This window comes from Patagioenas fasciata, chromosome 1 (genome assembly GCF_037038585.1).
Source record: "Patagioenas fasciata isolate bPatFas1 chromosome 1, bPatFas1.hap1, whole genome shotgun sequence".
Lineage (NCBI taxonomy): Eukaryota > Metazoa > Chordata > Aves > Columbiformes > Columbidae > Patagioenas > Patagioenas fasciata.
Window position 1 is genome coordinate 147033442 of NC_092520.1, and position 72089 is coordinate 147105530.

Genomic DNA, 72089 nt, shown 5'->3' on the forward strand with positions numbered 1-72089 from the left:
CCTGCCTCTGTCAGCTCAGGCTCTACCAGTGGGCCAGACGGGTGAGGTACAGTCAAGACTACCCAACTCCCAGCAGCAGGGTAGAAATCAGGGAACAATGCCAGAGGCAGAGGTTCAGTGAGGGACTGAGGAGGTCAAAACAATAAAATTGTATCCAAGATGAACGTTACTCAGATTTCCACCCCAGCTCCTAGTTAGACTTAGAACCAGTTGTAAAAGACTTTATCTCTTGCCTTTCACCTAGTGAGTTCACGTGCTGCCTGTGGAATGTTTAGTTGCAGCTGAAGAAGGTGACTTATCCCCCTAAAACACATACACACTCTTGGTGCACTCCCAAAGGTTTTTCAGTCTGCCAGATCGTAAACAGGAAGCAAAAAACACATGCAGGCTGGCTTCCCATTGCAAGCACCTGCTGTAAAAAGTATCAGACCCTCAGACCACAATAGCAGAGTGTTATTAGTCCCTGGTAGACAAACATGACTCCCTCAGCCAAGCTTGGTCCATTGCTTGCTGCTCCTCTGGATGTAGCTCCAGCATTATCAACCACTTACATCAACACCCAAATCTAATCCTTCAAATTCCATTGCAAGATTTGACAGACAGTATGATGGGGAGTTGCCAGCCTCCCAAAGTAAAATGAACCCTACATCTCTGCCTCCAGGGGCTGTGACAAGAGTAGGAACATGGCGACTGCCAGCAGAGCTGCCCTCACCGCTTTTTCTCAGGCTGAAAGGAGGGATCTGGCTTGTGATGAGCACAGCAGAGTGGCTGCCAGAATGTCAGGCTGCACTTCCCATTTCTTGTTCAGCCCATGGAGCTGGGAGATGGGCAAGAGTGAGTCCCAGGAGTGGGGGAGCAGAAGGATGAGGGACAGGAGGCCTTCAGCGTAGGTGTAGGAAGCACAAGTTCTGTACAACCGTGAATCCAGTGCTGACAGCTAGCACAGCAGGCCTGTCACGTTCATCACCCTGCCTTTAATTACCTCACTACCAGCATCTTTTCTACAAAAGCTCTTTCACACCTTCTACAAATGTGTAACGGTAAACAAACTCCCACTATGGGTGAGAAGACTCCACCAGTGTAAGAAACCTCAAGCATTTTTTTTAAGCTATGGAAAATTGAAAAAAAAATTCTGCTCACTTGTTAAACTGCATGTGCATAAGGACTTGGTGACCTGCTCCCACCTTTCCCTAGACTTACCCTATCTTCCGCTAGGTTTTTCACAAGTATCTTGCTAAGTATCAGTTTTACTTCCTTCAAAGTGAAACATTATATCTTCACCAGGATTTGCTCTACAATGGGCCAAAGTCATCCTGCATGTTCTACTTATGTTCTCTGCAAAACTGAATTGAGAAGGTCGTGTTTGAGTGGATGCTGAGATTTGGTGGGTACAATGGCATATCCATAGGGTGACCCAAATTCTACTGCTCTTTTAATTCATTTCCAGGCACCTTGAGTGAAGCAGTTAAACATGAAAACATTTAGGCTTTTAATTCAAGTTTTGCAGTTATAATTTTCAGAATTTAAAATTGTATCTTTCTTAAAACAGTAACATGCAATAAAGTACAATACATGCCCCCTGCCACTAAGCCAAAAACAGAGTCCACAGAAAACTATCTGCTTCCAGCAATTCAAATGCTGGGATCCCTTGGGCCCCATGCAAGCAGCATGCAGTTCAGTTTGCCTCCTGTTCTTCAGGGTGTTTCTGTCTGTGTGTTAATGCTCAGTGGGAACATGAGCTGAAATGGTGTCAGAGCATCAAGTTCTATATATATATTCACAAAAAAAGTGGTAGAGAAACCATAGCCATAAGAAAGTACCTCAGCCTTGCAGCTGGAGTAGGAAACAAGAAAAAAACTTGTTCAAAACTCTGAGAAAGTCCTTTACTATGTAGACAGCTCAGGCTGATGCTGAGTTGAGGAGGGATAAAGGACTAGGAAAAGACATGCACACAGGAACACCACTTGCACCAAACTGTTGTTATATCACCTCTACTCTGCACTGCAGAGAATATCTGCACTGCAGGCAGGAACACTATGGCAGGTCCATACATACTACTCAGACCAGTTGTCCTTTCACTGGTAAATTAAGGGCCTGGGGGTTGTCTACAGGAGTTTCCCAGATCTACATAGCAGCGTAAGTCCCATGAGAAAGAAACAGTCATTGCTTCATGAAAGCTGGTTGCAAGTATAGATTGCTGCTGCCTGGCACAATGGGTGCTGACAAAGACACTCTTTGGAGCCAGTGCCTTGCTTTCTTGAACAAACTATCAAACTAAGGGCAAGATATATAAAATCGCTGCTTCTAAAAGGAGTATGTAAGCCTCCAGAAACAGAAAGTGGAGCCACTTCCCTGAAGATTTTGTCAGTCCTCTAGGGGAGCCATCCTGATATAAAAAGACTCATCAGTACCAAGAAAAAATAATTGCTTGTTTTACATTTGAAAAGACACCTTCATTTGTCAGAATGGAGCAGAAAGGGTAGAAATTGTTGAGGAAGAAAACATCTTATTTGAAGGACACTGGGGAACATTGGAGTTACAGCAGTATTTCAGGTCTTGAGAAGGAGGTGCAAGGGAAAAAAGAGAGAACATTTGTTTCAGCTAGACATGGAGTGCAGAAAAACTATCTATTTTGCAAGGATTAAAAAGAATAAATAAAAACAAGCAGAAAAAGGTAAAGGAAAAAGACTTCTTTGGCAGGCCCAAATCCACAAAAGAATAGAGATAATAATGGATGGGTCATGATAAGAGGAAAAGGATTTAGCAAGCCCCATCTGGGCAGAGGCTAAGCCTGAGATGCTTCTTACAACAACAACTCGATGACCTAAGAGATACTCACCAACATGTCTGGCAAGAGCTGGTGACTTCACTGTCCCCCTGCCTTCCTATGTCACACAGATGCAGGATGAGTGCAAGAAGTGGGAAGACTTTTGCTAAGGGAGCCCTTAGGTACCACCATGCTTGCCTCAGAGCAGGTGTCTGCAGATATTTTAGATCTGCCCCAGCCTGAAAGGGATGAATAAAATTGTGTTTCAACCGGTTTAAGAACAGGCAAGTTTCAGATCTCTCACCTAGCAAACAAAGAAGTTCCTGCACAGCTAATCTGTTAGGTGTCATGCATGCACTTCTTGACAATCCTCTCTGTCACTGCAAACTTAAAAAGAAACAGCAGCTAGACAAGTTGTGGTGTCATCTGGAGATACTGCTTTGTGGTCCTTTCTATCCCATTGCTTAAGCTTCATTGTGAAACCATTAGAGGATCACGTTAGTTTTTGCTAGGAAGACTGCAGCGTTAGCTTACTACCTGATGAAGATATCTTCACTGAAACAATTATAATAATCACTTTTGTAACTGCAGAGAGGGACAAGCAATGTTTAATATGGCACCTAGCTGTGATTAAGTCCATGGAGGCTGTAGTGTTTAACTGAGCCCTGTCACTGATGGCCTTGTCATTGTCTGTGGCATGGCTTAATCCTCTGATGACTGCATACTTGACTACAACAGCTGACCATGACTCATTCCTGCATTCACTACCTAAGGAAAAAAAAAAATCTTATTTTTTCGTTAGGTAGAGTCTAACCGAGGCCAATATGATGCATAAAACCTTTCACACTGAAACTTTGGCAAGTTAGTGACTGGAATGAGCCCTCCATTTCCATTGCTTCATTTCCTTGATCTTTCTAGCACTAAGTGGTTACAACTGTGTCATGCAGGTCCAGATTACCACAGTTCCCCTAGGGAAGAAAAATATAATGTCAGAATAGTGAGAAGTCTTTGGTTTCTCAGAAGGTTACAAGGAGTTAAACAGGCACATTGCATACGGGGGCAACATTCCACTTTGTACACACAGAAGGGAGTATGGTGCCACTGCGATGCAGATGGTGAGCTGTGTAAACAAGAAGTTCCTGTTCTGCATCAGCTTGCTGATGTGCCACTTTTGAAAGGGCATTTGCAGGCTGATCATTACCAGTTTACAGCTTGGCCGTGTCCACCATTCTGTCAACGCTGCTTGTATAAACAGGGAAAAGTCAGTGTACCCAGCCGGCCTTCCTTGCTCCTTCAGACCAGGAGAAGCAGGAAACCTACTCATTTATCACTCAGAAAGGCACTTTGGTGGGAGGAAAAAAAATATTACAAATAGCCATAAAAACAGTCATATCTCCTGCCCCAACAACAGCATTATTTCAACTTGGTGGATGGTTTAAACTAAATAAAGTTACATTCAGAGATGAACCTCAGTCTTTAGGGCTCTTTATTAGATGTGTAAAGCTTGATCCAACAGGGCTCTCAAACAGCTGTTTAAACATGCACATAGTCTTAATGAAGTCAACAATGCTCCTGATGTACTTCAAATGCTCTTTGCTGGATCCATGCCTATACAACAACTCAGCTCGATTGCCCTTAACCACAGAGGTATTTAATGGGCCACCTGCAGATAGAGCTGCCACACAGTGAAAGTTGTAACTAGTTCTGTCACCCAAAGAGAGATGGGTGTGTGCTGTGGATCAGGTTCAAATAACAATGGATTTTCATCAGCTTCAGTGGAGCTACTTCCATTCCAAATACCAAGACCAGTATCACAGAGCTGTACCTCTTCCCAAAAGTTAAAGCGAGCTTATTTGTTGTTCATATGTTATTTACATATTCAGATGACAAAATAATCCAACAGACAAAACCATTGTAGACCCCAATATGGCCTACTTAACTACCATCACTAGTAGTAAACTGTGTGACTTATGCTGTGTAAACAGTAGCAATATACTTTTTGCTAGGATATGGTTCTCAGTGTAAAACTGCACACAGCCAAGAGACATTGAAAGTGCAGAGTATATTTCAGCCCTAGTTTTGAAAGAGGGCTGCTATAGCTGGCTTTATTTATACACATGAAATTTTAGGTCTGCATATGACCAAAGTAACAACAAGTATTTTCAACCTGCATGAGATACCCAGCAGTGATGTCCCAGAACATCCTTCCCAGACTGCTACCAGTCTATGCAGTTCATTCGTACTTCTTTTCATTCTTTCTTCTCTTATCAATGAGAACAGGGGCAGGCTTATATTTACACAACCTCATTTGCCATCTCAGTTGGGGTAAGATTGAGCTCAAGATGAAGACCATGCCTGTGACAGTGTCTACAACTCAGGCTGTTTTTTTTAAGCTTGGTCTGCAATCAGAGCAAATCCAGCCAGTGCAGGCTCCTGGAGCCCAGTGACACAGCTGACCACCAGCCAAAGCCTGCTTCAGACAAGCAGAAGTTCTCTCTTGGCTCTACTATTAGCAGGATCTCCATGGTTCAGTTAGGTTACTTAATCCTGGACATCTGATGCCACCTGAGATGGCCAAGGCTGTCCCTGCTTTGGCTTTTAGCTGCTGCTTCAGGAGAATACCACATGCCATGCGTGTGAGACCCCAGACATGTTCAGGATGCTAGGAAGCTCACTGCTTATCTATTTCAAACCTTCTTGCCCTAGAAGAGATGTGTTGTGTCAAGGACAGGAGGATTTTACTATGATGCCTTCACAAGAGAGAGGTGCCCAGTGTGACACATTTACCACCAATATTAACACAAGTGGGAGTCACATTTGCTTTGGAAATCAAAATCCTGTACCAAAGAGCCCTGATGCTTCTGGGAGGTTTTAGTCTAGCTCTGGTTTTAAACCTTGTTAATTAACTAATTTCTTTAAAAGGGAAAAAAAGAAAAAAAAAAAGTCTACTGGTCAGACAGTTCAAAGAAGCAGTACATTCAAAGTGAGTCATTCACAATATCCAAAGGAAGTCTATTTTCATTGTATTGATGAGAGTATCTCTTCCAGACCAGCAAGACTCTGAGACATTCAGCAACCCAGAAACAGAACAGACTATGCAATTTATCTATCTGATCTATGTAAGCTAAGATAACTAGGATTTGAAGCAGCAATTTATTGATAATCACCCCTTTGTGAGCACCATAAAGTCCCCTGAGATTGTGGAATACTTTTTCAGACACAAGTGGTTTGAGAGTAGAGGGGACATAAACACCAGTATTCTTCCATATTATTTTTGCAAATAAATATAAAAGACACTGAATTAACAGTAAGATCATCACTTCTGGACATGGTGCACCGTCCAGTGTCCTGCTCCTGGTAGTACACCTGACCTCTAAAAAGAATTTTGATTTGCTGTACCTCAGATTCTCCAGCAGAAAATGGATGCTCTGATGCTATAATACAAACAAGAAATGCTATGTGAATTAAGCTAATAATCTATTATTTCTAATTCTGCTTACAGCTGGTGAGGTTTATTGGCACGACAGACTTGCGTGGGTCAGGCAGGCATTCTGTTTTCCTGCACAATCCTGGAATGCTAGTTTGCAGAGGTGGGTGCGTGGGTTTGCAATTATGGTTCTGTTGACTCTAACTCATCCAAGAGAAGATGGCATGATTTGTACATAGCTTTGCTAAGAGTCCTTGTCAGGCTTCCTACCATCTGGGCGGAGAGTCATTCCTTGAACAGAACCGACCACGTCAGCTGCAGGGAACTCTAACCAGAATAAGCAAGTTTTATGAGAATGTAACATAAATGGGTGGGTTATGAGTTTCAGGACAAGGAGGCTGGCTATATAATCTGAGAAGCTACTGACGATATGCAACAAGATAGCCAGATGTTCCATTGCCTGGTCAAGGTGAAGACAGGTAGTGAGATGGGCACCTTCTTACATGAAACTAAAACCCAGGCAAAATTGATCTCTTCTTAGGTTTGATTTCAAGCATGAATCTCAGGTTAGGTTCATTGAAGTTCCCGGACATGAGCTGAGTATTGAATGAAATGACCACTCAGATTTCTAGCAGTTCCAAGTTACGTTTAGAATCAACCTAGGCTCTAGGGTTGGGGATCTATTGTTGCAAGAAGGAAGGTTGTGAACCTAAGTGTCTTAATCAGAAACCAGTCCAAACGAAGATCTGGAAAAGTGTTGCTTCTTGTTCTCTGTTTGGTTATATAAAGAACAAAATCGTGTCAAAACAACAACAAAAAAATTCTAGTAGAACTGCTTTACAGTGGAGGCCCACATGATTTTCCTCTACGTTTCCACAGATTTTGGGTATGTGTTCAAGCCTTTGTTAGCATACACTGAAAATTGGAGGGGAATTCTGATTTGTGTTGTTTTGTGGGCATTGCTATGTTAGCATTTGTTTGGCTGGTATCCACTTTCCAAATCTGGAAATGACATCAACATTTGCATTTTTTATTCTTGTTCTAAGCTATTCTGCTATTCAGTTCAGGCTCACCTTCTAGACTAGGGCTTGAGATCTCTAATCCCATATGTATTTCAAACTTAATTTTATTTTTTGTTTTGATGGAGTGGATTTCACTTTTTATTTTCTCAATTACAAGAAGAAAAATGGAATATATATCATTTTAACAGACTCTTCCTAACCACATGTACCTAGGCAGAGAAAGGCCTAGAATAGACCATGTGGGTCTAGCTCCATCAGGATCACACATGGGAGGCAGTCTGTCAGCATGCTTCATACTGTGTCTTACCCTGTGTATAGGCATGTATTGACATCTGTCTCTGTGTTGACATCTATGATGCTAGCAACTGAATAAAAAAATTGAGTCAACAGTGCCACCCTACAGAGACCAGCATGAATCCCATCTCTTGACTGTATCCTGGTGCATGATATGGTATTACCAGTGCAAGAGGGATGCTAACTGTGTCAGAGTACTGCTGCTCCCTTTTCTTCTGTAGCCCCTGCTCCAAGACTCTTCCACCTTACACTGCTGAAGCTCCTCATGCCTTCCCAGCAGCCTTTAAGAGGATGCATGGCACCAGCACCATGCAATTCAGGGAAGCAGGAAAATGGCTAATGTCTTTCCCCTTTGCTGTTGCCATATCTATCCACAGTCCTATGGACAATAACCTATGCATGTGCTAAGCAGCTGTGCAAGAGCTCAAGTAGCATTGCAACTGATGGGCTTCAGAAAGCACTGATAACCTCTGAAAGGTAGTCTCTAGGGTGATCTAGTATCATCAGAGGGAAACGCAACAGGTGATTAGTCAAATCTTTCTACACCTGCAATCTCAGAAGGTCTTTTGGGAAATGTATAAAACCCAATGCCTGCTGCTCATGGATAGAGGTTGTCACATTTCATGTACATTGCAACAGAAAGGTTTACATTTGCTGCCCCGACTTTGGCAACACAAGAATGCTGCACATTCTGCAGCAGTGCAGGTTTCATGGGGCTCACCTGAACTCAGCTGAGCTGTTCACATATCTAATGTCAGCCCATTCTTCTACATGTCACTAATCTCGGCCTTCAGGAAACTGATGTCTACTCAGTGGCGATCTACCTCACCAACAAGGGCTGTTTCTCTACTTTTCCTGACTGAACCGTGCAGAACACCTTCTGCAGTGTGGTATGGTCATTTGGCAGAAATACCACTTATTTGTGTTTTAAGATCACTCAGATCAATCTCTACGGCCAACCTTACCAGGACAAGGGCATTAAAATATCACTACAAACTCTGCAGGGCTTCTTTTGATGTGAAGGGTATACATTGGTTCTGGTCTGGACCTCATCTGGACCTCCACCAACAAGCCAATCCTCACATTGCTCTTGCTGACCTTCACATCTTGTTTAGTATAAAACCACATTCCTTTTTCCCTGGAGCTGTATGAGTGAAAGCTGTGAATATTGCCTGGCTCCACTCACCTTCTGGTTTTCATTTGAACAGAAATAGGTCTTGGTCCTTCCAATCAAGCCACCCTGCCTTTTTCTGAACTGCAGGAAAAGCTCCAGCGAGCTGCAGGTACGTCATATGCACCGCCCCAGAGCAGAGCAGCTGTCTGTAGGTTTGCTTTATGATTTCATATGACAGCTATTCTCCAAGTCAGAAGACTTGCTGAAAAGTACGAATGGTCAAGTAAAGAGAAGTCTACCTCACCTTCTACTATGTCCCAGCTCACCTCTTGCTCACCTACATGCTGGCTTTGCTGTAAGGCAGGATGACTGGATGGACAGCCCCAGAGTGTTGTGGTCACTTGGCCTCGCTGTGTCTATGTCTATCCAGTACTCAGTGACAGTGATAACATAGCCTGCATTTTGTGGGCTATGACTAACTTGCTCTTAAAGAACAGTCCTGCCCTGGCCTCTGCCCAGCCATGTTCCAACCCTGCTGTCTAGTTGGTGTGCCTGCTGGTGTGCTAGCACCATGTTCTCCATGCCTGCACACAGGACTAAGAAGGTTCTCCAGTGCCAGACCTGAGTGGACATTCTCCCCATCAGCACAACTCCCATCTCCTCCACAGATTTCTGCTGCTACTTCCCATCAGCAGAAAGTAAACTGCAGCACTGGAGTACAGTGGTGTCAATGGCATGGAAGGGCAGGAGAAGACAAGGACCTAAAATCCCCCGTAATTACCACAGCAGTCTGCAGCAACATAATTGTCTCCAATATTTGAAGTCTTGCCTCCTGGAAATAGCTGATAAAGAAACATCCCTTGCTAGGCAAAACCTCTGACTATATAGGGACCTCTATTTTAGTTTCTGTCATTTGTGAAGACAGCAGCACTGTTCTGGAACGCAGCCTGCAAAAGGTTGTGTCCTGCAGAATAGAGGCCATCTACTGAGACCAGCACCAGCCAGCCAGTCTTTTATCCCCACCTAGAATCCCTTTGCTGCACAGCCTGTCAGTCCTGGTAACCTAGGGGCTTTTTTTCCATGCCCACAAAGCCAGGGTTGACTCTACTTCATGCCGTGCACTCCCACTTTCTTTCTGATTCCTGTTTTCTCTAGGGCATAGTCCCTCTAGATAGGTTTGCTCCAGCAAAGATAGAATAAGGTGTAAATTTCTCACCTTCTATCAGAGCTATTCCTGCCTTTCCATAATTTGTAATGCTTTTCTGTCCTTTCTGCACTTACTCAGCCATTACTTTTGCAAAACCCATCCCCCCCAACTTTAAATTGCTTCCCCTTTTCTTATGGCTCCCTTTCTCAATTAATTTTTTGGCTTTTCTAATCAATCTCCCTGAAACAATGAAGCTAACAACCTTGCTAAAGCAGATTTAAGAGATGCAAGTATAGGCTTGCTCTCTGTGCAAGCCTTGACTCAGCACATATGCAAACAGGCTCCAAAAATAGATCACACTTTCCCAATTCACATGTGATGCATGTGCCATATTTCTGTGCTGTGCTTTCCAAAAATAACATCCACACATGATTGGTTGGTCTAAATCTGTGAGTATTTAGCTGCATGCTTTTTCAACACATGCACCAAAGCACCGAGCTCCCCAGTCTTTTCATAGAGGGATTTTTCTCATGGGTACTTCCCCCTCTATTCACAAAAATAAGGGTTATGTCCCTTCCCCTGTGCAATTGCGCAACATCCCTGTGGCAATTTCATAAACTCTTCACATGGAAAAGTGACATTAGGTGTCGGCTGAAATGTATTTTTAGCTTCTATCCATGCTCTCTAGCAGCTGGAAGCAAAGAGATAACCCATTACCTAGAAGTTAACCAATTTCCCTGGAACACCAGCAAGGGCTCTGCAGAGCAGTAGCCCAGAAACTGCAGTGTGACAAGCAGAGGTTGTTTGCATGCAGATCTGAACAAAGAGCTTTGTTGGAAACTGAATGAAAGGCTTCTCTCCCGTATTTCAAGGGAGCAAGTGAGTTTCTGGGTTATGTGAAGATGTCTGGCAAAGAGAGACTGGAAATTGGGACTGAACTGGCAGAGCACTGATATGGTCACAAGCATAATTTCTTTTTGGAATAAAGCAACTAGGGAGCTGGGCAGCAACATTACCATCTCTTAAGGATGGCCCTAAATCGACGCCTCGGTGCGGGCATGTTTGCACTGTCCAGTAAGAGACTGTAAAACTTCAGAGCATTACAGATTAAGGGATGCTTCGCAGGTTTCCACCCATGCTTCAAATGGTTCTCTGATACATACCCACTATACTACACACACAAGAATAGCACACAGGAAGAGTCTATGCTCTGTGTAGTGACACTACAAATTTGTTTTTAAGACTCCTGGTGCTAAAGAAAAAAAATGTCACAACCACATAACAAAAGCATATGAAGTCACTGTGCTCATTTGAATGCACCCCAAAGTGCAGGTTAACTCTGTCCCATCAAGCCTTATGTCAGAGCAGGAGCTATCCTTCTTTCTACAACTACCATAAGCAACTACCACGTGTACTGTCAATAGTTCAGCAGAAATGTGATAAACATCCATACCTTGTTTCAGACCCATCTGACCCTGCTGCATGATCCAATACTGCACTGATCCCGTATCAGTGGTCATTAACTGTGCAACCACAGACTGAGGTGAAAAGGACAAATGGAGGTGATATGTGAGTCATATCACTTAGCAGATATGGTCTTCAAATGCCAGATCTGTAGCAAAGTACACTTCATTATCTAAATCTGCCTCCCAACGAACCGATAACACTGATATGTCCTCTAAGCCTGAGGAAAGAAATTTAACTTGCAGGAAATCCAGTGGCTTAAAAACAACCTGGGCCAACATCATTTGGGGCCAATACTGCAAGGTGCCAAGTACTTGCTGACAGCATACCGCACCTCCCTTTCCCTTATCTAAATAGCCTACTACTACCACTACTTCACTTATCAAGTGCTGCTTAATATTTCTTGAACTCCAACAGCTTTACTCCTGAATACACCAGCATACAAATATGCTGGCATGACTCAGAGCTCATACCATTGGTGGTTTTTTTTCATGTAGTATGAATGTTTAAAGATAAAAATTAATGCAGTAATTCTAGGGGCAGAGAAAGAAGTCAAGGAGTTGACAGCTCAAATCCCATTACCTGCTGGTATCTTTGCTGAGTTGTCACGGGCTCTGCCAAAAAGTCCTTCACATCTGCTTCAGTGCATGGAGATGCTTAGCTCTTACAAAGAGATACTTAAGAGGAAACTTCTTGGGCATTTACAGCTTTCTGTCTGTTTGATCATCTTCACTGTAACACCAACATCTAAGATAGTATTGTTTTCCAGGAAAATGAAGAGTGAATTATTCCTATCCCTCTTGTCCCAAGCGTATGACTTCCATCAGGGTTCAGGCCTCCTACAGACCACTACTTCAGAAAAGCAGTGCTACAAGCTGCTGAGACACAGTTTGCAGTGGAAGTACAACAGTGATCTAGGACTGCTGACTGGGCATGGATCATGAAGAGTATCTAAGAGGATATGCCCAAGATGGAGCCTTTGCACCATTTCAGCCCTATCCCCCTCTGAACAACACGGGTTCATCTATTCAAGAAACACCTCCACCGTTCAGCAGTGCAAACAGAGCCAACTGCTCTGCTGAGCTGGCACAGACTGTGGGATAAAGCAGCACAGAGGAGTTGGTGTGTGACAGACAGGCTGTCTCCTCCACTCCTCGGTCACTAGGTAGAGCTGAGATGTTAGTGTGCAGATGTGGGTGGGTATGTGAGCGTGCTCTTGATTGCTGTTTCCTTCCAAGGAAAGACAGCCTTGTTTATGCATAGCTCTGCATAAATTCCCTGTTACCTCACAGCCATCTGGTATGACAGTTGTACCTTCAAAACCAGCCAACCAGCTCAGCTACTGAGAGCACAAACCAGAACTGGTAGCTTCTCAGAGTTCGGGGTATGATGCAGAGGGCTGGTGCCAAAATATCTTGAAGTCAGGTAGTTTTCTTGGGGGCATCCAGATGTTCTTTCTTTGCCCAGTGGTGTTATAAAAAGAGTGTAAGGCACCTGCAGTGAAACGCAAACCTAGGCGAAACTTTTCTGGTTTGGTTACAAACCCAGGTCTCAGATTAGGTGCACAAAAGTTCATGGGTCTCCTGGTAAACTTGAGATGAGCCTTTCATGAACTGGTGATGAATACTAGACATTTTAGAGCCTTCAAGAAATCCAGTGAAGTCAAGTTACGGGTAAGGAGGCAACAAAGGGACAGGTTCAAACAAGAGAAGATGACACTCCACATGGGAGAGCTGAGTTTTGGGACTCCTTCTTGCAGGATGTTTACAGGGGTTCAGCAGGGAGCTGGACACATTAAAAGAAGAGAAATCCATTGAAGGTTTACAATTGCAATGAATACCACCAGCTTGTGAAGCTCCTGGATTCTTCATGGTTCAAGGAAAAGACCCAGAGCAAGGACTATGCAAATAACAGAGTCATTCTTGTGCACTGTGCATTATTTCCTTGCCCAGCACCCATAATGCATACCAGGATTCAAACATGCAAAAGTATTTATGATCTCAAATTTACTGAAACAAGGAAGTTTTGGTTTCTAAATGCCCTTGCAATTCTGGAGAAAGTTGACTCACCACCTCCCATGGAGACATTCCCTCAGTCCTCCCATGGCATTCACACAAGAAGCTGCTCAAGAAGGTGCTCTGCATGTCTGTGGCCTGTAAACTCAGTGCTCAAAGGGACAGTTGAGCTACTACAGCTCAAGGAACATCAGTTGAAGAGCAGGAATTGTCCTTTTGGGCAGTGTTGTCTGCAGTAGGCAGTATAGCAGAGACATTGGCTTAAGCATCCATGAAAGAGATTTAATATAGACATTATCCCCCACATTTGTGAGGAGGTCAGAGCATGACATGGGAAAGTACTGTGTTAAGCTGATGTGTGGTAGCTTATGAAGCCATCATAGCTCACTGATAAATCTGAGACTGGTTTCCCTTGGAGACAAATGTTCCCCCACATCAACTAGTTTGACTGACATCAGTGGAGCAGTGCCAGCTTACACCAGCAGTACATCTGCTCCCACATCTTTACATAACTGTTCCTGAGGTGTGGGTTTTGTTGTTGGTTTTGGGTTTTTTTTTTCTCCCCACAGGTAAAAAGAAGCTGTGATTATCCCAAATCAACTTGAGAAATGCCACTGAAATTGATGATATCATGATATCATTATGATTATTACTAATATTTGCTACTGTTCATATGTTAAGCCCTTCAAACTCTACATTGCTTTCAGAGCTGGGCCATTTAATTCATTCCCAATATAAAAGGCAAGAGAAAGAGCTTTACAAAAACATTAAACATGCTGCAAGACTTGGACCAAACCTGATTTACAGTCACTCCAGATGATCTAATAATGTACAGATCAGGTTCATGCAGCAGTGAGCAATTTGACGGTCAGACCAACAGTGTTTCAGAAAAGGGGAAAGTCATGAGGCAAGCAAAATAATGCTTTGTGGAAATAAAGAACTTCATAGTGGGGCTGTATTTGCAAAAGCATTTTTCACATTCAACAGTAATATTTTTCTGCATTAAAACACCACCTATTGCAAATGTAGGGCACGTTTACTATCAGCACCATGTTGACACCACCCTAGAGAAAATAACAATGGTTTGGCAGCTTGCAAAGTCTTTTAAAAATAGACTGTGAAGCCCCTGAGAAAACAGCAAGCTCTAAAAATAGGACTAGAGCTGAGGGAGTGAAAAAAAAATAAAAAAGCAGGAAAAAAAAGCTTTCCTGATGCTAAAGCTCAGGGTCAGCTGCAAAACATGGGGTTCCTTCAAGGACACACGATGAATTCATTGCAGTGCTCTGCAATGCATAAAAGCTTCCTCTCTGGTTCCTCCCATGCCGCATTGATCCCTCAGTAAGGGAAGAGGAGAGAAAAAGGCAAAATTTGAAGTAATTCAAGCAGGTGCAATCAGGGGATTCCCTCCTGTACTACCCCTGCCCAGACCTTGATAAAAGCATCTCACAGAAGTAGTGGAGATCTATCTTTGCTTCTCCCACAGTATTCTCCCTCCACTCACACCTCTGCTTCTGTTCTTCAGTACCAATGCTCTTTCACACAAGAAAGGATTTTATGAGCACATCCTTGCTTCACTGGCACAGAGACAGACCTGAGGAGGCTGAGAAAATTATTGTAATAACTCACATAATTTTAAGCAAGTGTCCCAGATTCTTGATTGTTTATGATACAGGAAACTGAACATCCCATTTTCAATTTGCATGCCCAAGCATTAGGATAAGGCACGAGGTTTCTGCAGGATTTTAGACCCCCTCTTTTGGACCACTACAATGCTGATTTCTAGTATCACGCTGTCTTATTTGTGAAATAAAACTGGAGCCCTCCAGTGGCCAAAACCACACCAGGAACCTTGCTGAAGGCTAACCAGAGAGGGTCGCCAAGTCAACTGACCCACTTTACCTTGGCACTGGCTAACAAACAGTAAGGAAAAGTCTCAACAGCTGAAGTCAGTGGGATATACTGGGGCAGGGAGCAGTCAGAGCAGACAGACATGCAGACTGTGGACTCCCATAGTTTGAAATCCTGGCACAACTGTCAAATCTGCTATTTGCCCACAGATCACCCCTGCCTAGATTTCATCCTGCTCACTAGTTGAGAAGGTATCAAAGGGAAGGTGAGGCCATTTAAACTGGCCATTGTCACCTGTTAAAAATAACCTCATCCATCTCTCATCAAGAGAATTGCAATGGAGGAAAAACCTAGCCTGACTTCTTGGCAGGAGTGCAATAGAAAGGCAGGCCACTGGTACAGGAGAGGTTGGACGTCCCCAGAAAAACCACTCTGTCACCTCAGAAAATAGTTATGAACCTCCAGGGAATTGTCTTCCTTTAAGGCAGTGTCATGGTTTAACCTCATCTGGCAACTAAGCACCACACAGTCACTCACTCATCCCCCTGGCAGTGGGAGGGGAGGGAGAATCATAAGAGGAAACATGAGAAAACTTGTGGGTTGAAATAAAGACAGTTTAATAGGTAAATCAAAAGCCACACAGACAAGCAAAGTAAACCAAGAAATTTATTTATTACTTCCCATGGGCAGGCAGGTGTGCAGCCATCTCCAGGCCAGCAGGGTCTAACGATTACTTGGGAAGACAAATGGCATAACTCCAAACGTTCCTTCCTTCTTTCTTCTTCCCCCAAAATATATATTGAGCATGACATCATACAGTTTTTACTTGCCAGAGAGAAAATAAACTTTTCAGCTCATGTTAGGGTTACTTTCATGAATCTTCAAAAACAAGATGAATGCACAGGTGCAAAAAAAAATTAACATAAAACTTGTGAGATTCATTATTTCCCAGAAACCTCACTATACTTAAAAGTGGCTTGTAGACAAAGGGGAAACAAGGGACTATAATGTAAAAAATTCTAGAAATACAGTTTTGCTGAGTTATGAAACCTGGAATGGCTTTTTGCAGGTGAAATACCAAACCATAAGAAAAATGGTAAGAAGAGTCACTTGTCCATTGTTTGCTTCTCCCCCACCACATACCTATCAGTCCTCAGATATTTTCCTGATTCTGCAAAAACCAAGTGTTAATTGTAGGTGCTCTGCAAAAGTCCGCAGCCCTTAGGCAAAATAAAATATCTTTTTCCCCCAACAGCCATAGTTACAAATGGCATTATACTTATGTCTTCTAGTCTGCGAGGGCTAATTTACCACAAGGACCTTTGGACAAGTTAAAAAAAAAAAATAATAATCTTTTGTTCTGCTACAAGCAATCAGCAGAACAACAAGGGAGTCTGCATTTAGAACACAAGGAAGCATCTGGCACAGTCTTTAAGGCAAAAAGAGAAGGTCAAACAGGTGGAGAATAAATGGAGTGATGGAAGAAATTTTGAAGATTGCAAAGACACAGCTGGACAAACTTCCTGTGAGTGAAAAAACACCACAAATTTCTAGAAAAAAAGCCGTTCAGATGTGTTATATCCTGTTTTGAGATCATGAAGGCAGTGAGGAGAAATGGACATAATTTAACCAAGAGAGCAATTAAACTGTCTTCAAATGCCTTAAAACAAACAATCTCACTGCAAATTGGAGTTACTCCTGTTCTATAGGGCAGTATTTACTACAGTCTAAGGCAATAAATAACCGTTTTAAAAAGAACAGCTTGTTCACCATGCGTGGAGCCAAAGTCAGTCCAGTTTAATGACTTGCAGTACATGAGCTCTAGAGGCTTCTGACTGCGTTATTCAACATTGATATACAACCCTTGAAAGAGCAGAAACAAGTCCTCATGCCAGTGGCATACAGATGATATTCGGGTGGGCAGGTACAATGACACTGAGAAACAGATAAGCAGTCACTCAGGAAATCCATGTCAGCAGGACCAAGGGAAAAGAAGCATACTTCTGATCTTGGTTGGGAAGGAAGGTCACATTAACTTATTATCTGTCCCCATACACAGCCTTTTGGCATGGAATCCTCCAGCTGCATCCCTGTCTAGACCCTCTGCAAGAAGTTTTCTCTAGTCTCTAGAGGAATTTGTTTGGAGACTTCTTTTCTGGCACACATCCATTCACACCACTGCAGTATTTAAAGGGAAGGCATAGACTGAAAAGACAGCCCCAGAATGAATCTCGGGCATACGTCCTGCATGTGTTGGATGACACCACTGAAGAATAGCTTTGCCAAGACAAAGTTGTGCCAGGGGTCTTAAGAGGAGATGTTTCATGTGTCCTTAACAAAGTTATTTGATTAGTAGCAAAGAACCTTGTGTTGCTCTAATTACCAGATTAAAAGCCTTTGTCAGCTTAACCGGCCTCGAAATATGCAGTTCAGGCAGTAACAAGATAACCACCCTCATCACAGTCCTTCTGGTAGAACTGAGACACGAGCCATCAGGGAATGTTACTACAGGTCATAGATTAATTTGTTTCCCATATCCACTTCAATACAAGGATTGTAGTAAGACTGTCATATTCAGTAGCTGGTGCGTTTGGTGTAGCCTAGTTTGGCCAAAAGAAGAAAACACTTTGATCTCTACTTGGTATGACGTTTGGAGTAAAATGGTAGTGTCTTCTTGTTTGTTCCTTAAGAACTTCACCGCGTCATTAGACACTTCCCAATCTGAAATGGTTTGCTTTTTCTGGAGGAGTTAAACAATCCCTAGATCACCCCATGAGGCCACCATTGCTATTAGACATCCCCAGCACATCTCAGAGCTCTTCAGTGAGTTTTGTGGGCTTGTTCTGCTCCCTCTGACTCTACAAGCAATGTTAACTGGAATAAAATCAATTTATCTGGCTTGCACCGGTTCCCAGCTATCCAGTCAGCAGAAAATCTACAAATGTCCCACCTGCCCTTTCTCTAAGCCTCTAGCTCTGTCCTTCTCTCTCCCATACCACCTTAGCTTTTCCAGGCTCTCACAATAGGATATGGCTGCTCTATCAGTGAGACATCAGTCTTATCTCACAGGGACCAGCTACTTTCTGGCACTGAAAAAGATACAGCTTTTATGTATAGGGAGCTCATCAGCTCAGTTTGCTGTCACTCACTGCTTCAATCTGTATGCACGTAATTCTCTTCACTGAACTCCTGCTGCAACCTGAAAGAAAGATTTTAGATGTGTCTAAATATATAATCCCTCTATTCCCTCCAAATACATTTCCTTCTCCTAGCAATTGATTTCCAAGGAAGCTGAGGATAGGGAGCTGTTTCTTACGAGCTGGTAAGAGCTTGGGTATCCTCTAGCGGCACTAAACAGAATTTCAGTCACTAAAACCTGGATGTCGGTAATAGCTCATACATGTTGGCACACGTCCTTCCCGGACTATTCATTACCTGCTTTGTGGACCCCAGCGCTGCCAGCCGTGGGCCGCAGTACCAAATTCTGACAGCAGCCACAGGAAGAGAAAAGTGTGTCTCTTGACACCAAGTACGTTAAGACACGAAGGTTCTTGTTATTCTCTGCTCTCTTGCTGAATATGAGCCTGGGCCATGCCTGTGTTTGTGGTTTTTAGCAAGAATGTTTGTCTTCAAACAGCTATGTGACCGTGGGTCAACAACTTGTCAAATACCATAACAAAGTTATCCATTGCCAGTGCCCTGGAGAAAAGATGTAGGTCCACCACAGAAGCTAATGTCAGAGCAAGGCTTTGATCCATGGAGCCATCCTCCACAGCTAAAAGGAGTAAAAACTTCAACATCAAAGAAGCAGAAGAACACCTGCTGCAAAAACTCTAGGCTACAGATCTGTCTATAAAATTACATCATATTTAATAATGAAAAAGGGTTGACAGTATTACAATACTGTAGTTACTTCATGTTAACACATTCCACCATGATTAATAGTAGTAATAATTTAAAAATTCTAAAATGCAATATTTCTGGTTTGAAAAAAGGCTTTTTTTTTTTTTTTAATTTCCCCAGAGAAATACTAAATGTCATCGCTCTGCCATAAGAAGGATCTTGGTGACAAATCTTGGTGGCACAGTTCTCAGCTCTCTGCAGTGTGGCCCCAGCTCTGTGCACTTCACATGTGGGGAATGCTCCTGCAGTTCCTTGTCCACAGAGAGCTTCCTTTCCGTCATCCAAAAGCACACACTTTATTGTTGGCAAGGTCAGCTCTATAATTACCCAAATTCCAGAGGCTGAGTGGAAAAGGATAACCTTTCTTTAGCCTTTTTGCGTCATCCTATAACCTTTAAAATGGAACAGTACCCCTGCTGTAAAATTCAACAGGAGATTTCATATAATTTTTTGAGACACATTATCTGGGGAATGCATCTGCCATCAATTTTAAAGCCAGAGAGGATTGCTATGATCGTGTAATATAATGTAATTACAAAAGGGAAGGGAATAGTGGAAGCTCAACCTACTGGCAAAGCAGCCCTGTAATGCAACTAGCTCTTCTCCCAGTGTCACCCTTGCATGTTTCCTGTCATCTAAACCCACAAGTTACCCTAAAAAGGATAACCTCAGCAGGCAGACACCCCACACTGCCATCAGCAATGGCCACTAGTAAGGCGAAAGACAAACCTTTTAACACTGAAATCTAGTTGTTAAAGAAGAAAGGAATACAGCCCAAACCTAAAGTCACCAACACTGTCATGTCAACTTATTTATCCCTCTTGGGGCATTTTAAAACAGCTGTGTGCCATAAAAACAGATGCACAGGCAGCTCCTTAAACACTGTCTAATTCATGAACAGCAGGGGAAAAAAAAAAAAAAAAGACAGAGAAAAATATAGAAAGTGTCCTAGAGGCAGAGTCTGTAGGGATGAGTACTTACAAGCCCGAAATAGCGCTTCAGAGATAAAACAAAGGAAAACAAGAAGGAAAACAAATTACCGGGCATTCAGCCCATCTCTGCGTGCATCCTGCTCCCCCTGCTGGAGAACTGCGGTCATCCCAGCCGGGGCGGGGAGGGGTGAGAGAGCCGAGGTGCGCAGGGAAAGGGTCAGAGCGGGGAAAAGGCGGGGGCCACTTGGGTTGGGCGAAGCTCGAGGGATATAATGTAACGTATGGGTTATACATGAGAGAAAAATGAAGCACTGCGCGGCAGGTGATCGGGGTCATCTTGCTCCCTACAGGGTGGTTAGAGGGGAAGGCATGGACTGAGGGATTTGAGGCTGTCTAAGCTCACTCCACAGCAGAGTTAAGAGAGTAGGCTCCAAAATTTGGATACTACAATGAAGAAGGAGCAGAACTCAGAATTTCAGATTTACCAAAAGCTTGAGCATAAGTCTCTGGTATTCATCAGAATAGTGCCAATCTGTTTTTTCAAACGGAAGTCAAATCAGTGATAATAATCAAGGGTGCTGCCAGCACAACTGCTGGCCTCTGGGGAAGGCTCGTCAGGGTTGAGTATGTACCTGTGCTGCTCACCTCAGTGTGGCTGCTTTTGCCAAGAAGTTTGAACATCTGCTGTGGTGCAGCTTGAAGAGTCATTAATGCTGTTGCAGAAAAGTGAAATCTTTCCTGATGCAGTTGCATTTTCCAGGGAAAAGGAACTAAACAGGAGTCAAAACTGGGGAAAGAAAAAAAAAAAAAAACACAGCAGATGCAGCCAATATAAGAAGATATCAGCTTCCCCACTTTCCCTTTCAGATAGTCATACTTCTCTTGCTAACATTACTGCAGTGCTACCTCAGCTGCATGCAATAGTGTGAGTACAAGCAGAATTGGCATGTGTGTATCATCTTTTTCCTTCTCACATCTGTATTTCTTCCATCCCATTAGCGTTCAAACTAGACCAGACCGAGTAGTTTAATATGACTGGAATCCAGTACACCTTTCTCCCTGTATACTCCAAGAAAGGACCTCTGAGATATCTGACTGCACATGTAAGAGCCATAGTGCCTCTCACGTCTACATGAACTGTGGTCATGGATTATGCAGTCTTTATCTTTCACAACATTCATATCAAACAGCACTACCAAGCAGCATCAGAAGTGATAACTCGCTGTCTCAGCCCCATCACCAGTCCTCAGTTCCTTGCTCGTCTCACCTCATGGGTAAAGCAGTTCCCCAAAGACAGGGGAAAGTCATTCCTACTTCTTGAGGCTCTACCCATAGTGCAAAGTGTCAGTGAGACTTAGCCCTTCACCCCACCTATCTCTGCAGCCTATGAGATCCACATTGCTCTCAAGGAACACTATTCCCCTGCACAGGGCATGTAGAGATCCAGTGACTCCTGGTACATGTTCTGGCTTTCTGCTGGGAGGGAGTTCTGTAAGCAAGCAGGAAGGGTAAAGCCCAGGACCCTTTCTCATCACCACTGTCACAGTGAGAAGATCAGGCACCACACCAGAAGCAACTCCAGAGGGAGATATAGAAACTGAATCATAGTAGTACTGTATGGGATCAAGCAGGTCCTTGCAGGGCAGCAGAGAGCTGGGCCCCAAGCTGCACCTCAGTCTATTTGCACCTCTGCTGCTTGGTGGTGCCTCCAATTCGGAATTGCAGTGCTCCCACGTTGGTCAGCATCAGGATGGCATGGTATGGACAAAAGTCCTAAATGCTTTTTTCCCCTCTTGATGTGATGCCCAGCTTTGATTCCCATATAGACATATAAAGCAAAAGAAAGACTGTATTTGGCATACAGAGTAATCAGAGGACAGAAAGTGAGTGGTTGCAGGATGTAACCTGTAACCGGTTGATTTGGAAGAAGCTGCATCTACACATCCCTCTATAGTGAAGCAGTTTAGGAAAGGAGGTGACATCCTGAAACACAGCATCTCATTAACACCTTCCTCAGATCATCACTAAACCTCTCCCAACCCAGGGATGTCCCTATACTACCTTCAGGTCCTGCTTGACAATGATGCATACACATCGAGCCTTCACAGACACCTCCAGCTCCCAGCAATATTCAGGTGCAAATGTAAAGGTATATTTTTCTCTACTGAGCACTTAGGCTTTGAATCTTGCTATTCCCAAGATGTTTTCTACAAACCTCTGGGGGAGGCATCTTGCTGTTCTTCACCCTCACAATTGCATGCCAAGAGAGCGAGATTGAGTGATCATAGCAAAACAAGTCTCACATGAGTACTCGTTTCTCCTACATGACTGGCTGAGCTTGCTGACCCTAAGGACACCAGACCGGGCTCACAGTCCACTCCAGGCTTATTGAGTGTAAGCAGAATAGAGATCATGGTTACATCATGCACCTTTGATTATTACAAAGTGGCTTGAAATGGTCATTTTCTGGTCAGCATTGAAACATACTATAAAAGGTGAATTTTTCTATTGATAGACAAGCAAATTATTCCCCTATGAGTATGCAAACAGCTACTCAGGAAATGGCCTGAGCTATTGGGAGCTGCTAATGCACAGTAAGTCAATACACAGGCAGATTGCTCCATTCGGAGACAAACACACCAGTCACATTGGCTCAGACTGTGTCTGGGGGTTGGAATATGATTTCTTCCCTTTTAAAAGAGTAAGACTGTGCTATACAGACCCTGTGCTACCTGGTGGTGTCACCAAGAATTTCAGATCTTTGTACATGGTAATTAATGAAGACAATTTAGCCAAGTCACAAAGACAAATAGACATAGAGGTCCCATCTTTCTCTGGTGAACACTTCTTTTCTCCCTTCTTCATGGACTTCAGTCTCTCACTGTCATGTCTACTGCCTCACTAGTTTCTCAGGAGTGGATGTTGGCCACCTAAAATAAATTTGAAAAGTAAGGATGAACTCTACACACTGCAGTTAGTGTCCATCAAGCTATTGTCTCTACAGGTCTGTGGACAAGTTTTAAAGAGTCCCTACAAAAAAATAGCCAGTTGTCAGTAAGCTGGTATTTACTGTACTGCTATTCTTGTCTCCATCAGTAGTATTTAGAAGATCTGGAAATCAAAAAAAGATTGGAAAACAGTTATCTAACTCCACCAAATCTTGGGAAAGGTCAGATCTAGATCTCTTCAAAGGGTCAAAGCTATATAATCTGATTTAATATCACTTACTATTGAAGTTTATTTTATTTTGGTCTAGATACAGGTTTTCTGTTTCTGCCAATCTTCTACATGAATACTGGCAAGTCTGAAAAATGACCACAAGCAGACACATAAAGTAAAAAATGAACAGAAAAACATATATGACGCTTCTCCATCTTTTAACTGTTTCTAGCTCTCATGGTCTCCTGAACCTGATGTGTTTTGTTTATTTGGTAATCTTCAATCAATTTCTTTTGCTAGTGCTCATCAGGGTTCCTCCTATTGCCATGTAAATTTCTTGTCTTCTCACCATGCTTTTTCAATGAGCTCCCCAATTCTGCTTCTCTATGCTTGAAACACCACCTCCTTCCTTATGTTTTGAACCTGAATCCCAGCAGCTTCATTTGATTGCTCCAAGTCTAGTTACCACAGAAGAAACAGGTAACTCTTAATCCCCACTAAAACTCTTCATGTCATTCATAATTAGACCTCTGACATACTTACTTCATCACCCATAGTCCCTCTTTCCGGTAGAAGAGTGCGAACCCAGTCAGTCACTCCTCAGAGCTGATGCTTACATTGTTGATCCTCCTTGCCTTCTGCAAACATTTTCCAGTTATAGTCTGAAGGTGGAGTACCAGGACTGCAGATGGTATTCAAGCTCCTAGCAGAGTCTTACATTTCATTTGCTATTTAGACTGCTACTGAACACTGAAATGATTTTTAATGGAGATATCTATCATAACCGCATAGTCTCATTCCTGATTGGCAAGGACCAACTCAGCGCCTATCACTGTGAAGCTAGCATTATTTTTCCCCATGCCCATCACTTTACATTTACCTACACAGAATTTTATCTACCTTTTCATTGCTCTGTCACTCAGTCTTGTAAGGTCTTTCTGCAACTCTTTACAGTCAGTCCTTTTCCTTACTGCCCCAAAGAGCTTCATATCATCAGCAAAGTTGATCACCTCCCTGCTCACCTGCTCTGCCAGGTCATTTATGAAAGCGTGGAACAGCACCAGTTTCAGGACAGACCCCATCCAATGGTGACTTCTCTCTATTCTATCAGTTAAACAGAGACTCTGCCTACTGTTTCCCATTTTTAACCATGCCAGGATCTTTCCTTTTATTCCATGGCTGTACAGTTCCCTCTAAAGCCTTCTGGAAATCTATTCTAACCAATAGACTCATCATTATCATTGTGTTTTTTTACCCCTTCAAATAAATTAGTTTTCTAAGTTGTAACCTTCCTTAACAGAAACTGTGTTGACTTTTCCCAAGGAAATCTTCCACATTTATCAGGCATTCTTTGACGCAATTCTTTGTTATATTGTGCCTATTAATTTGCTAGTACAAACGTCAAATTTACCAGACCACATTTCCTTAGATACTCTTGTGGAAACTTTTTTTAAGATGCTTGTTACTCTGCAGACTTCAGGCACCAATGGAAGTTTAAGTGAATTACACTGTGCTATAAGTAATTCCACTGTTCCTCTTGAAAGTCATAGGTGACTACCACTCAGATCTGGTGATTTGTCAGCATTCATTCTGCATGTCTGCAACACAATTTCTGCCAGTTATTTAATAGGAGAGATGTTAGTCTGCCTTTGATTTCATTTCTGCTAATTCAATGATTCTCCAAATCATGTTCTCTACTGGGATTGCTAATTCACTCCTAGAAAAATAATTATAATTGGCCAATTACAATAGCAAATATAAATGCTGTACTCAGAATTAATAAATTTGTATTCTTCAATGCTACTTATTCTTCTTGCTGATTCTTTTATACATATATTACCCATTAATGCAGTTATGGTCTCCTATTCCATAGTCTCTATGGGCCTTTATGGCAGATGTAGCTCAACTGATAAGTTAACCTTGCACAACTTACTCCTTTCTCAATCCTTCCTACAAGAACAACCTCCCAAACTTACCCTAAATCTGACTAGATCAAAAAATTTAGCTCACCTGTCATACAGCAGTTAGACTGCAGTAAGTCAGACTAAAAGAGTGTCACAGAACTTACCATCATGTTTGAGTAAATGTAGAAAGACAGATTTCTGGGGCTTGCAGATCCAGTCCTGGAGTAGCTATATCTTTTGCCAGGACTCTCTGAATCCCAGATTTCAGAAGGAAAACATGTAACAATGTGTTTTGCCATCATCATCACTAAAAATGAAAATGCATCCTTCCCTTGCCTTTTTTTTTGTGTAACTAGACCACTAGCCTCAATTTCTCGCTGCTTCCCTTGTCAGAGTAGCAAAGATTAGATTGTGTCCATTGTCCGTGACCCATGTTGGATGTCATGCTGTCCTGTTAAAAGCTTGTCCTGATAGATAAGGATGTAGAATTAGGGATAGTGCTGACATGCAGGGATAAAATGGCTAAGGGTCTCATAGGTGTGAATGTGAAGCATGCAGGAAATAGTGATTGTTAATACAACACCACCACACATCAATGCATTATAGTTTTGTGGCAAATTATGTGTTTCTATGGGGTGACTTTTTTTGTCTGTAAGTATTTACAAGAGTGGACGTGAGGGCTAAGCTTACAGTCTGACTAGAAATGCTTTTGTTTCCTTCAGCCATTTACAGTTCTGATGAGGGACCACCTACAGACAGCCTGAGAAAGATGAGATGACCGCTCCTCCCTTGGCAGTACTTCAAATCTTTATTGTTTGCTGGATAAAATAGGCATTTTAATAGGAAATAACTTTTTTTTTTTTCCCAAGAAGATTTTGAGAGAAAAGGTGGATGGTAGTGATGGTAGTGATGAATAGATAAGACAGTTTGCATCATTGGACATAACTAGATCTGAATCGTAACCTGAACCTGATTAATTATAATTTATTTGGCTTTTGGCTGAGCAAAAGTTAATTTATCTGATACTATTGCCTATAACATACCTGGAAATAATCCATCCATCTGTAAAATGCTTTGGCAGTTGTAAGCAATCTCATTTTTACATGTTTTGACCACTGCTGACAGAGGATTTGCAGTGGTAGTGTCTGTAATGATGGAAACCAAGACATGTTTGGGTTTCTTAATGTCATTTGTGCAATTCATTTTAATACAGAGTTTTTGGGACAGTAACTTCCTCTTTCCTTCAAAAGAGGAGTCAAGAATCACCTGGACTGAAAGCAGAAGAGATGAAGCAAGCAAGGTCAGGCAGAGATTGTGATTTGAAATAAGACAGCTGAGACAACAAAGGCTTTGTATGACAAACAGAAGATGGGTATGAACTGATATTTGAAAATGAGAGAGTCCAGGGCTCAAGCAACTAGAAAGACAGGCAAGGATGTTAGATGATGATGTGTGAGGCTGTGATTAGAGACAGTCAGGACTTTGGATGAGTGGCAGGGAGCAGACAAGCACATATACTCACTAGTAACAGCACTGTCACAGTGTCAAGCTACAAGAAAACAAATGTTGTGTGTGAACCATTGTCCTTGCTTCATTCAGCAAGGCACGGACCACTGCATCTAATGAGGGTAACAGGGTCGGGCATTTTCCTTAATTTTCGTCACATTGCCCTTTTTCAGTGTCATTGTAAGGCAGATAGAATGCCTCCCCAGTGGATAAACTCCCCATACATGGACTTACCTTTGTGGCTGTCAAGTCAAGGAGCAAGCAAAAGATGTGAGGAGCAATGTGGAGATTACCATTAAGCATTTTCCAATGTGGTGAGCTTGATGGAGCAAGCTAGTTCTCCCAGGAGGTGGCAACACTTAGAGAAGTGCCAGAGACAGTTCAATTTTTTTCTAGGTTCAGAATCTGGGAGATGCAAAAGTACCTCAGAGGTATCTTCCAAAACACCTTTTCCTTGGCAAGGGCTGGAATGGAGCCAAATATTGTACAGAAATGGAGAAAGTCCTTTAAAATGCATCTATCCTGTGGCACCTGTAGTGCCATGAGGAGAGAAGGGGAGGGACAGAGGCAGCAGCAGCAGGTGTGATGAGACACACACCTCCTTCACCAGCACTGTACTGGTCTCTAGACATGACATCACTTCAGTTTGGTGTAAGCTTGAGCAGCTTGAGTGCTCTGTCACAGAACAGAGGGACCACCCCTGCAGGACTAGGAGGAGGACATGCCAAGTTACCGTCACATCTTTCCCTGTGGCAGGTGCACTACTGCAGTAATCATCTCTGAAGAGGAAAACATGCACTTCTTCGAGTGGCTGTCAACAGTCCTAAGAAAGCTGCATAGCTGTATTTATTCCACATCAAAATTTCACATGAACATGATAAAATCCAAGAGTGCAAACAGTCTTTTTGACATAAAAAACACACCAGGCTTTAAAAAATTCTGATTTTATTTGTATGTCTAATCTATTTAACAGTGGATCACACTGGCGGGAACAATCACAAATATCTAGTTACACAGTTTCATCAGGTTCTGGCCTGTGCAATGTTGGGTTTGAGCCAAGCACATATCATGGCATCACCAATAAGGACAATGATTGCTGTTCAGAGCTCAGTCAAGTCCCCTCTCCTTGGTCAAATTTCAAGCCAAACAACCTCTTGTCCCATTGCATATGGGAGTCTCTACAAAGAACTTGTATTCTCAAAGTCTGAATCCAGCAGACAGGCTGAAGCACATGCTCCATCTAAAAATTCTGTTTGCTTCACATACTTTATTTGAAAGGCTACAGGTTTTCAGTGCAACAAACAAACAAAAAATGCCTACTATCCACAATTTCTCAGAAATGTTGGACCAGACTTATATAAATCAGCCTAGCTCCAATAAAGGAGCTTGAATTCCTTATCTCATCACATGATCTGACCTGCAAATCCCAGCTGTCTTCCTTGAAATAACGCAAGGTTTCACAGCAAGAGCAAAGCAACCCTGTAACTAACATCCCTGTTCTTTGTGCTGGCACACGGTACAGTCTAAAGCCTCTGGCCTGTGCACCATGTATCTGGAGGGTACCCATAGATTCTGCAGAATATTCACACCTTTCTAAGGGCAGCCTGCACTTAGCTTGACTCTGAAGACAACTGCTGTTGCCAGAAGGGTCCATGGCAGCTCTGGCTACCCATAGTCAGCCTCATGGCCTTGCCACACAGAGGAGGATAGACAATGACTCAGAAAAGTCTCACACTCCAAGCTGGCCTGCACTAAGATGTAGCATAGGTCTCTGTATTGCTTGTGTCCAAACAATATGAATGTGGAGAGAATGTTACTTCCTAAGAACTGTGTACTCACATCCACACTCAGAACTACTGAGCAGTCCTGCTCCAAAAGCACCTTTGGATCTGGCACCTCAGGGTTTCTTTAAGCCCAGTCCTATAAGCCTGTTTGAGTCACAGGTAGTCAGGAAGTCACAGCTCATCAGAGGATCAGACCCTCAGCCAACAGCCACGAGGAGGTATTATGGTCCCAGCCTGTTGCAGGTGCTGAGAGCTGCCAAATTAAAATGAGCTGCCTTCTACGCCTTTTCTCTCACACATTAATCATGAGGACCACCAGGCAGCCTAAAAATCTCTCCTGAAAATGTAGAGGGTGTTATTGATAAAAAAGTCCTAGGGCAGCTGGATGCCCAGCATCCAAGTACCTTCTAAAAATCCCAGTTGTCATGCTCATTCTTTACTCCACTCTTCCTCTCAGTCTCTCCCCTCCCAGAACCAATTCTTTATAGCCACCCTCCCATGCTTCTATGCAGAGAGCTGGCAACACACATAGGGTGGATCCACCTCTGGTCATGGACATTTGGTGGCATGACTGACCTTTGCTGCTGCCAAAGGCAGAGGATTCCAGGCCAGAGCATCCCTCTCTGCCCTTCACTTTTCAGTGCTAATTGAATTTTCTATCAGTTTCAGCATAGCACTACATGGACTTGTGAAGCTGGAAAAGCAACAGAGGTTTTTTAATCACAATAGTGCAATGGGAGAAGGCTTCAGAGCATTTTCTGGGAACACTGCATACAGTTATATTACATTTTCAGTACTGTCTGGCTATTGTGCCTTCTAAATCACATGAAAGACTACAAACAACACTATTTCAGTGAAACTGCCTACAGCCACTGAAAATAAGTCACTACCTCATTTAGAGCAGGCAATGGACGCACATATTCACAACAAGAATTGACTTTATGTACACTAAAGCAAGACATTTCATAGGTAAATGGGAAATACCTCTAGTTCGGGCCCATGCCTCTGATACCAGATATTATACATTAACAGGATGATTACTACTTGTACAGTTACATGAAAAGTCTACCATTTACAAAAACACAGTTTTAAATAGGACAGTAATCCAAGGCCAAAAGACAGGCAGACAAATGGACAAACTTTGGCCACTTGCTTGATTTCCTGGAGAAACCTATTTGCTCTTCTAAGTGCTGACCTTATGCATCTACCAGAACTATGTCATCCCCTTGAAAAAGGTTTAAAATAGGTTTCAACAATGGAGTCCTTTGGAGGTGTCCTGTGTCAATGTTCATCTTCTCACAGGACTTCGTGCTTGTCTGGGGCTTTTGATGAACAGCTCATAAATTGCTGCTATTTAGCCACTGGCAACTGGATCCTGCTTTATTTAGTTTTCCCAGAAATGAGACACATCTGAATGTTGTATGAGATTCTCCCTGCTTCCTCCCTCCAACCCCTATTCACATCTAGTTTCAGTTTCCTGGAACTGTGCTAACCCCTTTAAAAACAACAGCAACAAAAAACTGCAAAACAAGGAAATCAGTTTCCTGTCCATAAATGTTGGATTCCCTGTACACAGGGAAACTTCACCAACTTTACAGTAAGAAGATACAACCACCTCTTTTGCAGCACCCTGTCATGACAGTCTTGCAGCATCCAAAATCCAGCCTATCAAGAAAAAAAAAAAAAAGAAAAAAAAATAAGTGTTATGTGTTAAAAAAATGCCCAAGACAAATGTGTAATTTTGCATGGATCACAGTTAAGACATGTCAACCTAAGGTTTCATTTCTAAATGAGAATTTTTAAAGGGACTGAATTTGAGATAACCTCTCAATAAAGCTGCAGCTGTCTACATTGTAAAGCGATACATTTCTTTGCTTACCTTGACATCTAGTGGGATTCAATTTATGGGGGATTTTTTCCTTACAGGTGCTGGGAGTAAATACATCACTTCTTGCATGAGATGAAATATGCATATTAGAAGGTTGCAAAGTTTGGTAGGATGCATTGAAATGCTGTGCTGATCCAAGGACAGAGACCTCAACGTCTGACCTTTACTGTAACTGGGGCTTTGTTAATTCCCATAGTCATTTTCTTGGTGACTAATTTAAAGTTATTTTAAGAAAAATCTATATTAATAATTTGTCTTATAAGCCTCTTCCTTCATACCAGATTCAGAAAAGTCTACGAAAGCAAGAGGGTTGTTTTTTTTTTTAATCAGATCTGAAACAATTTATTGAGTCAACTAAGAGAAAATGTGTTTGGCCTGCAAGGACTTTTCTTCATTTAGAGACTCCTTCACAGTCACACTTTGATGCAGTCCATTCGAGCTGCATCTTGGACCATCTGTGCTAGTGACATGTGAAACCTAAACGGCTACTTGTAAGTTATTAAAAATATCTGCAGTCCTCCACAATAAAGAGAAAGAGAAAACAGAAATGACTGCAATAAATGTGGCACTTGGAACATTCTGAATTGGACAAAATCTGTTATAGTCTGAAAAGTCATGTAACAGTTTTTCATAATGCAAGTAATACTTACATTTCTTTTCTCTCTGCATGTTAACAGTGCAAAGCCACAATTCCACCAGTTTAACATGGCCCTAAATGTTACCTGTTGCATTTTTCTTTACACAGGATGGCTTACATGTTGCTATGATACATGGTTAGGATGTGATATTAAATCATTAATTCTGGGGCTCCTGAATTCCAAGCAAACAAAACTCTGAGGTCCAAACTTAATTTAATTGTGTGAGTAGTTGACAGGACTAGTCATGAGCACAAAGAAGTTAAGCATATGCCTGCCTAAATGTTATGAGTAGCTCAAGCCTTGCATTGCAAGGAATTTACACCATTTCTATTTTTACACAGTATTTTCCACCAAGACAGTTCCTGGGCCAGAAGGTTTGTTGCAACATTGTCAATGCCCACAGGAGGAGAAAGAAAGAAGTGGGAGAAACATCAGAGACAGGAGAAGCCTACAAAGTGAACAAGATTTGTCAAGAACTCCATTTAGATTCAGTAAGGCAAGAATGGCAGTGGTACCTAAAATACATAAACATAACTACGTATTTGCGTGATTAAATAAATATATATACACACATTCACACTCACATAGAAGCTACCTATATAGGCAATGACTATAGATATATATAGATACATAAAATATTACAAGTGAAAATTCATAAAATTCATTTGCCCTGCAAAAAGTTTTCTAGGAAAAAGTCAGCTCTACCAAAAAAATGTACAGCCCACTTGTTTTGAGTTCATCAAAATTGCAAGAAAACTCTGATTTGCAGGCTAAATCTGTGCTGAACTTCAAAGTAAAATTCTCTCATGGAATTTTCTTTTATGTAAGCTTTTTTCTGAATATTTCTGTGTTAGAGAGGGAAGTTTTCAATACAGGGGATTACAGCGAGTGAACAATCCAATAAAGATATGAAGGCTAGCTCATAGTTTTCCTAAACTTCGGAGCAACAATAACTGGATACTGATGATTGCTTGGAGTCTGATAAGTCAGAGACCCCATCAAAAAATTCACAGCCAGAGACAGATACCTGCAGCAGCTGAATTAAGTGAACCTATGACAAACCACTGCGTGCTCCAGCAGTGAACAATCACAGTAGTGTTTGTTGATCTGATTCTTCTCTTAGTTTTATACTGGTGTAACTGATGTGGAGCCCCTCCAAAGTCAGTAGAGATGTTCCAGTGGAATAGAGGATGAGTTTACGTATTCAATATTTGATATCTAGGATCTCCTTTTATTCATTGTGTACATTAATGATCCAACAAATGCTTTGAAATTGTAAAATATACTTCCTTATAGTTTGCTTCACCGATCTACAGGAAGAAAATCCATGCTGCTTCATCATTTGTAAATCTATTTAGTAAGGCTCCTTAGCAGCAAACAAGACTCCTCTTGCACTGCAAGTAGTTCATGGTTTAGGTATGTAGTGTCATCTGCCTGTCCAAGTGAGGATTAGGCAAAATATAAAATCAGTACCAATAGAAATGGTCCTAGTAAATAAAATGATGCATGACATAATCATTCAACGTTGAAAATATTGTGAAAATCCCAAAGAATATGGCCACAGAACAGCAAAATTGTCATTTTGAATCTATAAAAAAAAGCAAGGGATTAGCTAGTATAATACAGCAGTGAAGGACTGATATGAAACCAGGAGTCAGATCCAAGACTATAATGGTATTTGAAAGTACCATTTAAGTAATGATTACTATCAGTCACACAAAGAAGGTAATAGGATGAGAAGAATGCAGAGGGACCAAAGAGAACTTTTCTATGCCTATAATTTTATGAATGCAAAAGTAATAAAGTATCTAAAAGGAACGGACATGAAGTGAGGAAACTGTTGAAGCATAAGATAAATGAAACATTAAGTACTCCTTGTCAGCCTATGATTTACTCACTACTCAGTTGTGGCTTACTTACTTTTAAATACTATTTTAATATGAAGTACAAAACTGAAGCAAGAATTTCTAAAGTGGCCAGTGACGTTGGATGCTCAGCTTGACACTACAAAGGACTGAATTTCAGAAAGCAGAAGTCAGGTCTTGGACAGAAACCCAGAAACAAAACCTGCTACATCGCTGCCATTTTTTTAAAGGTGGGCCTCAAATATGTGTAGAGGGATGCAAAGGATTTGTTTTGGGAACCCATCTCTCTATCCCTTCTTGCCCTTAATTTTGAGAGTCTGATTCACAGTAAATAGTTCACAGTAAATAGCTCCTAAATCCTTAGTAAGGCTTTCTGAAACCAATGACATGAAAAAATGGACTATGCTCTGGAATGAGATTTAAACTCACCTGTGCAATTCTTCAACCCCTTTTCAGATACCTTGTACATTTAAGATTAGAAAAGGTGCAATATTCCTCATTTAAAACAAAACAAAACCCAAAACACATAAACAAGAAAAAACAAACAAACAAAAACCCAGAAAACCTCCTGCCTCCTGCTCCCATGAAAGATCTTTGAATCCTTCCCAATGATAATGGATGCAATCCCATTCAAATTACATGTGTAAGTAAGAAGGGGATCTACGCACAGGAACAACTATGGGCAAGTTAAGGGAAAATAATTTAAGGCCTAGAGGGGCTCTGTTGTAGTTGAGAAGACAGGATAGGAAAAATATGGGGAAAGTTACTTCCAGTGGATGTAACTCCACTTAAGTAAATTTTACTCACTTCTGTTATAATAGACACAAATGTGGCAGCCAGGCTATTATACTGTGCAAGGATAAGGAAGAGGTGATTAAACAGACCATATCCAATATATTGATAGTGCCCATCTCAAAACAGACCAACAGAATTGTAAAGCGAGAAACTAATTTTCCAGAGAGAGAATAAAGCTACGAATGCCTTCCAGTGTCCTGCTACAGCAAAGGAAAACAGAGGCAATGGGCATATAAAATCAGCTGACATTACAGTTCAAGTGGAAAGATGCAGCACTGCTCAACTGAGTGAATCAAAATATCCAGGGTAATTCCCAATACTCCATCATCCTTCCTCAAATTAAATCTCCAGTTTAACCCCACAGAATGCAGGTCATTTGCAGCCTCCACTTGTCTCCTTGGGAGCCATCTGGGACTCCATTGAAAACTCTCAACTTTCTAGTAAATGTTCTGTTTAATTCTGGAATTGACAGTTAAAAGGATATTATTGATTTAATGTCCTTTATGACATTGTGCAAACACTATATCGACTTGCTCCAGGAAATGTCTTATATGGCCAAGTCCCATTTCCACTCCCTTCTATGTGACTAAATCCAATGTAGCAAGGCTAACTGCTTGTCCTCAGCTGCCACCGAACTCTGGAGACACACAAACCATAGAAGACCCTGAATTTTTCCACATACCTATGGCAAATGACAGTGCCATTCAGGTGGTTCTGTGTTTCAGGCCTCCCCAGCACGTACCACTAGCCCACACCTCAACTACATGTATTGCTTAAAACCTTAAGCAAGAGGTCCAGCCGTGAGTATGCTGACAGGCCATACTCCACACCCAGCATGCTGACCACTGCTACTTTCTCTCCCATCACACCAGAAGGGCAAGGGCCAGTGAAGGTTAGTTGCTTGCTTTTATAAAACAGCTCAGGGGCGAGGGCACTCATCCAAGATACCAGACACCTTGTTTCTGTGCTCTCCTCTACTGCAGCTGCCTCCAAAGACAGTTCCAAAGCTCCAGACATTAGCAATTTGGCCACCGGGTGTTCCCAGAGCTGCCTGTTTACATGGTCTTTGCAAGGTGTTATGATTTCAAGATCCACTGGCAGAATGACAAAAGAAGGCAGCTCTGCCAAGTTGCTGGTGGAAAAACTCACTTGGGAAAAAAAAAAAAGGAGCAAAGAGCAGGAGATTTCATTCCCTGCTCCAAGGAGTGCTCTGGAGCCTTACTTTCTCTTCTGCATCATTAAATCTATGTTCCCCGAAGCTTCAGCAACAAGTAGAACATCCTGCTGCATCCCTAAACAAGCCTTCTCTATTGCCTGGTGGCCAAGGGGCTCTCCTAGCAGTGTGGGTCCTGCTCACTGCACAAAAAAAGGTGTTCTCTCTTTTATGTCTTGAAAGAATCACAGAATTGCACAGAATCACAGAATGGTTGGGGTTGGAACGGACCTCTGGAGATCATCTAGTCCAACCCCCCTGCTAAAGGAGGTTCACCTAGAGCAAAGGGCACAGAAATGTGCCCAGGCGGGTCTTGAATGTCTCCAGAGAAGGAGACTCCAGAACCTCTCTGGGCAGCCAGTCCATGTTCAGCTTAAACATAGATATAGATAGATAAAGACAGAGAAAGAGATAGAGATACAGATTATATAGATAGGTATAGGTGTAGATGTAGATGTAGATGTAGATGTAGATGTAGATGTAGATGTAGATGTAGATGTAGATGTAGATAGATTAGATATAGATATAGATATAGATATAGATATAGATATAGATATAGATATAGATATAGATATAGATATAGATATAGATAGATTAGATATAGATATAGATAGATTAGATATAGATATAGATATAGATATAGATATAGATATAGATATAGATATAGATATAGATATAGATATAGATATAGATATAGATATAGATATAGATATAGATATAGATATAGATATAGATATAGATATAGATATAGATATAGATATAGATATAGATAGCTCTATCTCTGTTATCAGGAGGTGTTTCTGCCCTGCAAGTCCTGCCTCTACACAGCTAGGGTGTAGATATTCATGAAAGTTGCAGAGGGCTCATGGCAGCACTGGTTACCTACATAGCTGTCCAGTAGCAAAGGAAACCGCTTAAATACTTTACATGCCGACACAGGCAACTCTCTACATGCAAATGGCACCTCCATGGCCAAATTCACCTCTGCTACAACCTGCCAATCCCCTTTCGCAAAACAGGTCCCACGTCAGTGTCGCCTTTTCAAATACCTCCACGGCCCACAGGATGGCACTGTGTCACCCCATAAACTCCTCACGGGCTTTTGACGGCGTTACCTGACAGCAGAGTTTATCACATCGCAGGTTTTTCCTTTGAATTTTCAGGCTTTCCAGAATTCAGCATAATTTTACAGATTCTTCCATGCTGGCACACCAGCTGATCCTCTGTGTCTTTGCTCAGAAAGATTTCCATCTGCTTTCTGTTGGCATTTTGCTTGAATAAACAACAGTAACCTAAACTCCCAAAAGAGTTACCCTAGTAGCTACACAGCAACATTCGGAACAACTGCTTCTCTTTGCTGCCGAGACATTGTATTTGGTAAGCATGAAACTAATTAATAACAAATATTGTTTACAATACACTTTATATGTTCCAAGTACTGTACAAAATCAAATTCAGTTAGCAATCTTGCTAATTGCCACATCATTTGCATTCTACTTAAGATCATTGCAAAAATTTGGAGTTTGTGCAGCCTACAGTGATCCAGCGTGGACTGGAGGGAGCTCAAGCCTTTACACACACATCCATGGACACACTTGGCACATACGATCCAGATCGGTTTTACGATCCTCTCCCATGGAGCCAAACCACAGATGTTAAAATTCGGACTGTGCATCTGATTTCAAAGCCTTCTCATCCATGTTTGAGGATTCTGTGATACAGGGTTTAGATTTTTCCCTAGATGCACAAAGCTTCCCTTCAAGAAAAATATTCTAGGACAATTGCAGAGCCAATGATTTTAAATTAAAATTCAAAAAACTATGCTTGCCCTTATTAAAAATTTTAAAAAGGATCACCAAGACAAATTATTTCAGCTTAAAGTAGCTGAGAAAGATGAAGTAACTTGAGTTTTACTCGAGTCTAACATTCCTTATCAACTTTAACTTCAGCTGCTAGCCCTTGTTAAAGCCTTATCTGTTTTATCTTCATTGCAGTTTTAAATGCTTTTGTGCAGTATAGATATACCCAGGGAACCAGCACACAAAAGCACAACAAAATATTAGAGCTCAGTCTACAGCAGAGGCAAAGGCAAAGACAAACAGTTGCTAAGGACAACAGGCTGCTGGAGACAGCAAAACAGCCACAGTCCTGCTGTCTGCTCTGCTTTTACCAGAGCCCTGGGAAGCCAGGATTGCGACTTCTGATGAGAGGTGTGGAAAGGAACTTGGGGACAAAGAAACTGCTGTCATGGTTGTGACAGTGCTAATAGTCATCTCCACTCTTTACCTCTCCATTCCTCCCAAGGGCCCCTCTGGCTCAGTTCTCCTTTCTCTCTCTCTGACGCTCTCCAAGGTTTAACTCTGGCCCCACATATGCAGCAATATTTAATTTTGCCTTGGCAGCTGAGACACATCAGGCTGACACAGTAAAACACTAATAAACTGAAAGCAACCCCATTAATTTACAGGAAAGTTGCCACATTTTGATCAAGTCACAGAGTTAAAAGAAAGAACTGTGAGGGAAGGTGTTACTTTGGTGGACTCCACATATGGAGGTGTGAATGGAGGTGGCATGGTGAAGGTCACACTCTCAGGGGATCATCAGAACAACAATCATCTGCAGACAAGGAGTGTGATCAAAACCAACAATGTAAATATAAGCAGCAAGTTCATTTACAGCTTGCTAGTCCCTAAGAAGTGGGTGATATGGGTTCAAAGGATCCTTTGCTCTTGTCACATTTTCACTGTCAAGTACTAATCCAGCTTAAACCAAGAGGCAGGATTTTCAAATGTGTTTTCTTTGGTCCTATTCTGTTTCACTAGAAAAAATTCCTGATGGCCACAGTGTGTTAAGGCTTTATCAAGCATTTTTTTAAAATGTTATCCTCTACCCATCTTCTGTGAGTGAGATTTACAGTATCTTCTGAGTGCATGGCTGATTAATTAAGTGCTTATATTCTCACTGTAGTCACCTGAAGACCCAGTAGCCAGGTTTACCAATACTGATGGAAAGTATGGAAAAGTGCAGGAGCACAGGGAAATATTAACAGACATGATGTCACTGAAGCAAGTAAATCACAGAATCACAGAATGTTAAGGATTGGAAGGGACCTTGAAAGATCATCTAGTCCAATCCCACTGCTGGAGCAGGAACACCTGGATGAGGTTACACAGGAAGGTGTCCAGGCAGGTCTTGAATGCCTCCAGAGTAGGAGACTCCACAACCTCCCTGGACAGCCTGTTCCAATGTGTGTCACCCTCGCTGTGAAGAAGTTTCTTCTCAAATTTAAGTGGAACCTCTTGTGGTCCAGTATGAACCCATTACCCCTTGTCCTACCGTTGGTTGTCACCAAGAAGAGCCTGGCTCTGTCCTCATGACACTAACCCTTTATATATTTGTAAACATTAATGAGGTCACTCCTCAGTCTCCTCTTCTCTAAGCCGAAGAGACCCAGTTCCCTCAGCCTTTCCTCATAAGGGAAATGCTCCATTCCCTTAATCATCTTTGTTGCCCTGTGCTGGACTCTCTCCAGCAGTTCCCTGTCCTTCTTGAACTGAGGGGCCCAGAACTGGACACAATATTCCAGGTGCAGTCTCACCAGGGCAGAGTAGAGGGGAAGGAGAACCTCTCTCGACCTACTAACCACCCCCCTTCTAATACACCCCAGGATGCCATTGGCCTTCTTGGCCACAAGGGCACAGTGCTGGCTTATGGTCATCCTGTTGTCCACCAGGACCCCCAGGTCCCTTTCCCCTATGCTGCTTTCTAATAGGTCATTCCCCAACTTATACTGGAACCTGGGGTTGTTCCTACCCATCTGTAAGACTCTACACTTTCCCTTGTTATATTTAATTACATTTTTCACTGCCCAACTCTCCAGCCTGTCCAGGTCTCGCTGGATGGCAGCACAGCCTTCTGGCGTGTCAGCCACTCCTCCCAGCTTGGTGTCATCAGCAAACTTGCTGATAGTACACTCTATTCCCTCATCTAAATCGTTGATGAATATATTGAATAATACAGGTCCCAGTAATGACCCTTGAGGCACTCCACTAGATACTGGCCTCCAACTAGACTCCGCTCCATTGACCACAACTCTCTGGCTTCTTTCCTTCAGCCAGTTCGCAGTCCACCTCGTCCAGACCGCACTCCCTCAGTTTAGCTGTAAGGATGCTATGGGAGACTGTGTCAAGTGCTTTACTGAAGTCAAGGTCGACCACATCCACTGCTCTGCCATCATCCATCCATCTTGTTATGTCCTCATAAAAGTCAACAGGGTTGGTCAAGCACGACTTCCCCTTGGTGAAGCCATGTTGACTGCCCCTAATGATCCTCTTATCCCTGGTATGCCTTGAGATGGCACCAAGGATAAGTCGTTCCATCACCTTCCCAGGGATGGAGGTGAGGCTGATCGGTCTATAGTTACTCGGGTCCTCTTTCTTGCCCTTTTTGAAGGCTGGAGTGACATTTGCTTTCCTCCAGTCCTCAGGCACCTCTCCCATTTCCCAAGACTTGGTAAAGATGATGAAGAGTGGCCCAGCAATGACCTCAGTCAGCTCCCTCAGCACCCATGGGTGCATCCCATCTGGATCCATGGATTTATGGATGTCCAGATTGCTTAATTGCTCCCTAACCCAGTCCTCATCAACCAAAGCAAACTCCTCCATTTTCCTGACTTCCTCTGGGGCCTCAGTGGTACGGGGCTCCTCAGGACAGCCTCTGGCAGAATAGACAGAAATAAAGAAGGCGTTCAGTAACTACATCTTCTCTGTATCTTCTGTCACCAGGGCACCCTCCTCGTTCATCAGTGGGCCTACATTGCCTGTGGTGTTAGTTTATTATGCCATGTATTGGAAGAAGCTCTTCCTGTTGTCCTTGACCCCTCTCGCCAGGTTTAATTCTAAGGAGGCCTTAGCTTTCCTAGTTGCCTCCCTGTAACCTCCGACAACAGCCTTATATTCTCCCCAAGTGGCCAGCCTCTCCTTTCATGATCTATAAACTCTCCTCTTCCACTTGAGCTTGATCAGCAGATCCCTTTTTAACCACACAGGTCTCCTGGCTCCCTTCCTTGATTTCCTACGTGTTGGAATGCTCTGATCTTGTGCCTGGTAGAAACAGTCCCTGAACACTAACCAACTATCTTGTGGCCCTTTACCTTCAAGCAGCCTTGCCCATGGGATTTCCCCTAGCAATTGTTTGAAAAGGCCAAAGTTTGCCCTGCTCAAGTCCAGGATTGCAATTCTGCTTGCTATTCTGTTCTTGCCACACAAGATCCTGAACTCCATCATTTCATGGTCACTGCAACCAAGGCAGCCCTCGACCTTTACCACTTCAACCAGACCCTCCTTGTTAGTGAGGATGAGGTCCAGCAGTGCACCTCTTCTAGTTGGCTCCTCCACCATCTGCATCAGAAAGTTATCGCCAAGGCACTAGAGAAGCCTCCTAGACTGTGGCTGGCCGGCCGAGTAGTCCTTCCAGCAAACATCAGGGAAGTTAAAATCCCCCACCACAACCAGGGCCTGTGATGATTGCAAGGCTGCTCCCAGCTGCCTGCAGAAGGCCTCATCAACTTCCTCACCCTGATCTGGTGGCCTATAAGAGACACTCACAATAGTATCACCCTTGCCAGCCTGCCCCTTAATTTTCACCCATAGACTCTCAACTTGCCCCTCATCCATGCCTGGACAATACTCAATACATTGTAGTTGCTCCCTCACATAAAGAGCAACTCCACCACCATGCCTGGGTGGCCTCTTTACTGAAAAGGACATAGCCATCCATGACCACATTCCAGTCATGTGTGCTGTCCCACCATGTCTCTGTAATTGCCACCAGGTCATAATCTCCTGCCCAAATACAGGTTTCTAACTCCTTCTGCTTACTCCTCATGCTGCACACATTGGTGTACAGGCATTTCAGAGAGCAAGCTGAGCACACCGATTTCACCCTAGGGATATGGAAGGCCTCCCAGCCTTTATGAACTCCAGAGTGATGCCCTACTGATGCAAGCCCAGCTACAACCCCATCCACCTTCGAGTCTAGTTTAAAGCTCTCCAAATGAGCCCTGCTAATTCCTGTCCCAGCATCCTTTTGCCCCTGTGAGATAAACCTTTCCCACATATTGCTGTTTGGACTGGTGTCTTGTAAAACCAGCCGTTATCAAAGAACCCAAAGCCCTGCCTGTAGTACCAGTCTTGTAGTCAATTGTTTACAGACTGAATTTTCCTATTCCATCCCATATCATCATCCAAAACTGGAAGGAGGGAAGAGAAAATCACTTGAGCCCCAGACTCTTTAACCATCCATCCCAAGGCCTTGAAATCTTTTTTCATTCCCGTCAGACTGCGGGATGCAGCTTCCTCCGCATCTGTCTGGAAGATCAGCAGTGGGTAGTAGTCCACGGGTGCACCAGACTGGGGAACGTCCTGGCGATGTCCCTGATCCGGGCTCCAGGGAGACTGCACACTTCCCTATGATGAGGGTCAACTCTGCATTTTGGGCCCTCTGTCCTTCTCAGAAAGGAATTGCCTACTACAATTACCCTTCTTTCTTTCTAATCTGAGACGATCTTGAGGTGTGTAGTCAAATAACGTCATATCCCATTTATCCTGTTTCCAGCCGTGAAAATAAAGATGTCCTTTATGGAAGTTACAACCATGTGAAATCAGAAAGAGGTTTACAGAGAAGCTGACTGAAGGTCCCACAGTAACCAGCTTCCTCGGCTTCAAATCTAAATCCAACTCCACAGCCCTGCCTTGCACCATCTCTTTGTGATTCCCTGTATGAAAAAGGGTCATTCGCATTATCTGGAGAAAAAGGAATTTAGCAATGAATAGACTCCTTGTTCCTATAGATTTTTAAGACTAATAAACACCCTACTGCATGCTGAGGGAAGACTTTGTTTCCTTTCTACAGTTGAAGAAATTAAGGCATGGGAAAAATGAAATGTCAGATCCATACCAGATCCAGACTTAGAATGTGCCTGTGACCACCAGTCTGTCCACAGACTGATACAGTTGAAACTCAAAAACATTCAAATCGGAATTTTCAAGAGAACAGGTCTCATTTCCTAACCATATGGAAAACTGACCATCTGAAAAACTAAAGACTTCTAAACCACCACGTACCACCCTGCCTAGTTGGCATCAGAAGAATGTGCTGATGGACGAATACCAGCTGTGAATTTGGCTCCACTTGCCTGAAACCAACTCTCTGCATCAGTAGGGGTGTTAAAATATTTCGGCCATCAAAAAAACTATTCATGCACCATGGTGGGCACAAAGACATGACAATGGGCCCTCTTTGAAAATTCAAGTGACTCAGACACCTAAATACGCTATAGGACAGGAGGGAATTTGCAAGAGGATTCATCTGGGCCTTTTTGCGTATGCTTGTTTCTGAATCACCAATATGTGACTAAATATAAACCATGGGAAGCCATAACTGCTGTTCCATATATCCTCGTATTCCTCTAAAAGACGATAAAGGAACAGAAACTAGCAAAATATTTAGGATTATTAGTTCTTAGCAATGTCAGTGAAAATCTGTAAAAACTGATATTGCCAGATTCAAAGCACAGATTTGACTGCTCAGTACCAGTGAGCTGCTAGTATCCAAATCACCTTCATGCTTGGAGAACTAATAGAAATCTATGAGAGAGATGGTGAACTCCTCCCATCTACAGTGTATTTTCTTCTGCTGCTTTAATACCTTGGTCCCTGATAGCTGTACAATGGGTGAAAAAAAGAAAAAACCTGAATAAATTTACTTCCTTTGGACTAGCTGTGAAAAGTTGATGTCAGCCTCTTATCTCCATGGAGCATTCAGCAGGCTTTCAATTTGCCTTGCAGCAAGTCAGCTCTGGGCTCTGTCAGATAGAAATATTTTGCACACCTGTAATTACAAGGCAGCCTGCAAGGGACTGGAGAATCACAAATAAGGGGGTTGCACTGAATATTTTGTGTCTGAGCCTGAAAAACATACATCAGATCAGCCTGGTCAAAGCATTGGCCTAAAGCCAACACAGAGCTACATAACAGCAGAACTTGTTAGTATTCAGATATTCCATGAGTTGGATGCACAGGGCCAAATGTTTTGCTGTGTTTGTTTGATCCTCACTCTCCATATGTTAGTTACTGCTGTTATAACAGTAATACAACACGGTGTCCTTAGGGAGTAAAGGTCCCCAACTGTGCCTGACATTATATAGGTATTAGGTAAAAGATGGGGCATATTCAAAAAGATCTCCTTGTCTAAATGGTTTAGGGAAAAAGGGCAGCTAAATGGCATAACACTGTCCCATAACACTGAGATATGTGGAACATCCAAATACCATGTGACAGTACTGGGGACTGTCCCTTTGACTCCAAGTCCAGCATTTAATTATGAAACCTTGCTTACTAAATGGTCTCTGAACTAATGAAAAACCTTACATGACCTTTTGATGTAACTTACAAATAAGCAGAAATGCCAGGGTCAGAAGTAACAGCAGGTGTTTTTTCTGCTACGTAGGTTATGTGATTGAGAGATGGTGGATGGAGGATGGAGAAGAAAGCAGCAACAGTCTCCAAAACTCATCACAGCCATTTCACAGCTGCAGCTGACTCGATCAATATGTATTCAGACATCTTCTATGGAAATGTTGATTAGTGGTTACTATGCAAAGAAGAACTCACTACTCATCTTCTCTGAAATCCACTTAGCTAAGTGTTAATGCAAGTCCACAAAAAAGCGCAGCTTTTTAAAAGAGATAATGAAAAAAGTAAGTAAGTAGGTGAGCTACAGCACACTGCAGATAGTACTTTCTACTTCCATTCTTCCAAATACATGCAGAAAATTATCAGCAATAATTTTTGGTCCTTCCTTCCCTCCTTCCTTCCTTCCTTCCTTCCTTCCTTCCTTCCTTCCTTCCTTCCTTCCTTCCTTCCTTCCTTCCTTCCTTCCTTCCTTCCTTCCTTCCCTTTTTTTCTCCTCTCCTCTCCTCTCCTCTCCTCTCCTCTCCTCTCCTCTCCTCTCCTCTCCTCTCCTCTCCTCTCCTCTCCTCTCCTCTCCTCTCCTCTCCTCTCCTCTCCTCTCCTCTCCTCTCCTCTCCTCTCCTCTCCTCTCCTCTCCTCTCCTCTCCTCTCCTCTCCTCTCCTCTTCTCTCCTCTCCTCTCCTCTCCTCTCCTCTCCTCTCCTCTCCTCTCCTCTTCTCTCCTCTCCTCTCCTCTCCTCTCCTCTCCTCTCCTCTCCTCTCCTCTCCTCTCCTCTCCTCTCCTCTCCTCTCCTCTCCTCTCCTCTCCTCTCCTCTCCTCTCCTCTCCTCTCCTCTCCTCTCCTCTCCTCTCCTCTCCTCTCCTCTCCTCTCCTCTCCTCTCCTCTCCTCTCCTCTCCACCTTTTCTCTCCTCTCCTTTTTTATTTTTTCCCCTATTACGTAACCTATGAGTAAAAAGACCCTGAAAGATTTCCTGCTGAGGGGAAACAGGAGAAGCTCACAATTCATAATTACATGTTCTAGGAAGTCAGACTGCATTGTAAAAGTGTTCTGGACTCATTTAAAAACTTTTTTACCTGTGCAGGTTTTCCAGTTGCAGAAAAGAACAAGTGTCTTGCCTCAGCAACAGCCAAAGCACTAGAACATCCCTTCTGTCACTACTTATACGTGCTGTGGTATCCATGCCATTTGATCTGTCATTTTGTCTCTTTTGGAGCATCAGAACATCATCTAACTGAATTCAAGGAAGTATTGGAGCTGATGCTGGAGCCACACTGCTAGTAATCAGAAAAAACCAAGGGCTAGCACTACATTGCTTGGAAAATAGGGGAATTTTTTAAAATAAACTCTCCTATATGAAGGACAAGCCCCTCCCTTCAAAAACAACAACAATAAATCCATGTTATGTCTTTCAATACATTAAAGTAAAAAAAGGTGTAAATGCAAATTTCTGTATTTTAATTCTTTACATACATTTCCTTAAAAAAAAAAAAAAGCAAAAACATTCAGAACATCGAGAAAATGATCACACACATTTTGAATTTTTCCAAACATGCATTTTCTGAAGAATACCAAAATGAGCTGAAATGAAACTCCTCTCATAAATATTGCTGATTTTGAGGAAGAGGCATATTTTGATGGGAATACATCCTACAGAAATGTTTGCAATCCACTGTAGAAAACTGTAACAGATCATCAAATTACAGATTAATGGATAAGCAGTAGCGAATACCCCCCCAAAATGTTTCTGAAATTCACTGTGCCATCTCCAAGGATAGATTACAAAGATCAGCTGTTTTGTGGGTATTATTTTGTAAGCATGAAGGCCCATAGTCTACAGTACCAAAAAGAATGTACCCGACAGCACTATTTGTGTTATATTAAAATATGAGCTTAATATATTTGTGGTACTTATCTAAAGAAAAGTTACAGTGGTAAAGTAGATGTTCTATGTTTGGCCATCTGACATCAATTGGACCATCAGGTAAATATCTACCAAGTACCTTTCGGTTTTATGTACTGATGATGAAGTAGGATTCAAACACAAGGTAGGTCACTGACAAGAGAGCTTGTGCATCGAGCTCCTTACTGTTTAATGACAGCACTACTCTTAAAAATATAAACCCTTTATGAGAATGCAGATCTTGACTGGGGAAGGTTTAAAACTGAAGTATGGAAAGGGCAAAAAGGGTCAGAACTTGGTCACAAGTTAAGATCACATTAGTGCTTTGCACACTAGATAGAGTGTTCTTGAGCTGTTTACTTTGCAATGCAAAGCCAGGGGAAAAAAGTACGTGTAAATACTATTTATGCATAAACAAATCAGACTGGCTTGAAGATTCACAATGAATGCATCTCCCATGTTTCTTACATATCCTCATGAATCAACATCATTTACTTGTAGGATTTGCTCCCGTGCTCTTTAACTGTACACCCTGTCAAAATAAATACCTCCTTGCTAAAAGACAGGGTTGCCAGGGCCAAGAACATGAAGATTTGTTCTGTAGCACTAGAGAAGGTGTCATGGGTTCTGCTTGTTTAGATTATTGCTTTCCCAACACTCTCCACACCTAACTCTGCCTTATTCTGTTCCTGCTATAAAATCAAAATGTAATAATGCTCTCTCACCATTGGAAAGTTCTTCAAGGTCCAAAGAGGTATATATAATTTTAACCATATAAGCCCTTTGACCAGCTTTTTGCTCTGTGTTTGTGTGGTAATTACCACAGCAGGGTCTTCACCATTAATATGTTACACGCCTCAAGAGCAATGCTCTGTACACAACAGCAGCACACATGATATAACAGTGAATTAAGGAGCACATAAACACATGTTGATGGTGGTTTCTCCTTTCAATTTCAAAGTGAACTGAGCTAAGAAATAGATGTGACAATGTGATCATGATTCAATTGCCTCACTCTATATTCATTGTAATTCTTTCCTAATCAGGCTGACTGCCATAACTCAAGAAGTGATGCCAAGCACTTGGGACAAGCCCTTAAACAACTTATCGACAACTGGATCTGTGTGCATTATCCTGCTAATGTCATTGATAAAGCTCAAGTGGTGTCCGTATTCACATGCTTGCATATTGTGCATGATTATGTGTAAATTTTGATTTACCTTTCATTTTTTTCTACTTGAAGAAGAGAAAGCAGAGCTATTTCAAAGCTGAAGAGCAGAACTAGCTAGCCAAAATACAGATACAAATCACAAGAGGATGGTTTCCTCACAAAAGTAAACAAAGAGCAGCAACAAGCTAAAGGTTCAAGGACAAGGTATCAAGATGGATTATTCTTGGCACTATTGTACCACAGAGCTGGATGGATGGGTGAAACTCTCACCTTGGTCAATGTCTGTTTTATCTGCTGAGCTTAAGGGGACTTTTGGTAACTTTTCCACAGGATGAAATGAACTAAGGAAGGTAAGAGAGGAAATGTTAAGCTTTACTCTGTCCCTGTCAGATCAGTGCCTGGAACAGGAAATTACTCTGCTAACCTCTTCAGGCCAGAGTGGCCATTGTTATCAACTGTTCTGACATGTTCAACAAAAGCTGTGGAAGATCATGCATAACAGTTGATTGCTGCATCTAAAATCAGATAACTCAGCTGAGCAGCAGCAAAGTTGGCTCAAGGCCTTTCTCAAAATTAGGTGCAATGCAATGTTCCGATGATTCCAGGGAGCTCACAGTAGTGAGGAATTACTAGAAACCCCAGGAAAGAGGAAGATCAGGAGAGAGCTGGAGAGCTTTGGAGAGGGAGAAATATATAGAGGGAGAAAGGACCAGACAAGGTCAGCAGAGGTTCCAGGTTGAGGTCAGCAGAGCAATGAACAGAGATTAATGATATTTTAAAGGGCATGAACTTCCCCTCTATCTACAGACTATCTCCTGCAGTGATCTGATATCCCCTACCACATCCTACCCAACACCTAGGTCTTCTTTCTCTTCCCGAAGTCCCATAAAGAAAAAACACCTCCCAAGACTCACAGCTATTCCCGTAGTTCTCCCTCCTATTCACACAGCCCAAGTATTAAATGATAAAATTATCAGGATTTGGCGTTTTGTACCTAAATGTGTGCAGTATGGCAAAAGAGCTGGAGGACATGAGAAATGAGGGTAGACCTTACAATTTCTCATATATTTGGCATCTCAAATACATCCTGGGTGTAGGAAAGGACTCTAGTAGACAAAATCACTGGACTCAGGCTATTTCTATTGCATGTAACTACTTCCATCTTATCTCTTTCATATATTTAAGAAAGTCTATCTAAAAAAAAAAAAATGGGTTTTGCCTTCACTTCTCCTGTTCAACCTGGCATGAGCTTTCATTTCTCCTCTGTCTGCTATATGAGAAATCACCTTCTTCTTTCCAGGGTAAATTCATTCATAGCCAGTTTATGCTCTACTGTTCAAACACCAATGTTACATTTAGCTTAAATAGCTGTTACCTATTTTGGCTACTCTCCCCCCAGTATTTTTGTAACTATAGGTCTTTTCAATCTTTTGCTGGCCTAGAAAAGTCAGGCTCTTCCAGTTTCCTCTTGCAAAGCACTCTCCTTCACCTGATCATACTTGCTGTTCTTCCATGCACCCTTTCTGACCAAATATAGGTCATAAAAATGCACACAGCATTCCAGACGAGGCTTTACAGAATTAACATTTCCCAGGTGGTACTGAATGTACTCCTTCTGAGACTTTAAAAGACTTGCACCTGCAATTTTTATGGCTGTATTACTCTGGTGGCTCAGTAAGTGACACTGGCTGATCTCAGTATTCCCAGTCTTTCTTTTCATCTGTCTTTCCCAAGCTTGCCACCAAAATCATTACCACAACTTCAATTTCTGTGCTATTTATTGTAATATCGTTCAATTTCTTTACGTCAGTTATTCAGTCACCTAGTTCTGTGTCCTAATCCACAGTCCTGATGATGACTCTTAGGTTGCTTCATTGCTAAATTTCATAGCCTCAACTCTACTGCTAATATTTTAAACAACCCAGGACTGATCCTTGAGAAACTCCTTTAAGAACCTCCCTCCTGTCTCACACTGCATATTTACTCTGTTCTTTACTGACTCTGTTTCTTCTATTCACCCTCATCTGCCCCATCTCAAGTAGTATTTTTCCATACAGCACATTAATGGCTTTTATATGGAGCTTTTTGTCCAGTTTTATGGAAGGCATGACTGAGATCAGTAGAGTTAGAGCAGGAACAAAGTAGTCCAATTTGTTTAAACTTAGTATTCCCAGAAAATGGAGACTCAGAAGCCAGCAGATGTATAGCCAGCCTGCCAGTACTGCAACAATTTTCACATAGCCATAACAGCAAAATACTGTAGGAGGGGTAGAGTTTGTCTCCGTGTCTACCTTGGCTTCCCTTCTGTTATTATATTACCTAAAACTTGCAATTATGCTTCTTTAGCTTAAAAAGCTCTATCTCCTTGGAAAACATATCCAAACAAGAGGAAACTGATGGAAATCGAAATGGGAAAGCAGTCAAGAATCTAGGACCACCAACTGTTCCATTCAGCATGGGGAATCTGGTGACCACGCACGCCCCACACCAGCCTGACTTCTGCTCCAGCCAGGCACATGGGTGTCATGCCAAGGACACAAAAGAGCTGAGTGTGGCACAGCAGGCGGGTGCTCACCTCCGCCTTATGGTATGGTAATGTGCACCTTCCTGAGAGCACCATAGCTGATAAGTAAACAAAGAGGCTGTGGTCCAATTCTGTTTTCACTGGGGATAAATTTGGAGTCACTTCACTGACGTCAGTGGAGCTATTCCAGAATGGCACCAGTGTAAAAGAGGGCAGCATCTGCTTCCTGAAAATGGATGCCATCAAGCTAATTGAAAAAAACAGATGCATCAACAAGCAGCAAGAAGAGACAGTAATGTTCCAGTTTTCTTGTAAAATGCCATTTAACTTCTCTCCAGAGAACAGAAGAGAATAAACCAATACGTACTCTAAAAGCTAAATCTTCTCTTGGTGTAAATCGTGTATGACCTTTTATGTAAATGGACCAGTGTGTATCTACAACACCTAAAGAAATCTAGTCTAGACATCTGTATTTACAACCCTCTTCTCTGGGCTTAATTCTCTCACATTTACTTAAATTAGGAGTTACACCATTCATATCCTTAAAGATACATTTACCTAATATCAGGTAGAGAGCAGAATTGAGACCCCAGTTTTCTTTAAATAAACAATGGCTACAATACTAACTAAAATGGGTAATTTAATTGGTAAATTTGGTAGTTAAATTGGTGTACTTGTGTTTTATAGCACTTTTTGACTAAGGGTCTTCTAAAGCATTACACCACTGAGTAAATATCTTTATATCCATTTAGTGAAAGTGAAGACAAAGAAGGACTTACTGAACTTTCAATTATATTTTATATGAAGACAGACCTTACACATGAGTCTTGTCTCTAATGAATAGGCAACACAGCTTCAGTAATTTAGGGTGACCATGGAAGTTGATGACCGCCTTCCCTCCTCTAAATCCTTTCCTTTCTTTCACTAAGAAACAGTCATACACAGGAAAGTTCAATCTGTTGCTTAAGCTCCTCTTAATTTGCAGTACAGAAAATGTGGATATTTCCTGCAGTGAATGTTTATCAATGAATGTTTATGCTTTAGGATCATAAAACCCACACTGATCACAGTTATGTTTCCCAAAGTGTAAAACTATGCTATAATATTCAATATCTTGTGCCAACTAAAGAGGCCCAAACAGACTTCCCTGGAGCAAGTGGAAACCCTGACAGTTAGGTAAGGCATACAGAATTGACATGTACTAACAACATAAGGTACACTGGAAATCAAGGTCACTGCAGTCCCTGTCTGCTTTCTCCCAAAAGCATTCTTCTGGTTTTATCTCCCTGACTAGAATCTTGTCTTATTTAGGACCCTGCACAAGAAGAGCTCCTTCTTGTAATTAACGGGTAATTTCATCACTGTCTTTGGTGGCAGCTAAGGACACTCAGCATTCACTGGCAATTGTTCATTTTATCAGAGGATTAAGTCTTTTCATCCTGCAAGCACGTGTTCCCATCCTTAACTTTATGTGTAAAGCAGATGACTGCAAGCCAGCGATCTGACTCTGAGCCTGCTCACAATATGGCTACAAATGTCTTCAGAATACGATTTATTTAGAGTGAGAGCTCCAAATACCAAAGATGAAGAGATCAGACTGTGCTTCTGGTTACAGCAATGTAAATAAAGCTATCTTGTGCTTACAGGGCTGCAGCTGAGAGCAGGATCTCGTTCAGCCTTAAACTTCTCTATGAACTCATCTGCATATTTCCACCATTAAGAAAAACAACTATGCTCTTGCTTTTATTTTTGTCAATATAAACTTAGAAAGAAGCTTGACTTTGCTGAGTTTGGTAAACTTACTTGGACTCAAGTCAGATGAGAGCTTTTGGGAAAGCTGTGGTTAATTCCTGCTGTGATCTGCAGATCTTTCCCTGATGCAAACAGGACCTCAAGAAAAGAACAAACAAAAATAAGCATTTTAACAAATAGTACATATGCTTTGACTTGATGCAGAAGATTGAAGTTGCAGCCCAATATAAACCAAGGTAGTTGTACTAAATGGAGTTTTGCCGACTTGAATCAGCAGATGGTGAGGATCTGGCTCATACTATATTTTTGTAGTTTATAATTATCTTTCTTCACCTAGAACCAGATTCTCCCTTTAGGCTGCAAATCTTAATTAGGAAATCCTTTCTCATTAATTGCAAGAAACTCTTAGTCATTAGGTTCACAGATGAAAAAGAAACCTTACCTACTTCTGCTATAGCAGCATACACTGGAGTTGCTTGTTCCTTTGCTTTTAGAGATGATGGTCTTGTTTCCATCACAGTATGGAAGACGCTTCAGTGCTTACCCTCTCCTGCTGCCCTGAATTTCCTTTATACTCATTCTTCTTCATCTCCATGAGGATCTTTGTACACTGAATGAGAGGGCCTAGGAAAAAACACCAAGTCCAGTCACCTTTGCCCCCACAGCTGCTCTAGAAGTGAATTTTTATCCATGAAAGCTGTATCAAAAGAAACAGGGCCAAAACAGAAAATTACTCAAAAAACCCAAATTGCAACGTTTTCCAAACAGAAGCAGAATGGGCATTTCATCTTGGAGGTAAGTGTAGGAATCCAACAGTACTGCAGACTTTGAAATATTGCAAAACAGCTCTTCATGGCTTTCACCCTTACGATCTTCTATGTTGCTGATAAGTTGCAGATAGAAAAAGGTGTCCTCAGTAAAATTCTTCCTTTCCTTCCTTCCCCACATCCAAGAAGATGATTTCTGTCTTGTACTGCTTTGGTGCAAAACATCCTATGGGAAAATTATACAGGGAACTGATTGTCACAGAACAGCTGAGGGTTCAGGAAGGAGCAATAGTCTCTTCCACAGCAAAACCATTTTCTTGTGAGATTGTTGAAAGAGGAGTTTCTGGGTTTTTTTTTAAGGTGATGCTTTAATTTATATTCCTTGTCACCGAGCACCTAGATGACTCTACATTCACAAGCCAGTTGTGCCTCAGCTCCTTGACTGCAAGTGATCAGATTGTCCTTTGCACAATCCCCACCTATCTGTATGCATGGATATACAAATAAAATCCCTTCCTATGTCCTGGTTTGCACTCTGTTTTCAGATGCTGATAATTGTCTGTCTGAAGTTGAATGAGGCAGTTGTACATGATATAAGGTGATGGGATGATCTCCAGTAAACAAAGAAAACAGCTGTAAAGATACAGTGCTAATATCTGAAAACTGAAAATATTCAATGAGTGCTTTTGCTTGTAGCCAAAGTCACAGGGTAGAGAGAAACAGTCTGGGAGGTTGTTATGGAAACAAGTCCCTGGAGGTGCCTACTTTGCTTCATGAGGATGTGCTCTGCCTTCAGAAGGAAATAGTTAGACTGACAGACAAATCTGTATTTCAAACATCCAGGAGTGAGTGATAAGGGCTGAGAAGTCAAGGTAAGACTTTTGAAAACATCTCTCTGATTTCCTGATGCTAGTCAGTGGCTTGGGTGTCACTATGCCTTTTCAGTCACTTGAAAGGCTCCTTAATAAAAATGTCAAATTCTCTAAGTTCTATAATGTATAGTATTATTGATGACTCTAGGACTTCATTGCTTTGCTTTTCAGGAGATGCTTAGAGAAAGATTTACATACTGAAACAAAAGTCCCTAGGTCACAGTTTCCAAGCTTCCATTAGCTTCTCTTAACTCTAACAGAGAAAACCCAGGGTGCGAACCCCATTCCTGTTTTACACATTTTCATTTGCACTTTCTTTTCAGAACTGAAAAACGTGGATGGCAAAAACTGCACAAAAACTATCTGTTTGCAACGAAGTTCCTTCACACCAGCGCTTTGTGTGTGCACCTGCATGTGTGCCCGTGTCGGTGCACAGACAACACTCTGGCTAGAAACTGCTGAATTTCACCTGAGAACAGGAAATCTCTTTACAAGAGCATCTCTATAAGACACATTGGGATTAAGCTATCAGTAATTTGTCTCACATCTCTTTTTGTTGGAGTTTCCATGCCCATCTGTCTGTCATGCTGGTCAGGAGAACGACCTGTTCTGAGCAGGGAGGGCTCCTGCCTGGCAGGGGCATTGGGGTCAGGCCCAAGGGAAGAAACGAGCACAGGAATTTTCTGACGTAGGCTCAGCATGTCTCATGCCTCCTCCTGAACTCATGCTTAACCTGAGTTTTTTATATCTTACTTTGGGGAAACTTTTATCAGCTGATACATTCAGGCATAAAATAATCCCAAACATGGACATTGTGCAAGGAGGCAGCAGCAGTCCGCAAACAACCCTCTTAAATAGCAGGTTATTTGCTAGTTTTTTGTGCATCTGCTACAGTAACACAAAATTTGAAGAAGAGTCACTCTCTTGCACTCACAGAAAATATTTCATTATACTGACCCTGAAACACAACTAAGAACAACAACAGCTTTTTACTGAATTAACTCAATGACCAAGACAACTTTTTACACAAAATCAGCAGAGATGCCACCATGCTGATCCTTCCTCAATCCCACTTATTCACCAGGATTACTTACCCACCAGCTGGTTACATGCTTCAGGGGATACAGAATGGCTCCCAGACTCCAGACCTTCACAGATATTTGCCTCAGTCTTGATGAACCAAAGAGGAATTAGGCACCTATGTGTTCAGGCAAACTCCTCTCAGCTATAGAGCCCTCACCACATCACACTTATGTCTCCCAGACTGACCTGCAGTAACTGAGACAAGTGGCATTTTGCTACTGATTTCAGCGAGAGAGAGAAAACAGAGTTTTTCGTGTAATGGTTGTGCGCTGACTCCAGGGAAGATCCCTGTACATTAAAAACCTTTGAGAAGACAATGGGACTCTGGAGAAAAGTAGCAGCTAGGATTTACACAAACAACTTCTACCATATGATCAGGGCCCAGATGAAGAGACACCACAACAAAAGCACTCTAGGCATGGAGCCAGATCTCAGGATGATGAAAAGCAAGCAGGGTATTGAAGATGCAAACAGATCCCATCCCACAACCAGTTCTATAGCCAATTCTGACCATATTAAAGTATATGCCTTTAGCATTCTTAGTTTTATGGTTGAAAAGCATAATATATACATAAACATAAAATGTATTCTATATATTTTGCATCTTGATATTATGTCTCATTTATGTATTACATGTGTCACATGCAATATGTAGTACATTCTAATATGCATATCATACAGCATGATGCAAGGTCTTAATGGCTGCCTTTGCTTTCATACACATGCACACATGTGAATGCAGAACATACACTTAGATTTAAAACAAGAAAGACTTTTCTTTGCAGGAAAATTTGTCAATAGAATCTGAAAGCATCCATTTCCCTTTCTCACCCACTGGCAGCTTTTGAAACATTTTAAAGTTAGGCGTAAGGCAGAGCTGATTAAAAAAATGAAAATATCTGGGAAGCAAAATGTCCATCTTAAGATGCAAATCTCTGGTTCCTTGGCAAACCTAGCACTGCAAGCCAAGCTATGCATTCTGCATTGCTAGCGTAAGTCACTCTCATAAAACCTAGTGCATGCAAAAGACATTGCTGTGCCTTGTATCCATGAAATACCAACAACTGGCTAGATCAGTAATACAATAAAATTGTATCTTCAAGGATAGCTGTTTCTCTCCTAATTTGAAAGGTCTAGGGTATGTTGTTGGGTTTGTGCAGATGGCTTAGGGAAGTACCTATCCATGCCAATCTCAATCTCAAATGCTGACACATTTACCCTGGGGTAATCTATGCATGTGACACACTAAATCAGTGCAGTCTTCAGACAGCATGGATGCAGCTGTCTGTGGTTGGTGTTTTTCAGCTACATCACCAAAACACCAGCATGCAAACTTCCCTCAGCTATACAAATGCTTCAATAAAAATGCAGTGGAGTCAATTGCTCTCACATGCCTGAATACAGAACTGGATATCTGGAGCATAAAGTACATCTCATTAAAAGCTGTTGTGTGGACATAAACTGCAGAGATAACAAATTAATTTATTCAGATGTGCCTTGCATCAGAAGGCATTTATCACTATTAAGTTGGTACTGTAAGAGCCAATTAACGTCAGGGCACTGGCATAAATAAGGCTCAAATAAGCTCAAAACAGAACCTTCACCAAGCCTGTTGATTTCTTTTAGCTTGTTTTTGATAAATGGTATATGGTCACAAGTAACAAAGGGCTTTTGGATTTCTGCACCTTTTTTGAAACACAAACCATGAGGATCTTTAACACACTAAGGGTTGCAAAGAAGGAAGACATCCGCTTGCTGACTTTCTCCTACAGCTGCAGAAGTCACTGTGATGCTGGCTACAGTGTTTCCATTATTCAAAGGCAATGGCATGGCAGGCGTGACTGATCCCACAGCCAAGGGCACTGTGCTGGCACAGGAACTAAGGGCACAGCTTGAGCCAGATGTTTGTAGCCTCTTTAACTATTCGTTCACTGCAGAATCCTTCAGCTGAAGTAGTGGCAAGGGCTTCTCTGCTAGTGGAGTAGAAAGGCTAGGTTTCAGAGCAAATATTGGATTAAAGCAGTCTTCAAGAACAGAGAAAGAAATTCACGAGGGAGTGGGGGATGACAGCTAGCACTCCACAGAATAAAGCAAGAACATTTCTGGCTGCACACAGTAACAAGAAACAGCAAATCAGGACAGAAGAGCCCATTATCACAATCATTCTGTTTACGGTATCACAATTCACAGTCTGGCATGTAAATGCTGAATAGATCCAGCTGCTAGTAGGAAGACGGCTGTGCAGCAGCCTGTAGCTCTGTGTCTGGACCCAGAATAACAAAACTGATCACACCTCCGTCAGCATTTTCTTCTCTTTATAACCCTGGTTGTTGGGAGGAATGAAGTTGGAATATTTCATGGACTCCAGGTCTTCTGCTTCCAGGAATTCAGATTTGCTGAGAGACTGATTACTGTCCCCCTTCTTGGGCTCAGAGAAGGGTGACTGCTGCTGGCCACAGGTGACATGGGTGTACTGGCACTGCTCTTCATGATCAGTCTCTCGGTGGTAGAAGTAGTTGAAGTTGGACACGATGACAGGGACAGGGAGGGCAATGGTGAGCACACCTGCGATGGCACACAAGGAACCAACAATCTTGCCACCAATTGTCATAGGATACATGTCCCCATAGCCCACAGTGGTCATGGACACCACTGCCCACCAAAAAGCATCAGGGATGCTGGTGAAGAGGGAGTCAGGGTCATCAGTCTCTGCAAAGTAGACAGCACTGGAGAAGAGGATCACCCCGATGAAGAGGAAGAAGATGAGAAGGCCCAGCTCCCTCATGCTGGCCTGGAGAGTCTTCCCCAAGATCTGTAGCCCCTTGGAGTGCCTGGAGAGCTTGAAGATCCTGAAGACTCTGACCAGGCGGATGACTCTGAGGATGGCCAGGGACATGGCTTGCTGCTGGCCCCCATTGCTGCTGCCGCCGGGCTGCTGCTTTTGTTGCTGCTGTTGGGCCAGCTCAGTGCCCAGAGTGATGAAGTAGGGGATGATGGCCACGATGTCAATGATGTTCATGATGTTGCGGGAGAACTCAGGCTTGCTGGGGCAGGCAAAGAAGCGGACAAGGAGCTCAAAGGAGAACCAGATGATGCACAGAGTCTCGATGAGGAAGAAGGGGTCAGTGAAGAAGGGGCCAGCACCAGCAGCGGGGCGCAGGGGTGGTGGAGTCCCACTCGGCGGGGGTGGTGGTGGCAGCAGCAGCGCCTCATCACCGGGCGGTGCCACCTCCCCAAAGCCGGGTTGGGTGCCCTTGGGCTCCTGGCGAAACTCAGGCAGGGTCTCCAGGCAGAAGATGACAATGGAGATGAGGATGACCAGCACGGAGACGATGGCGATGGCCCGGGCCGGCCCCGAACTCTCAGGATACTCAAATAGCAGCCAGACCTGGCGCTGGAAGTGGTGCTGGGGCAAGGGCTTTTCCTCCTCTTGAATGAAGCCCTCGTCCTCCCGGAAGGTCTCGATGGCCTCCTGACCCAGCTGGTAGAAGCGGATCTCCTCCAGGAAGATGTCGAGGGGCACATGGACCGGCCGGCGGAGCCGCCCCCCGGACTGGTAGTAGTAGAGGATGGCGTCGAAGCTGGGCCGGTTGCGGTCGAAGAAGTACTCGTTGCGGAGCGGGTCGAAGTAGCGCACCCGGCGGCTGGGGTCACCCAGCAGCGTGTCGGGGAAGATGGAGAGGGTCCGTAGCTGGGTCTCGAAACGCAGCCCCGAGATGTTGATCACCAACCGCTCGCTGCTGCAGCAGCTGCCGCCGCTCCGCTCCTCGCCCGGAGCCTCCCCCTCCGCCTCGCCGCCTCCCGCCCGCGGGCCCGCCAGCGCCAGCGGCTCCTCCGCCCGCATCCCGCCCGTTCTGCTCCGCGCCCCGCCGCCACCGCCTCGCCTCCTCGCCTTCAGCGGCCGGCGCCGCCGCCCGCCGCCATCCGCCCGTCGCCCCGCCTGTTGCGCCTCGGCGCGGCCGCGCTCTACCGGCGGCTCCGCGGGGCTCTCGGAGCGGCGCGGATCCTCCTCCGGCTCCGGCCCCCGCTCTGAAGTGCTCTGCCCCGCGCTGGGGCACCGCGCTGCTGCACGGCGCACCCGGCTCTGCCCTCCCCGCCGCGCGCACACACACACACACGGGAGGGGGGGGAGAGAGGAGGAGAGGGAGGTGTAGGAGAAGGCACGGACACACACACACACACGGTTACACACAGGGGGAGAGCGACACACGCAGGCACACACCAACGCGCGCAGAGAAGCGCACCCGTGAGCAGAGGCACGCACGGAGACAGACAGACAGACAGACACAGGGAGATACAGGCAGCACCAGCGCGGACACGCTCAGATACAGACAGATGCACGCACCCACACAGCGAGACACACGCACGCACCCGTGGACGTGCGCGGAGGCTGCTGCTCGCTCCCCCTCACCCCTTGCCGCAGCGGCCGCAGCAGCTCCAGCCCAGGGGCGTCCGGTTTTCGGGGGTGTACCCCCGAGGGGATCCCGCTGTGGGGCTGCAGCGCTGCAGGCAGGCGCTTCGCGACAGCTTGTCCAAAGGGTGGCACCGCCCCGGCGCTTCTTTTTCCCCCCACCCTCCACCATGAAAAACCTGCCCCTACCCCTGGCCTCTCAGTCAAAACCCTGACGGGGATTGTCGAACACTGACAGCTCTGGTCACTGGTCAGAGCTCATCCGTGGGACGTGGGAGACCTCGATGTCGTTCCCATCCCTGCTGCAGGCTGCCGTTGACCTTGAGCCAGCCACTCCATGCCTGTGGCTCACAAACCTCCATTTATAAATGTCATTGCCATGGTGCAAGCAGGACAGTGACACCGAACCATCCACAGATGGAGACAACCTGTCACACAGGGAACAGTGCAACTAGGGAAAAGGCACAGGTAAATACAGTTTCTCTCTGTTCTTTTGTAATGGATAGGGTTTACCACTTCTCCCAGGTACCAAGCAGGTGAGCTTGCTCATTTATTTTTTTTTATTTACCACCACACGGTCAGCACTTAGACTCCTCGGAGCAAACATTGCATTTCACAGACAATCAGACGTCCAGCTCTTTTGCCTTTAGAAACCTGTGGCTTGCTCCATCCATGTCACACTTCACATCTGAAAGCACACAGAAATTCATGACTGCACTTTCTCCCTCCAAAAATGAGACTAACAGGTGAGGCTGCTTCCATCCTTCCGAGAACAAAAGTCTGTCTTTCCCTTGAAAGCCCTTTGTTTGTGCTAAATATTATTAACCAGGCTTTTATCATCATAGTATCTGATGCCTTTCCTGGCTTCAAGCCATATGCTTAGCCTACACTATTTCTTAGCAGCATAGATCTAGAAGAACACATTCCCGTCTTTACCCCTCCTCCCAATTCGTCTCTAACTAGCTGACAAAATTCAGTTACTTCAGGCTCTGGACATGTGGACCAGCTGACTACGGCTGCCTTGTTTGGCTCTGTCCTCAAGAAGGAGGTGAATATGGTTTAAATGTCTCTTAATTCTTTCTCGCTTCTCACAGATTAGCACTGAAAATGGCTGTTGCAAAAGGAAGCATATTTTTTCATTTATATATGAAGATGGCTGTCACACAAGGAAACTGATTTTCCTTCCATATTATACATAACTAGGGTATGGCAACCAGATGAAAAAGACTTCTCTGGAGAATATACCTTTTCTTTTTAAAAAATGAATCAATGTTTACCTTTGTAATAGTAAAATGCTTCTTGCTGAGATTCCTTTTTCAATTATTACAATGAATTATTCATTCACAGGAATATTTGAATCATAATTACGATTTATTCATTCATGTGGTTAACTATTGAGAAATCCTTTAAAAACAGGTTTTGAAAGGGATGGAAGAGCTCCTGAGGTCTATAAGAGGATACAGGGCATGCCTACATTGCAATCACTGCTGTGACTGAGCTCATCCTGTACTGGGTTTAAACAAACAAGCTTCAAGCAGCATAGCAGAGACAGTGTGGAGCTCCACAATGGTTTGCAGGACAATTTTCCAGCCCACGCAGACATTTCATGCTGCCACAGCTCTGGTCTTCACGTTACCTGAGCTAGCAGTGTTACAGATAGCTGAGGTGCCTCCATGTGAGCTGCAGTCTCATTTGGCCATGCCCACCCGCTCCGCTCACCTCCTACCACAGTCCATCTCTGCACAGGCACCCTGGCTGCTATGCACTGCTTGCACTTGCTTCTGAATGCTCTTAAAAGTCGCTTAATTTCCTTCTGTGTACTTATGCTGCACCTCAGGCTCAGTGTGAAACCCGTAAGCCTTTGCAACATGCAACTAAACTCTTTTTAGCACAAGCCTGTTCACAAACTGATCTGCACCACACTGCCTGTGCACCCGCACCCCTCACTTCTATATTAAGAGGCGATGCCAGCTGCCACCGTTCAGCCTCCATGTGGATCTTGCTGGGCCAGCATCTTGTGATGCTACATGATTTGCAAAGCTGGTGAAGAATGGCAAGAGAGATACAGAGATGTCAGGGAGAGTCAAAACGTGAATCCCGAAGCAGCACTCCAGAGACCCACACAGCAGTACCATGGCACTCCCTGCAGAGTTATTTGGCTGCTAGGTCTGAAGCCAACACAGCAAGATCAGTGCCACCTAAAGGTGCCACTAGGCTTGTCTTTGAGGTGGTAACTGCTCACATCTCCAGGCTCAGGTATGGCATTTTGCTATGATTCAAGAGTTTAGGATAATCACATCCTCCTCCAGGGTATATCAGTCACTCATTCCAAGGTGCACAAAACCCCCTTCTTAGATACATGGGGTAAGCTGTTGCTGACTCTAGCACAGCAGGACACCTAATTCTGGGCTCTAATACTACTCCAGAAGCTGGAGAGACATTGCTCCCCTCCAGAGCCTGGTCCTTACAGGCACCTGTCAATCTGCAGCACACCAGTTCAGCTTCAACATGCCAAACAGTTCCTTGGATGTCTTACACACCCCTGAATGTGAGTCAGCATTTTGGGTAACGCTGCTACCCTTTGGATTCTCTTTAGCTCATTTTCACTTGATTTGAAGTGCTCAGCACTGCAGCTGCCACAAAATTAAGGGTATGTAGCATTTTCTCAGGAAAACCAAACTCAGAGACCCTCAAGGTAAGCGCTCCAAAAATAAGATACTCCAGGTGGGTACCTAGATTTGCGTCTGACAAATGCAAAACTTCTTTTCCAGTTCCTATCTTACTGGATTTCCTGGTCACTCCATCTTCTGAACTTTCCAGTTCTCTCCTCTGTGGCTCTTGTTCTACTCTTATCTCCTGCTTCCCATATTAATTTACTTTTCCCAGCTACCGACCATCTCCTTCCTCTGGCCCTACTAGTTTCTTCAGCTGCAGGCCAGTGGCCCCGATATCAAAGACAATGTACTTTTCATACTCCTTTTGCAAAAACCCTATTGGGACTGGACCCTGCCCAGTAAGCAGTGAAGATGGTGGCTGGCTGCCTGACTCACTAGAAGAAGACACTGGGCAACCAGGATAATAGCTAGAGATGCTTTGCTCATGTGACCTTTTATAATACTCATCCATACCAAAGGAAGAGACCAGAAGAAAACCAAACAATCCTTCATACCTCTGGTAACTTTACTGAACTGTGGACCTCTGAAAAGAAGCATCAGAGCTTTAACATGCAGCTTAGGAGGTACAACATAACCTCCCACAGGCTCAAGGCCCTGAAGTAGAATTCACCCCCCAGGACTCAAAATATTCCACATGTAAAACAACTCCCAGTGCTCTAAAAAAGAGCAATAGAGAGGAAAGTTAAAAAAAAAAAAAAAAAGTAATGTAATAGCTGGCAGAGGATCCACATTTGAAATGGTCATTTACATTTATGCACAGTACCAATTACAGCCAACCTCATATCTCCCTGCTTACTCAGAGTCATAAATCTATAAATGCAAGTGCTAAACAGGAGTGGGAAGCAGGATTAGCTTATGGCCTGAAACTGTTAGCCATATCAGTCAGAAACAGTTGTCCTGTTTTTTTCTTTCACCAGAAAGTAAGAACAAATCTATCTGCTTATTAACGGCGTTCCAGGTATCAGAGCAGTTGATTGATATGGTATCAAATGCTAATGTCCAAATTCCTTAGTTCCTTCAGCCTCTTTTTCTGAGTGCGAGTGAAGATGTAGGTCTGAAATGCTACTGCTTTCATCTGCCAGAATGCCAGAGACACTTGTGCTACGAAAGATGAATGACTTCACTGAATATGGGAAATAAAACATCGGCTTTTGTATTCACATTAAACTGTAAGAGTGAAGAAAATATATAAGGAATTCTCAATTTGTGTAACTTCAGATCTCGAAGCATCAGATCGCAACAGGGTGAGTAGGGCTCAGACATCTAAGACGCCCTCTTCATGTAACCAACACGCTACAGTTCCCACCATTGCTGCAATGGGCAGTGTAAGACTTCACAGCTTTCCCAAGATAGAAGCAACCCTGACTATTCTCTAATAGGAAAGCACCCATCCCAGTTTTCTGAGCTGCTTTTGTTCTTCCATGTTAAGCTCCCTCCCTTCTCCATTAGTTACACATTTGAAGCAAAGCCAGCAAACTCAGTGAAGATGTTATTATACAGACATGACATCAGCCACAGCACAATTAATTCACATGCATGTGCACACACATGCATTCACACACGCACTCTTGAATGAACCATCTCCCCATGCCATTAAGATTACAGCTGTAATCTCGTAACTAAACCGTGCATAGTTTTCCGTTTCAATTTCTCATATTTACAAAGTACTACACAGGCTGTCTCCACACTATGCTTTGAAGAGAATCCTTGTGTCACCATTAGCTGATGGAGAAAGAATTACACTTCCATCATAAGCTGAAGATTATAGTCTCATTCACTGTATCACCTGGAACTATTCCTGGAGCACTATGTTTTCTGTGCATCGAATGAGGACAGGTTCTTGCACTGGCAAAAATACACCAACGTGTAAATAAAAATTGTGTCACAATACTGAAACAAATGGAGAAAAGGAAGGGAAATCAGGTTGTACCAGAAGCTTTCATGTGAGCATTTCCTAGCTTTCAGGTACTTACCTCTGTAAATCTTAAGTACCTTTAATGCTGTACTTGTCTCGGGCTTTCAAAAAACTAAAGTTGAAAATAAAATGTCCCAACTTTTATCTTACAGATAAGTAACTTTTAAACCTCTTTTAAACCTCTATTTCCAAATCCCTTAAGTATTTTACATGTAAAGCTGTTTTTTCTCAAATGCTTTCCAGAGAGAGACACCCCTCAGTAGTATTACAGGGACTCCAGGAATCTGTTTATCACAGGATGAAAAATGTGCTGCTTCACCAGACGGTCACAATTTTTAGGCTTTCAACAGAACCCTATGCTGTGTAAGCAAATGAAAGACGGAGACAGAAGATAACAACAGCATGCAGAAGAAAAAAGATGAAGGGTTTTGCAACTATTTGCTATGCATTTTAGGATTGCTGAGGCATAAAAACACTATATCCAAACTCAGGTGCTACAGTATCAGATGTATCTCCTCTGAGATGTCTGTCCAGACTTCATCTGAGCTTAGTGCTTTTTCAATTCTGTTCAACTTTTTTTGTTCCTGCACTCCATAATTCAGTTTCCATCCCTTAATTTACTTCTGTCCTACAGCCCCTGAGCTGGTTCCAAATGTTTATTCTGCCATCATATGCCTTAGTTCCTGCCCATATCCAGTCCTCTTATTCCCATTTTCTATCCTTTTCCAGCTCTTTCAGTTTGCTATTATTATCCTAACTCATTTCCCAGTCCCTTCTGTTTGCTGTCCTTCTGTCTAAATTTGTTTCAGTTCCCCAAATCCCAAATATTTCAAACCCCCCGCTTCCATGCAAGTGAAGGGTATTATTTCCAAAATGACAAGTAATGCTTTAAAATCCTACTGTGGCGTTTGCTACATCTCCTACATTTCTGCGCAAGTGATATTTACAGCTCTTCTCATTGTTTCAAATGCATAATGAGGAAAGTGATTTTAGCCTGTGTAGAGAAACTCTTGCTAGCAGTCCTGGCAAAGATCAGATTGCACAATGTTGCCAGTAGCACCTCTAATGCTTCTTAGCTGGCAGTGTTTGCAACACAAAATTTTAGAGTAGGCTTGTGTTTGCATGCATATAAAGGTTTGAGAGAGCAGTGTTGTACAAAACAACACCACTATCAGTTATTCATTACTGAGGTAATATTAGCAAGGTGAGACTATGTAGTTGCATGTTGGAGAAGATAAATAAGTGACATTACCTGGTAAGAGATCCTGTAAATTTCTCCTAAGTGGTCCTGTTAATGATCCATATCAGTGCCATGTACCCAGTGTAAGGGTATGTGGAATGAGAAAGCATCTGCTTCAGTAAGTTAATAAATCAAGGCCCCTTTCAATGCAAAGATGATAAAGGGGAAAAAATAAAGACACACAGAGACACAAATCTGATAGATGAGGGATAATGGAGGCAAAGACCAAAAGTCTTCAGCTAGTAATTGATGGGCCATAAGAAACTCTAGGCACAGCTTTGGAGACAGACAGCCTGGACTTTGTAACTGATAAGGGCAGCAAGAGAAACAGGAGGATTTGGAATGTTCAAGGGGGTTCTATAGTATGGTACAGAACTTGTTGAGGTAAGTTTAGGGGGAAAGGAGGTGAACAGAGAGAAGAGAGTATAAATAGGTGCAGGTAGTGTGTGAGCAGTTGCTGATATCATGTAAGCACTTTTCCGAGCCAGCCCTGCACCTGATCACCACAGTCAGTCCTGAGTCCTCATTAAAACCTTCCTTCACTGTCTCTCCCTTCAGCCTCGCTCCCTGCCCTCTATGCATCAGTGCTGTCAGAACGAGGTGCACACAACTGGGGGCATCCTGGAGTAGGGTGGGGGTCACAGCCCGGGTGCTGGCTGATGGGGCGAAAGTGCTTGTATCTTCCACAAAGCTGGACTAGCTGGTGAATAGGGGACCCATGGGGCTGGTACTCAGGGGATCCATGAGTGTGAATTGCCTGTGCTTGTGTGCCTAGAGAGTGCCATGTGTGCCTTCACTAGTGAACTGCAACCTTGAGCAGCCAGAGAAGAGGAGGAAAGGGACTTGTCTGCTGATATTTATGTTTCCTGTGAGTCCTGGCAGAGTTACCTGTGGGCGTTGATGAAGTCAGCACCCTGACTGTGGCAGTCTGCATGGACATGTCAATGTGTGTGTCTCTGCCACGTGCATTCAACCTCACTGCTGGTTCAGCCTGCAAATAAAAAAGCAGCAACCATTTCCACTGGTCTAAGGACAGAGACCCCTCAGTCTCTGGGCACATGGGGCTGGGCTCCAGCATCTGAACAGGAGGAATCACTAGGTCCCAGAGCTGCTGGAGATGGTGGCTGTTTACAGCATCCTTTAACACCCACCCCTGAGAGCGTGGCATCAGCCAGTGCAACTTCCACTGGGGGCATCTCTACAGACACATGCACATGCAGCCTGTTTAAACAGTATTAAAACCAAACCAAACCAAAAGCCCCAACCAACCAAAACAAACAAACAAACAAACGAAAAACAAAAAAAAACCAACCAAAAACAAACAAACAAACAAACAAAAACAATCGATGAAACTAAGCAAAACAAAACAACACAGACAGAAACACCCCTTTACACCCTTCAAAACCAGTGTGAAGTTGTTACACTGAAATTTGTTACTTGTTAGAAGTTATAACAGGTTGTTAGGCGTTGCCTCTATTACAAGAAGTCGCCTCCTTTATTTTTGGCCAACACTGAATGTCACTATTGATAGAGAATGATAAAGAAAGATTTTAGTGAGATTTGTACAGTTCTGACGTGAATGGAACTCACTATCCCCAAGGTAAGCCCCCATCCCATTCCATCCCTTGTCCCCCCACACATACACAGTACTGTGAGGAATATCCTATCTGCACAAAGATCTTCCCCCACCATGATTCCATACAACTTATTCATCCCCCAAATAGCACATCTGTCTGTACTCATCCTATTGAGCGACAATCCCTCTATACATGTAAATGCTGCATCTCAGTCTCACATTTGCCCTGACCTGTAGCACACCTTCACTACGTTCTCTTCGAGTGTCTCTACAAAGGTCATATTTCCATTTTCTCATTAGACTTTGTTATAGTGAGGGTATGGAGTAGACTGAGCCATTGCAGACAAGAGGAAAAGCAGAAATGAATACTTCTCGCTGGGACCACACAGCTCTTTCTGCTTGTTCTCCCTGTCCATCTCAATCCTGCCTACAAAGAGGAGGGAAAGGATTTGGTCTTTTTGTAACTTCAAACTGCCTTTCCCAGGGATTTCTGTTCACCCCTGGAGTGCAAATGATGAGACTTTCAGAGCTTATCTAGCAAAAAAAAGGGTCGCGTGGCTACCTGTGAAACCAAAGGTTGCAACACCACATTCCTTCTCTCATCTCAGGCTGCCTCTCCTTTCATCCCACTCCATGCACTTCTACATCTGACACATGCACCTTCCCAGCCCCAGTGTCCTGCCTGTGGGCATGGAGAGCACTGAAGAAGCAGTTCTCAGGTCTGCTACCTGTTGTACCATCCATCATGCACAGACAGGAGCAGTAAGGTCTCGGTTAGCCAGCACAGCTCCTCCCTCTGACATGGAAACATCTGGTCTTCTTGGTGCAAGGAAATCCTCAGGGATTTTGGTAGTAAATCTCCAACAAGTCTCCAAGGAAATACATGTTAAGGAACACATTTGAGCAAATTTCCTCAAGGATGGCAAAAAGCACATGATGACATCAGAACAACCTCTCTACCATTTTTTCCATCTCTGCTCAAAAGAATAGTAGAGCTTTGCAGCAAAATGAGTGTAATAATTTTTGACAGGCAAAGCAAAACATTTTCCACCAACTTTGTCTCCAAGGCAGACAATTTTATTTTTTTTTAACTTTGTTTGTTTTAGCAGAAGCTTTCCAAATAAAAACAAACAAGCAAATCAGCCCCGAGGTAGACAACCAACATGAAAAAAATCCTCTTTGAGCAGTCTTAAGATCAACAAGAAAACCTCTATCTGGAGTGAAGAGAGCTTTTCCAGACTCTTCTAAGATAGCAGTAGTACGACTGTGGTGTTTAGTGTCAATATTTTAGGACTTTTTTCATTTAATATAGACCAAATAGACACTAAGCCAAATCAAAACTCAACAGAGGAACCTCATGCACAAAAACCAGTACACAGACTAATTCCATTCACACAGTCTTCCAATCTTAATTGCTATAAGGAATAGAAATAACTTTGCCTCCTCTTGACCACTGGAACAATAATATTATATTTGAATAAGAAGCAATAAGCAGTGTAAGCGTCAGCCTTGTGAGAAGAGCCACCTCTTCCCCTGGATGAAAAGTGCTGAAAATCAGTGAGGCACTGTAGAGAAGTTGAATAAAAAACATAAGGATCACTGGTTAAGATAAGGATGAAATGTCTGGTAGGAATTATTCATACAAAATCACTTCTATTCACTCCTTGGCTTTCTGGAAACAACTGAAGAACCACAAGCTTTCAGTCTGAATCAGACTTCAGGGGAGTGAGAATGGGGTCCTTAAGTAAACAGATAGAAAAGAAGGAAGGCTGATAAGGCTGATACAATAGATAAATGATGCCATTGCTCAATGAGACAGGGAACAAAGGGACAAAGGATAAAAACAAACAAAAACAAACAAACAAGCAAACAACAAAAAAAAAACCCTGAGATATTAATTGTTTTGTTTTTTTTTTTTTCTTTTGGCATCATTTTTTACTAGCAAAGTTGGACCCCAGGCCTCAGTGGACAGTGAACTTAATAGCAAAGTCTGTGGGAGTAAAACCTTATCCACCACAGAGGAAGATGGAGTTAGGGAGCACTTAAACCAAGTAGACACACACAAATCTATGGGATCCCACGGATCAGTATTAGGTCCAGTCTTGTTCAATCTGTACATCAGTGACCTGGATGAAGAGACTGAGTGCACCCTCAGCAAGTTTGATGATGATACCAAACTGGAAGGAAAGGTTGACACACCAGAAGGCTGTGCTGCCATTCAGCGAGACCTGGACAGGCTGGAGGACTGGGCAGAGAAGAACCTGATGAAGTTCAGCAAGGGTAAGTGTAGGGTCCTGCACCTGGGGAGGAATAACCCCAGGCATCAGTACAGGTTAGGGGTTTACTTGCTGGAAAGCAGTGCTGCAGAGAGGGACCTGGGAGTTCTGGATGACAACAGGTTGCCCATAAGTCAACAATGTGCCATTGTGGCCAAGGAGGCCAATGGTCCAATGGTATCCTGGGGTGCATTAAGAAATGTGTGACCTGTAGGTGGAGGGAGATTATCCTCCCACTCTATTCTGCCCAGCTGAGGCCATATCTGGAATCCTGTGTCCAGTTCTGCGCTTCCCAGTTTAAGAAGGACAAGGAATTACTGGAGAGAGTCCAGAGGTGGGCTATGAAGGTGATTGGGGGTCTGGAGCACCTTTCTTATGAGGAGAAACTGAGAGAGCTGAGGCTGTTCAGTCTGGAGAAGAGAAAATAGAGAGGGGATCTCATCAATATTTACAAATATCTGAAGGGTGGATGTCAAGAGGATGGGACCAGACTCATTTCATTGGTGCCCAATGATAGGATGAGGGGCAATGGGCACAGACTGAAACAAAAGAGATCCCATTTGAATGTGAGGAAAAATTTTACTTTGAGGGTGCCAGAGCACTAGAACAGGCTTCTCAGAGAGGTTGTGGACCCTCCTTCTCTGGAGATATCCAAACCCTCCTGGACACATTCCTGTGTGATGTGCTCTGGGTGAACCTGCTTTAGCAGGTGGGTTGGACTAGATGATCTCCAGAGGTCCATTCCAACCCCAACCATTCTGTGATTCTGTGATCAGTCAGGATGCTTTTTATGGTGCTGATGGAGTCTGCCCATGTCATTCAAAGGCCAGTTTCTATCATTTTCAAAGATCATAGTGACAAGGGGAGAAGTTCCTTTTGGCTGAAAGGTGAATAAAAGCCCCATTTTCAAGAAGGGGAATTCAGGTAGCTGCAGGCCAGTCAGCCCCACTGGCATTCCTAGGTAGGTTATAGAGCAAATTCTGCTTGAAGCCATTCGTTGCCACATGAAGGATAAGAACGTGACTGGGAGGAGTCAGCATGAATTAATCAAAGGCAAATCATGTCTGACCAACTTTATTCCCTTTTATGGTGAAAAGACTGGATCACTGGAGGAGGATAAAGCAGTGGATGCTGCCTACCTTGTTTTATCAACAATACAGCATTCCCTCATGATTAAATGTACATTATATAAGAAGCAACAGACACTACACTTTTCTCAGTCTATATACCATCACTGTTCCACAACCTAATGAACCCTGAAAAAATGTGTTAAACAGAAATGGAAATAGATCTTTCTGATATGAGTCCTCCAGTTTTAGGATTTTTCTAGATTTAGAGCTTGGCAGAACCACAGCTTTAAGCATCAGGTACAGTTACGCCTAAGTTTGGGAAGCAGGAGTCTTTTAGCCGTCCTGTTCGCAGCAGAGATAAAGCTCAAGTATTAGATGGCACAGCAGAAAGACTAATAAGTCTTTCAGTATGACACATTCTCGATCAACCATGAGCAGTTAAAACTGCAATCCCAATAACCTCTGCAATTCACCACTCCAAAACAGTCAAAGCTTTAGCCTTATCTGTTAATTTAGAAAGCAGATCTGATACAACATTTTTTTGTTAAACTTCCTAGAGAGTAAGGAGTTCCAAGGAAAGGGTATATTTTCCAGGCTCTGGATGCTCCTTGTAGAGCATATCTACAGTACTGTTATCCATTTATCTAACTGGAATATGATCAACCTGAGACAATCAGGAAAGGCCCTTCAAAAGGGGATAAAGAGTTTCAGCAAGAGCAAAGGAAAAAGTGATCTCTCCTAGTCTTGATGTCAAACTGTAGATATGGAGTTTGGCACCTAGCACCGAATTAAACCAAGTATTTGAGTTCTGTGCACAGCTCAAAGCAATGAATCACACTCTTTCCATGACATCTCTCCTGTTAGAACTGTTTTATTCGCTTATATCCAAGAGTTTCCTAATGGCTGCCAAACGAAGCCTCAGCTCTTGTGTGGAGAAATAACAGCAATTAAAAACCTCTGAACAGGCAAAAACTGCCTGCAAAATAAAACAGGAGCCTTCCTCAATCACCCTTTGGAGTTTAACAAGATATACATACAGTTAAGCTTGCATATTGTTTCTGGGTCACATCTTACTGTGAAGATGGCAGCACTCAATGGATTATGATCGTAATGAAGAAATATTACACAATCTTGTACTCGTGAGAAACCTTATATAGTAACTTAGGTACTGTTGTAGGGATAGGCACCAGAGCAACTTTCCTCGGTTGGTGGAATCCCGTGAACCTTTTTGGGATCACTCAGAGGGACCACAGCTCTCCTAGCACGTCGATGTTTGTGGCACAAGCTTCTAACTTTGCTGAGGGTTTTTCTGATAAGCAGTCTTGTAAAATGCTGTTCCAGCACAGGGGATGTGCCCATAAAGGTGTCAAACAAAATTCCTTAATTATAACGTTGATGCCTGCTTCTTAAGAAGACAGAGAAAAGAAGGGGAAACATTTTCTTACAGCCTCTGTTCTCTCTCCAAAGACTGAACATACTTTATTTTTTTACTCTAATAACCAGAACTATAAAAGTCTTTTTCCTCTCAAAATCTCAAACATCTTTTTAATAACATGTAATGAAGAGGCTGTGGTTAAATAATGCAGTTCTTTTGCCCCAGTTCTGATACTTTTTTATAGTGCTCATCTAAGTCACTAAAAGGAATTAATATTTTATTCCTTTCTATGAAAAATGCATAATGCCTCTCCCATAGCTTTTCAGCAAGATTTTAAAATCTATTTGCTGCAAATCAGAACAGCATTTCTTTTGAGTTTTCTTTCACTTGAGTCAATTAGCTCCTGTGGGAAAAATCCATAAATCATTTGTTAAAAAATTAAGAGGAGCCTTAAATTTGTCATGAAAGCTGGTTTTGAACTGCACAATTAAACTTCTGCCATGTTTCAGTTTCATAGCTCTGAAACAACAGAAATTTCAGTTTCTGCTTGCACACATCATCATATACTGACACTTTCTAGAACTCTGGCATGACTAGCCCCTGATTTTTAGGAATCTTTTAGAAAGCAAGCTTTCTTTACAAAAAAAAAATCATCTCCTAACCCTTTTCTGTTATATTCTGTCCGTGCAATAAGCTGGTCAGACCCTGAGAACTAAGTATTTGCAAACAAGGCTTCATCAGACCAACACTGTCAATTAAGTAAACATAACCAAACTGACAAGTCTATGTAATCAAAACTATTGTTGACATCTCAACATTGGATGAAAAATAAGTAACCTCATTTGATTATATGAAGACCTTAAGGATCCCTAAAGTAGCCGAATTAAGTGTCAGACATCTAAAAATAGAAGAAATATTTCAGACTTTTAAAAACAAACTAAATCCCTCTCATTTCCAGTAGTTTCTCAGGAGTAGATTCTCTAGGATTTTTCCCAAGGGAAGTATTTCACAGAACGATAGTGATTCTAATCCTGCAGTCTTCTACCCAGTCGAGAAACTCTCCTTTAGATTTAGACTCTTTTTTTTTCTTTTTTTTTTTTTTTTCGCATAAAGAGCATCTAATGTGAGGAATGGCTTGACTAAATGATTGGTAAATGTGGAATTCTGGCCTTTAGATCTTTTATAGAGACATTGCTATTAATATTTAAGAATAACTAAAAAAAAAAAAAAAAAATAGATTAGCTCAGGACAGAAATAGCATTAACTGCATTTCATTTTGTAAGGCATTCTGAGCTGTCATCAGAGACAGCTGTTGGAATAGAGCCTGAAGGATCCAATCTATTTTTGTGAGGCCAAAGTGACCAACAATTCTGCAAAGAAAGATGTAGCAGTATTTGCAACACCTGATGCCTAGGATGTAGGGATCATTGCAGCCCAGTAAAATACTCAGTGTATGCTCCCCAAACAATGTACAAGGAAGATTAAACAAGAAAAATATTCCTCAAGTCTTCTGAGGAGGGCTTTGGCACAGATTTGATTTTCTGTAACCAACCAGTGGTCTCTACTGAACAGGAGTTCCCACATCCCAAGTGAACATTGTAAGGATCAGACTGCTTTACACTCCTGTGGGCCATTTTGGCAAATGTTTCTGCAAGGTCATGCAAGGATATGTTCTGAAACAGCACCTCTCTTTCTCCAATCTTCTTGACATCTGCTATGGGCAACACTGACTTGAGACTCATTCTTTTGCCCGTACTGTTAAAAGGACATCAGTGTTACTGAAAACCCATTAAACGGATTTACTTCCACCATTCCTTTAATTACATGTAAGCCTATACAGGTTATATTTGTAGATTCAGAGATATCCATGTCTGTGCTATACACTGCCACGAGGAGATGTCTCATCTGCTATTCATTTCTGAGTTATGCAGAAAATTGTAGATGGATCTAGCTGAGGCAGAACACTGTAGCAACAAAGCAAGATCAAGCTGCACAGACTGCTCCTGTCTTGTATCAGATTAATTCGTCTGACCTCTTACACCCAGCCAAATGATAACCTGAAGGAACACCATGTGCCTGTCTTCCAGTTTTTCTTAGTTGTCTGCATCAGACATACGCTGGTGGAAATTTCGACTCGCTAGAGGCACGCCATTAAGAGATTCAGTGCCTTATCCATACATTTATTTCTTTCCCTGTTTTCCCTGTCTGCTTTGAAGGAGAAAGAGAATTTAACAGTAGTTCTTTATAGGAACCGTATGGCTGAGCAACAAAGTCCTGTGTCTTCCTGCTTTTCCCCTTTCCCAGTGCCTGGCTGCCAAAGATGC

At 42.8% G+C, this 72089-nt stretch overlaps 1 protein-coding gene across 4 annotated transcripts; it reads right to left on the reverse strand.

The window, feature by feature from the left end:
- Positions 1–27430: 27430 nt before the first annotated feature.
- LOC136104073 (potassium voltage-gated channel subfamily A member 6) lies at positions 27431–57742 on the reverse strand. Of its 4 annotated transcripts, none has more exons than XM_065842718.2 (3): positions 50948–57742; positions 50557–50643; positions 27431–29951 (listed from the first exon to the last, which is right to left on the reverse strand). In XM_065842718.2, the coding sequence occupies exon 1, from the start codon at positions 57069–57071 to the stop codon at positions 55515–55517; it is 1557 nt and encodes a 518-aa protein (XP_065698790.1). In that variant the 5' UTR covers positions 57072–57742; the 3' UTR covers positions 27431–29951; positions 50557–50643; positions 50948–55514. The 4 variants fall into 4 exon arrangements, with proteins under 4 accessions (XP_065698790.1, XP_071673150.1, XP_071673154.1 ...); XM_071817049.1 differs by lacking the exon at positions 27431–29951 and adding an exon at positions 44660–44837; XM_071817053.1 differs by lacking the exon at positions 27431–29951 and adding an exon at positions 44848–46570.
- Between the last annotated feature and the right edge of the window lie 14347 nt (positions 57743–72089).

Coding starts and splice junctions, on each gene's coding strand:
- LOC136104073 (XM_065842718.2), bottom strand. CDS start 57,071: ATGCGGGCGGAGGAGCCGCTGGCGCTGGCGGGCCCGCGGGCGGGAGGC.